At 32.3% G+C, this 60,948-nt stretch overlaps 3 long non-coding RNA genes across 3 annotated transcripts; 1 reads left to right on the top strand and 2 right to left on the bottom strand.

Moving 5' to 3' along the window:
- Positions 1-1,595: 1,595 nt before the first annotated feature.
- Positions 1,596-12,509, bottom strand: LOC145326091 (uncharacterized). The gene is made up of 2 exons (XR_013881743.1): positions 12,379-12,509; positions 1,596-2,277 (listed from the first exon to the last, which is right to left on the bottom strand). It is a non-coding gene; the product is annotated as an uncharacterized LOC145326091 (long non-coding RNA).
- Positions 12,510-22,708: 10,199 nt separating this feature from the next.
- On the top strand, positions 22,709-24,904 carry LOC145325738 (uncharacterized). The gene is made up of 3 exons (XR_013881562.1): positions 22,709-22,785; positions 24,457-24,494; positions 24,838-24,904. It is a non-coding gene; the product is annotated as an uncharacterized LOC145325738 (long non-coding RNA).
- Positions 24,905-59,983: 35,079 nt separating this feature from the next.
- LOC145325425 (uncharacterized) lies at positions 59,984-60,907 on the bottom strand. Its single transcript, XR_013881475.1, has 2 exons — positions 60,781-60,907; positions 59,984-60,341 (listed from the first exon to the last, which is right to left on the bottom strand). It is a non-coding gene; the product is annotated as an uncharacterized LOC145325425 (long non-coding RNA).
- Positions 60,908-60,948: the final 41 nt, after the last annotated feature.

Raw genomic sequence — 60,948 nt, 5'->3', positions numbered from 1 at the left:
GATTTCCTCATTGCTACCATCATTAGCAGAACCACCATCAACACCAGCAGAACCACCATCAACAACAGTAGAATCACCATCAACAGAAGCAGAACCACCATCAACAACAGTAGAATCATTATCAACAGCAGCAGAATCACCCCCAACAGCAGCAGAATCATCATCAACAGTAGTAGGATTATGCTTAGTAACATTAGCAACAGCAGTACTCTCAACTGCACTCTCACTGGCAATAATCATGTCTCCATCATCTGTGAATCCACATAAATCTAACTCCATATCAATAGTAAGATTATCCTCAGCCTTGGCAGCATCAACACTTTGTTTAGAATCATACTCCTTGATTTTCTTCCAGACAAACTTAGTGGCCTGATCAACTGGAATTTCAAACTTCTTGCATACCTTTTTAAGATTAACCAAAGCCTTAGACTTTACAGAGGCACTGACACTATCATTCTTTAACAGCTTCTGATTTTTTATAATGGAGAAAATTCTTACAGATTCTAGATTTTGCTTTTCCCAGGTTGAAACTTGAGATGGTTTATCTCCCTCCAACTTTCTTATGGCATAACAGAAACCACTCCCTCTATAGAAATCAATAGGATCCATGTTCTCACCATAAAAATCCAAAAAATAAGCTGCTAGAGAGATATACCTCCAACAAAGCATTAGATACACATCATTTGGAGAAATTCCCTCAATTAGCTCACATTCATACATGGCTTGTTTCAACTTAGGCATAACATCTTTCAGGATTAGATCATCTTGACCATTCACTCTATGTTTGACAACTTCATCCTCCAGGGCATCTCCATTTGGCAATGTATAGCACATTGGATCAAACTGTATACCTATGTTGTGATAAAAGTCAGGTGAAAGCACTGCAGGTTCATTGAAATTATAACACAAACCTTTACCTATATCTCCAGGATCAGCTATTCTTAAAGACTTATGCAAAGACTTTGATGTCAGCAGTGGTACATTACCAACCATAAACTGTAGGCATTGCCTATCACTCAAGCTTCCACCTCCAGTCAGACTGCGCCATTTAGGTAGTAGTGAAAGCACCTTATCTGAATTCCAGTATTTGTCCTTTGTGTAGCATAGGAGAGTCAGCAACTGTCTGGGACATGTAACATAATCTGCTTTGACAGGTAATTCAGCACAATCCAAAATATCAGTTATAAGCATACTAATCCAAGTCAGAAAACTGTTTGGTGATTTTTTTGTTACAATTATAGCCATCCCAGGGGTAGGAGCAATAAGCATTGTGAACAAAATTTGACAAAGCACAGAAACTTTCCATAACATCATCCCAGAGTGTTGTAAAAACATTGAAAGATTCTCATTATCATCACTAACTCCATGACCATCAACAAACATCTCTGTATTGTATACCCCAAGAAAATGGAATGCTAAAGCATTCAAATTGTAGGGAACATTGGCAACTCCAACCATTGTAAGCAACACTGATAAATCAACTCCCTTGAGAACTATTCCAGAATTCTTGTTGACAAACAAGTAATTTTCAGTCATGAACTCATTGAGGGATTTTAAAATTTTAGAATATTCTAAAGCAATGGCCAAACCTTTAAACTTTGAAAACAACACTTTGTATATGTCAGGTGTACATCCCTTGATGGAAAGAAAAAAACCTTCAGGTGTTGGTATCCAGGGAAATATTATATGAAAGTGTTTGTTGTTGAAAGTAAAGGATATTCTAGCAGGCAAGATAACATCTGAGTATTTGTTGATTTGTATTCCAGCTTTACTATTTTTAGACATACAATCTCTAACAACCCTTGCTTCCTGGGCACCTGATACTTTGATATACTGAACCTTGAGACTATAAAAGGAGGTAGGAACAGATTGGGAAATCTGTGACTCCATGTGTCTGTTGAAGGAATCAATAAAGTCCTTTACTTTATCAGTACTGTCATCATGAAAATTGATAGTAGTAACTTCACAAGCATTGTCAGAACTTTCAAGCTTCTTGATAAAATCTTCCATAAGGGCTTTATATGAACCCCCAGCAACATCTACAGGCTGATAGTTTATTTGTGATATTAAATGCTGAAGGATGCATTTTTCCCCTGGGTTCATTTCAGCTTGAAATAAGTTATTATCACATGGCTCCTTTATAGCATTAGATTGAGGGTAGGGAATAGTGTTCATGGCAGGATTGTCAATTGTATTAAAATTGACTTCATCTTGGTGTACTTCATCATATTTTCTCACATTTAGGTGGAATGAAGTTATTTTCTCGTCCATATTGATCTAAAATAAATATAAATAATATTTGAAACATATGAATCACTTAATTAGAGAGTCATAGTATCAATATAAGCATTTATATGTCTTACACTTTTTACCTTTTTAGGGGAGAATCTTATTACTACCAACAAGAAGAGTAGATTAAGTTAGTAAATAATAGTATAACATACATTAAATTTATGAATAATTCATAGCCTTACATGATTTGAAAGACTAAGAATTAGCCAAACTAATATAGAATATATATATACATGTACAGTATAAGTAATATTGAATATGATTTTGTCTTAAACTCACATAATTTGCAAGTTTAAGATCTAGACAAATTCAAAAAAAAAAATGATCTGATTAGACTACATTTTCAATTAGTCTTTCTTTGTGTTTATCTGAATTGAAATCAAGCTCAGACTCATGAGCAATTCGAACTACTTGTTTTTTATTTCTTTCAATAGTCTTCTTGGCAAATGAATCACCAATTGTATACTCTATAGTAAGTCTAGAACCTGAGATAGCCTTTACAAGCCCATATTTCCATGGTATGGATCTAGCATGAAACACATTTTCAGATGTGTAAAAAAGAACCACATCACCTATCATAACCATGGAGTCTTCAAACCATTTTGGTCTCGGAACAAGAAGATGAAGCTGTTTTGCCAATAAAGAGAAAAAAGTCTCCTGAATTGATGAAATCTTGTCTATGATCGCTGTAGGAGCTGTATCTAAGAACAACGGACCTGCTAATGAACGCTTACTATTGTATCAACACAACAGAAGATTAGGGGTGATTACAGTAAACTCAGGTGAATTAACTGATCTTGCTGAAGATCTACAGATAGGTAAACTGTTTAAATGATTTGAAATCTGAGAAAACAATGTTTCCCAACCTAAAAAACTCATTAGGGAGTTGCCCTTCCCCAGCTTGGCAATCAAATCCTTGACAAGACAAATGCGTCGCTCCACCTTACCTTGGCTAGCGTGGTGTTTGGCTGCTGATACTATAACAGTGCAAGAAACCTTTGAAGATGCAGAGTTAACAAATGAGTTAAGACTAAATGTGACTTCTTTCAATTTTTTGAGTTGAGATCCCTGATCCACAATCAAAATGTTTGGTGTGCCATACCTGTTACTATGTCTTGTAAGAGCCAAGATGACACTTTCTGTTGACCAGCTTTCACACATTAAAACATTTGTGCTGCCTGTGACAACACAACAAATCACTAGAGCTGGACATCTCATGGTGTCTTTACCTCTGCTTTGAAATCTGGTTTTTGTGAGAAAATCCTGTGCCAGATCAACCATAGCTATAAAAAACGCTGGAGCAAATGTTAGCCTAAGCGAACTATGGTTTTTCATAGCTTGATTTAAAGTTCTCTTTCTTATGATTTTGCATTTTATGCAATCTTTGATTATTGCTGCAATAACTTTTCTGCCATTGATAACATGGAATCTTTTTTGGATTTCAAGATATGTAGCTTCTACACCTCCATGAATTGATAAGCTGAAATGAGCATAGATACAATAAGAGTAGAAGATATCAGAGGTAGATAAGACACAAGGAGAATGAAAGCTTAGCTGCTTTGAACCTAACCACTCCATTTCAAGCATATCTAAATCATGCACACTGACAGATTGTTCATTAGATATTCTACCTTTGTAAAACAAAACATTTTTGTTCAACTCATAATGTACAAGTTCTTTGCTGTTTAGAGAATCCAGACATTCTTTAGTTGCAGTTTTATCCCAATAGGCATTGAGAGTACTTTCTGCAACTGCTTCAAGGTTAGCAATGTGTGTGAGTGAATCACTAGAAGTAATAAGTTCAACAGAATCAATTTGTGATTCCACATTCTGTGGAGCATCATTACATGTGACATCTAAAGAAACTTCAGATCCAACTGTTAAACTGTCAGAAAACAAATCTTCTGATGGAGAAAATTTTTCTCTAGAAGAAGGGGTTATGTACGGAGCAATGTCTATTTGATTCATGGCTGAAAATCTGAAAACAGGATCATCCATTTGTCCAACTGTTTCACGATCAAGAATACAGACTGGGCAGCGTAAGCTCATGGCTGATTTTACTGCAACATTCCTGGTGTTAATGTGTGTTTGATGGAATAACTTATGGCAGAACTTGGTGCAGATTTTTAGAATAGAATTTCCTTTCTGCCATCCTTGGTAAACAACATCAACAAGATAAGGCTGTTTTACGTTGTGTTGTGATGCATAGCATTTAACAACAGATGTCTCAAATTGTACTGAAGAGGATGGAGCTATAGCACACATTACTTTAGAATTTGAAAGGGAATGATCATTGTAGATCATATAGTTTGATGTATCATTACCATCATTTCTGATAAAGTCTAGATCAGCAAGAGCAACTTCATCTAAGTAATCAGAAATCTCTGACTTTGATAAGGAAACATCCTCAAACCTAGTCAAGTCCATTTCAGAGATATTCTTAGTCATCCAGTCATAACCAGAATACCATTTGGAATTTACAGATATATCTTTAGGACCAATGTTTCCCTTGGTTAGACAATCTGCAGGATTAAGTGTGCCCTTGCAGTGAGCTACTTGAACTGTAGTCTCTCCACCACACACTTGTCTTATCCAATCAAAAAATCTTCTAATAGTTAACACACTATTAGAGACATAAACCTTGTTTCTAGCGTTTTCATTGGACACCCAGCAAAGGGTAACAAGAGAGTCTGTAATAAACAGTATATCCTGATATTTCTTCTTTTGGAGTGAAACAACAACAGCATAGCACAACTCAGCTGCCAATACTAAGGAATGCAATTCATTCCTTGGAATTGACATTCTCAGTAACTGAGATTTGGCTGTTAACAATCTTACTGACCAATTGCCAGTTATTGTAAGATAACTTTCATAAACTGCAGCTCCACCACATTGATCACTAGCATCAGAACATACAATGAGCCTGGCTTGCAGAGGAACACAAGCATCATCAGGTATTGTTGTTCTGGGATAAGTGATCTTAAGGAACTGTGGCCATAACATGAACTGAGTAGTCCAGAACCTTCGCTCATCGTCAGGAATAGGATCCTTAAAATCAAGATGATTTAATCTGGAAGCAGCACGTTTATAAAATGCCTTGACAGGCTCTGCACAACCAGTACAGTCGTAAAATTCTCCTATCTTAGAGGCAACATGCTTGCGGGTCATGACAGGAAGAGAGTCGCATAAGTCTTTTACTTTCTCATCTGAATCAGCAGGTGTAGCATTGGGGGTTTTCTCCCCACGCTTTTTAACTCCAAAATTTACTTCGGGAAGATTAAGACCTATTCTATCAGCCTTTGGAGACCAGGCCATGCCAAGAACACTCATGGAAATACCATTCTTACTGGCCTCTGGTGGAGGATCCTCTTTGGAAAAAGCAGTATATTTCAGATCCATGCCTATGTTTGTAAGGATTTCCTTTACCTCCTGGACTTGTTGTTTACACAAAGCAATGGAGTCTTGACCAGGATTTAGGTCATCAACAAACAAATCATTGGAGAGAGCCTCAGAACCAAGTGGGTGAGATAGAGCATGATCTTCTCCAGCTCTTCTTAAAGTTTCAGCTGCCTGTGGACCAGTAGAAGATATTCCATACCAACCACGACACATTCGGTATTTGTCAGGTGGTGTATTTTCATCAAGACTTGGGTGGTAGACAAAAAGTGAGTAAGGTGCACAAGAAGGATCCAAATGGAGTTGATTGTAGAGCTTACTCACATCTGATGACCAGACTTCTTTAGAAGAGCGAAATCGAAGTAAAATGGAAAACATTGAGTTTAAGCCTGAATCAGACTTGGCAACCGCAAGATTTAACATAGTAGATGAAGGATCTACTATGAGGCGGACCGGGGTACTTAAAGAGTCTTTAAATACCGGCCGCCAGATATGGAAGTGAGTAACAGGGGCAATGTTAACTTTTTCAATGATTTCAGGATCAGAATCATCAAGTTTTTCAACAAACTTTAGATCAATCAATTGATTCATAGCATTGCGTATTTTTTCCTTCATATCATCACTTTTCCTAGTTTGCTGCTTATAAACAGCCATAGCTTGATCAATGTTTGAAGATTTACCACGAAAGTGTTGAATTAAGAAACGATCAATGTCAACAGTGAATGGAAGACTAATTAGAACCTTTCTTTGAAGATAATCTATGCGAATAGAAGATTTGATTAACTTCATTTCCTGTCTTTCTCTAACAGAAGCGGATTTCAAAGTTGGAGATCCAATGCATTTACGACACGCTTCACACTCTTCACATCTGTATGATACTAATGGCTCTTCATGATCAAGAAGTTGTCTAAGTTTGGCAAGAGGTACCTTGGCTTTAAACTGAGTAACACAAATGTGTTTTGGAGTGTGAGTACACGAAGGTTCAAGAAGAAGAGATGTTTTGCTTTCATTCTTTGGAAGCAATAGAGAGATTTCTTGACCTGACAATGGAGTTGTCTCAAATTTGTGAGACATTGAATGAGACATTTGGACTGTCAATGGTTTTTTAGGTAATGGAAGCTCTGATAATGTCATCCAAGGGGAACCTTGATAAGCATTGACAGTTTGTGTCAAGAGAACTGCCAATTGATTGACAGACACATGGCCATAGGTCTTGTTGATAGCAGAAATAATGTGGTGAGCTCCACCATAAGCCAGAGTTGATCCATGTATGTCTTGAAAGGGACAGCGATAACATCCAATCCCTGATGGGGTTGAGAATTCAAGAATTGGCATTAACTCAGGGGTTTTCAATCCTAAGATCATGTCAACTTCACATCCTCCCACAAAGGGAGGAAGACACTCATTTTCAGAAACTAAGTTGAATTCAACCGCTTCCTTATTAATAGCAGCCCAGGGATATTTAGGGATATTGGATGTGATTTTGTCAATACCTTGGAAGGCAAGTTGCCACCAGTCGCCATTGCGATCTGGGCCTAATTGACAAGAATATATTCCATAATTAGTCCACATACTAACATTTGCAACACCACTAATACGTTGGTTTTCAGGATCAATTGTCTTGAAACCAGCTTTCTCAGCAAATGCTCCCCTAACTAAATTTCCACTTGCGCCTGAGTCATAAAAACATAAACTTTGTTTGTCACCAATCAGCAATGCCTGAAGAATGTAAACACTTTCATTAGAAGATTCATAGCGAGTGGAATCAGGATTTACAGTTTTTCCTGTTGAAGTATCAAATGATGGTACTTCCCTGGAAGCATCAAAGGAAGATTTTGATTTTGGAACTACCCTTGAAGAATCTGTTGAATTAACCTTGTTGAATACAATTGCATTAAATTTCATGGTTAATTTTGACAGAAGTTCTGTGTCAATGATTTTTAAGTAGGATCTTGTAACTCTCTCAATCTCTGCAGGAGAGCATTTCTTATGATCCCAAGTGCAAGTCAACACATTTAAGGGTTTAGCCTTGCCTATTTGGCAATCTGAGCATAAGAATCCTTCTGGGAGTGATGCAAGGGATACACATGATCCTTTGTTGGATTTAAAACAGTCAATTCGAAAACATAACCAACATATTTTGTTTTCAATACAGAGTGAACGCCTCTGTTTGTTTGAGCAAGTCATGAAAACCCTACAATAGCCAAGCTCATGTTTATCTTTATGGAATGGACAGTGAAACACAAGAGACCGACTTGAAGTGTTGACGGCATGAGTTGAAGTTTCAGATGCATCAACAACATTCACAGTTTTGCTCTTAGAGGTACCAGCTCCTTCCCTTAGTGATCTAATGCTGGATTTAGTGGAAAGTTTTTTCCATTTATGGTCTATAATGTCCTTCAGAACAAAGAAATGGAACTCACCCTTGGATTTATCCAAGGCTTTTTCCTTCTCAATTCTTTCACTAAATGTGTCTATGATTGGTTCTGGCATGTGCGAGACTAACTGCTTCACATATGTCGATGTGAATATTACAGTATTAAGATCATTTTTGTTGATCAGATCTGCCTGACAAAGACTTTCCACTTGGAGAAGACATTGATATACCTTTTTATAGTAATCGATTTGTGAATGATCAGAAGAAGAAGGATGTCGGAGTGAAGCTATTGCTTGCAATCTTGACTCAGCAATAGTTCTTAAGTCTCCATAGCGATCAATGAGGTGGTCCTTTATTCTATCTATACTATCTTGAAAGGACTCAACTTCTCTTTTGATGGGATCACTTAAATAAGTAGTGTAAATCAACAGGGCTTGATCAGCTGGGCTACATGCTTTCTCTGCAAATCTAAAGAAGGTTGCCAGGAAGGTATAAACCGTTTGACCATATGGAGAAGCATCAAATTTAGGAAGATTTACAGACTTAAGAAGACTTTTTTCAGAAGACAAGTGAAGATGATTTGCCTTGCGTTGTTGAGTCACAGACAATTCCCACAGTTTAATTTTTTCCTGGGTCTTATCTATCTGCTCAATACATTTCTCGAGCCCTATTTTCTCAGCTCTTATTTCTAGGTCATCCAATTCCTTTTTAAGAGTTCTAAGGGAGACAAGTTCAAAACTTTGTATCTCAATTACTCTTGCACGAGAAGTGGTATTATTTACCTCTTCTTGTACAATTTCATTGATCTGTTGGCAACAAAATTGAATTTTTCTAGATAATCTAGAACGACTTGACATTAGTCTACTAGAACCCTTTGTAGATAATGAAGAACAATGATCAACAGAGTCTATAGAGTGTTGGATTGAAGAAAAATCAAGCTGGATAGGTGGAACTATTGTTTTTGGAACTGTAGGATTTTCTACTCTTGTAGTACCTTTTGCATTCAAATCCTTTGATAAGTCATAATTATCATCAATAAGGTTATCAGATGTAACACCTGAATGCTTTGAACTAGGGCAGGAGTCTTTCATATGAATGAGAAAATCTGATCTTAGTTCCAGCACCTGATTGGAAAGTTGTTCAAGACTGTTCTTGAATATTTTATTATTTTCATGCAGGACTTTAAACTCCTCAACAACAGCTTCCTGAAATCCTAGCAAGCTTTTACGCATCTCATTTTTGGATTTAATGCATTTAACTTGAATCATATTTGATTCATGGCAGACCTTATCCTGGATTGTTTTTTCAAGTTTTGAATCCAAATAATTTGAAAAGTTTGAAAAATCCTTTTTCAAATCAGAACGGAGAGCAGAAATTTTATCCTCACAGTTTTTCTTACATTTAGCAAGCTCATCTACAAGCCATTTTTTATCACCTAAAGAAAGATACTCTTGGCTAGAAGCAGGTTGACAATTTTGTGCATGCAGATCAGAGTTATGCAATTGATGAGGATCATGGGTCTCAAGATTAGAGTTATTGTCTCTGTTCATGGGGACAGTGTTATCAAGAGGTTGTGAAGAAAAACTATGAAAATATTCCTGATCTTGTGGTTTTGGGAGTCCAAAATTAAATCTAACTTCAGAAGATTTATGTGATGAAGATTCATTTGTGTGGATATTTATGAAAAATTCAATCAATTTAGGAATCTTATTTTCCAAATCCTCAACAATTTTTCTGTCCTCAGCATTCATATGGAGTGGCAGCTTTCCTACCCAATCCTGGAGATCACTTAATTGCTCAAGAATTTGAAAAGTACTTATATTAGCAAGAAGTGTTGGATTTTCAATTCCTTCATAGAGCTCATCAATTTTTATTCTGAATGAGACAAGTAGCTCATGTTTGTTAACTTCACCCGAAGAGGAGAAACTTTCATTGAAAACATTATCTTCAATAGCAATATCATTGTTATCCCATTCCAGGGATGGTTGAAACGATTCAGCTGGAGGAAGTCTATTTTTAGCATTTGCTTGAAGAGATATTTGCTGTTCCTGATCATGCTGCACTTGGGGAGAATCTGGAAGATAAGTATTGGCAGTAGTATTGGGAACATAACTACTAGATGAAGCTGTCGGGAACTTATTCCTTTGAAATATGCGGCCTATTACTGAGACTGGTCTTTTCGGAGAAGAACTCGACAATGGAGAAGTTAAAACAACATCCTTACCTCCTGATCTGCTTGAAGAAGCAATGTGATCAACTGAAAACTGCTTAGAGGAGTCCTTAGGTGACTTTCCAGATGAATCAAGAAATTGTGTAGGTAGTGGCGTGGCTACTCTAGGAGATTGTGTTTGTGTTGGGGGGGATTTTTGAAAAGAGTTCAGCATTGTTTCCCCTCCCTTACTTATCAATGAGAAAGCTTTAGAAAGTAGGTTAGTGGGGGGTCTGGTTTGTTCCAGAATCCGGGTAGCCATCCCCCCTTCAACTCTACTTTGAGAATTATTTGCCATGGATGGGTGGGGTAAAGCTTGGGTATGATCACCCTGGTCCTCCCCCACCCTTTCCACAGACTGAATTGTACTTGAACTTCCATCAGAAGGCAAGGATTTGGGTTGGTTACCCATCCCATCCCTTCTTGATTTAGATCTTGTTTCCATAGTACAAATTCAACAAATGAGAATCTATTAAATTATGTTTGTATATCATAAACTATTATTTAATTAATGATTCTTCAATGTAAATGGTGTATTTATGTTCTGTTAATATCAATATGGTGCTTACTTAGCTATTGAATTAACCTACTGTACATAAATACTTAATAGGAGTGAAAAAAAATTTTTTCATGCACAATCCCTTTAAATGCACAATATTATGAAATTTAAAATGAAGCAATTTTTGTTTACACTCCCTTTAAATACATAATATTCAAATTAAAATGTAAGTATTTTGTGCACAATCCCTTTAATATGAAATTTAAATACAAGGATTTTCATACACAATCCCTTTAAACATATATTATTAAATGCAACAATAAAGAGAAATAATGTGCGATCATGCACCCGTGTGTCTTTATGTTATTTCAACACAATAATGCTATATCACTCTCAAAATACCTTGCCTAGCTTTACAGACGACTACAAAACCTGCGTATTTACGCAACAACACATTCAATATATATATATAATTACATAAACAATGATATATTGATACTGCAACTCTTGGGTTTAATTAAAGTCTTGAATTGTAAAAGCCTAGGTCAATTTACGTATGTGGTCGGAGGTTAAGCTTTGTTGAAAATTTGTCGACTAATACGGATAAACTATTCCGGCGATTTTTGCGTAGATATATGCTTAAATATCTATTATTTTAGCTACATAAATTTCACATAAATGCAAGTAATATTGAATACTTAGATTTCTATAGTTTTAGTAATGACTTTGAAGAGAAATCGACGTTTTTTCCATAACCATTGACAAATAAATAGATATAAATAACATTTGAAACATATGAGTCACTTGATTAGAGAAACATAGTATCAATATAAATATTGTATGTCAATAAATGGAGTAATGCAACTGATATGACTTTAAATAGAAATCGACGTTTTTTCCATAACCATTGACAAACAAATAGATATAAATAACATTTGAAACATATGAGTCACTTGATTAGAGAAACATAGTATCAATATAAGTATTTGTATGTCAATAAATGGAGTAATGCAACTGATATGACTTTAAATAGAAATCGACGTTTTTTCCATAACAATTGACAACAAATAGATATAAATAACATTTGAAACATATGAGTCACTTGATTAGAGAAACATAGTTTCAATATAAGTATTTGTATGTCAATAAATGGAGTAATGCAACTGATATGACTTGCGTTTGCAAATATTAAATTTCTTTAGAGAGGTTTAGTGACTTTTTCAGATTGATCTTTCTAAACTCAAATTCAAATAAATATGTGAAATGATTTAGTTATTTTTGGCAGCGATTTAAATTGGTAGATATTCTACACAGATTTCTTGTTAAGAACTACCAGGGAAGCTTTACTATTGTCATAAATAGTTATTCAAATAGCCTTTGGTAGTGCAAATAAATAAATATAAAGGCAAAGACTTGGGTTAATCACCCACCCCTTCCCTTTAATTCAATCAAATTTTGACATTTAAATCAGAATTGTTGGATAAACGGCATTTTATTGCAAAAAAATCAGTATAAGACCGTGACGTATGAACACACTGCCAAAAATAACTAACTCAAATGTCATTTTCACATCTTTATTGATAATAACATTAAAAAAATACATACTTGATCAGCAGAGAATCAACATAGGAAAATGTGACCAACACCTGGCCCTCCCACCTTATCTAGGGATGGTTACCTTTCAAAAGTAGTTAGACACAGATGTGGACATTACACATAACTGGATCATACACGGAAATTCTAAGATATTAATATAAAATTACTACAAAATAAACAAGAGATAATTTGAATAAAAAAGGCCCTATATATTTGAATTACAGAAAAAGTTACTTAATAAGAAAAAGGGAATAAAAACTTAACAAATGAAATAAAATTGATTTAAATGAAAGTACCTGATTTAAGTTTTGCCTAATATCACTAAAATGCACAGATAGTATGTTTAGCTTGACCTTTTATAACCTACTGGCATTAATATGTACAAATAAAACTGGTTTTTCTTAATATTTGCTGTACAAAATAAAATAATTTTAACTTATACTAATTTTTTATATATTTTATCAAGAAACACAAATTTGATTATTTAGACAAAAAATGTACAGTTTTTAATATTTTAAAAGACTTTATATAAATTTAACCCTTTTCAGACGACAAATAGAATTGTAGAAATGAACTCTTTGTATGATAAAAAGTTCATAAAGGCAAAGAGAAAAAAGTAAAAGAGGGGAATCAAGGGAATTTAAGAATGGACAAAATCAGTAGGCCTGGTCATTTTTGCTGTGCTAAACCATATTGTTGTTGCACCTCTTTCCAAACTAAAAGAATTTAAAGAAGATTAATTAACTTTTGTTATAAAATTTTGATATTAAATTGTTAAAAAAATATTTTAAACCTTTTTCTACTAATATCGTGGATTTAAAAGATTTTTATTAGCAAAGTTACTATATAATATGAATTTATGTCTGTCCATCTGAAACATTTAGGGGAAATTTAATATTTGAGAAAGCCATTTTGGTTCAATTGCTTTTAATAGAAAAGGTTCTGATTGATTTGAAAACAATTTATTTTATCTTTTATCTTCATTTTAATTTCAACATTAAATGAAAATATGCTTAAAAATGATATTGGAAACGATGTTGTCTTAACTCTTATTATTTTTCCTCATGACATTATAAGGCTGGACCACCAATGTATTTTTCCCCTCTCTCTTTTACTTTACTTACTGCTTCTCTTTTCCCCCCAATTGTTTATATCTACCCTTTTCAACCGATTCCCCCCAATAAGTGTACCTTAATTTTGTGTTAACACTCACTAGGCCAATCCTCCCCCCACCTCCCCCCCCTTAGTGTTCTTCATTTTGGGTTTAAAAGTTATCATGATTGAGGCTGTACATTTGTATCTTACGTTTTTTTTCCTTTTTCCCATTAATCTTAATCTAGTTTTTGCTACTTTAAAGATAGCATTTTATTTCTTTTCTCCCTTAATCTTGTTTTTAATACTTTAAAGATAACATTTGTTTAGCTGATTTATAAAAACTCTTCCTATCTTTTCTGTAAAAGATAGGATACCCTAAGAATAAATAAGGCTTTCCTTATTTTATTTAAATAATAATGAATGAAATTCTTTCTTAGCTAGACAATTTGATACATTTTTTAACAAAACATATTGTAGATTAAATTTAACTTTACTACAACAGAAAAAAATTAACAATCTATTTGCATGAATTTGTCTATTGGATGTACTCTTTGCATTTTTCCTTTCTTATTAGAGAGTTGCTAAACAAGAATGACAACATCAATAAAAGCGAAGCTCTAAATTTGTAAACAATTATAATGTAAAATTGATTAAATGCAGGATAATGACATACACACATTTTTTAGGAATCATTATTTCAAATATAAGATCAAGATGAATAGGATAACTAAATAATTAAAGTTTTTATAAAAAAAGTTTTAAAAATCAGTATGTTTAAAATTAACATGTGGGCATTTGGATAACGATTATAGAGTTGCTAAATCGTATCTAACTATTACAGGAAACATTATTTGAAATTGATAGGATAATTCTTATATGCCTAAATTAATAATATGAGCTATCAGATACAGATGGACGGACTTACCCTTATTATAGAAAAGCTTCGCTTTTAAAAAGAGAAGTACAAAGTTGCATTCTCTCAATTAAATTTGTTATGTAATTACATTTATGTTCCCAATCTTATTAGTATTGTTATTTTTAAAATTTTAGATTTTAGGAACCTGCCTTAATTGAATAGATATAGGACATTTAGATACACATTTTCTAATGCAGCCAATAGGAAAACAATGTAGCAATAATTCGGCCATATTATTGGTTAAAAATTGTGCAGATTTTTGTACAAAAGTGAGGACGTCAAAATATGTGGGGAAGGGGGGGGGGAGGGATGGTTGTTTATCTTCCTAAAAATGCTTTGAAAAAAATTTTTTTTTATTACCCTCACAATAAAATCTTTACCAACATTTGATGAAGGGGTAAATAATTTTTAGTAGTGAAGCTACTCTTTAGATCCAAATGTTTGTCTATCAGTCAGTTTGTCCTTCAAAGACAAAAATGTAGAGAATATGATTATCTCATCTCCTATTCAAGATATACAGCAGTAACTTTTTGTCAACACTCACATATTAAGAAGTATAATTATCTTTTAACCCTTACAGATCAGGGGGGGGGGTCATATTGACCCCCCCCCCCTCTATTTTTTTCAATGTCATTTTTTTGTAGGTAAGATAGAGAGTTGTGACTTCATGACTTTTTAAGTTTAGTAATTATATGTCGGCAAGAGTTGATCTTATAAGGATATCTAGTTTGTGTCGGTCATGGCGTCCGGTCAAAGTTGGTTAGGTGGCACCAAAAAAGGTGTATTTACTTTTATTTTTATAGCTAGCCAGTGCTTTTAGTAAGTAGTAGATGTAAATTTTTCCACAGAATTCAGATATGCAATCGGTTTTTTTTGTAGACCTCTTATTTTTAAAGTAATGTAAGTTTTTTTTTAAAAAATTAAGTCGATTTTAAGGTACTAAAATGCAACAAAAAAAAGAAAGAAAATGGCCATTATGAACAAAAATGGTAAAATCTTTAATTTGACACCTTACTTTTTATATTCTGTCAGGTAATTATTGAAAAAATCGATTTTTTTAAACCCACAAGAATAAAAACTTTGAACTTAATTTTATCATTACCCAAGCATAAGAAATAGGCGTTATTTATACTGTTAGAATGAGAAAAATATTACAAATCCATTCTAAGCAAAATTGAAATAAAAAGTTTACACTATAGTATATAAACTACAATAAAAGGAATTATATAAAAATATTATGTTATATTATACAGGCAACCATCTTATTTTTTATTTTGAGAATAAAAATGGGAAGGGGGTAAAGAGGGGGTAAAGAGGGGATGAAGAAAGTGTTGCTTGTACAAAATAATATATTAGGCCATTTTTTATTTTTTTACTTTTTTTCAATTTTGCTTATAATGGATTCGTAATATTTTTCTGATTCTAAAGGTATATATGAACCCATATTTTTTATACCTGTGTAATGATAAAATTAAGTTCAAAGTTTTTATTCTCGTGGGTTTAGAAAAATCAATTTTTTCAATAATTACCTGACAAAATTCAAAAAGTAAGGTGTCAAATTAAAGATCTTACTATTTTTGTTCATAATGCCCATTTTCTTCCTTTTATTTGTTGCGTTTTGGTACCTTAAGATCAACTTAATTTTAAAAAAACAAACTTAATTATTTTAAAAATTGCATAACTGAATTCTATGAAAAATTTTACATCTACTACTTAATAAAAGCACTGGCTTATATAAAAATGTATAATTACTAAACTTAAAAAGTCATGATGTAATGAAGGCAAGTGGCATTGAAAAAACTAGAGGGGGGCGGCTAATTTAGCCCCCCCAATCTGTAAGGGTTAATTTCTTATTGCTCTAAGGGAAACATCCATGGTAATTGGAGTGCTTTTTAGCAGGTTTTTGGCTATAGGACTACTTCCTAGAGTATTTAAAGCTAAAGAATCAGGAAAAAATATATCATCTAAAAATTTTGTTGCCCAAATTATTGAATTTAAACAAATACGTCTAAATAATCAAAAGCATTTCAGATATCATCTAAACATTTTGTTGCTGAAATTATCAAAATGAAACTTATACAGTTACAAATAAACAAAAGGGTTTGTCTTACACCTCTATATGTATGACAGAATTTGGTGCCAGATAGACCATCTAGATCTTATATATCTATTCATTGGATGTCAAAGCTCTTCCCACCTCTACCTGCTTTCTTTTGAATTAAGAACCCTTAGGCATCGCTAACTTTAATGTAAGCCTACCTTAAAGTTGTACTAAAAAAGCTTACATAAATTTGAAAGTAACCTTTATCAACCCCCCCCCCCCCCCACCACGCTTCCCTATTAATTTCTACCTGCTTTCTTTGCAAAGAAAGGTTTAGGAATCCCTAACTATTTATGTAAAGGTAGCTTAATCCCCTCCCTATTTTCGATGCCCCTACCTTATATAAATCATCCCTTTTGATCCACTTCTCCATCAAAAATCCTAGGGTATCTTATCAAAAAAAAGGTACCTTAACTAATTTTAAAAATAATAAGAAATAAAATTCTTTCTTAGGATGACAATTTGATGTTTTTTCAACAAAACTTTGTGTGGATTATTTTTCATTTTACTATAATAGAAAAACAAACTATAAGGATAGATCATATAGAACTAAAAGCTACTCTTTGTAATAAACATATAAAATTTGTTAACATGTGGCTCTTTGTAGATTTTAATTTTAACATCTATATAGATGTTCATACATTTTAACAAAAAAGTATCATAGGTTCAACACTTGCCTATTTCTAATATTTGATTATATGTCATGTGTTTTACCTATATTTTACATGGTGCCTTTACCAAGCTAAGAAATCACTCTCTACAAAACGTTTTTTTTAACCTTTCTTTATAAATCTAACAACTTTAAAGCTTAGAGGGGTTGTAGCTATTAAGTATAACACAGACAGGACTTGAATAGAAACTACTTAAAAGCTAATGAAAGCTATATAATTTTTATGATTTTTTAGCTAAAAGAACAGTTAGCTGTTTTAAATGATAACCTTTAAAAAAATATTCTACCAAGAAAGTACAAAAGTATAGTATAATGAACCAATAGATATAGTAGATCTAGATGGTAAATCGGGCCCAATAAGTTGTGAAACTTAATAAGAAATATCCAAAGAGGTAACTTTATCCCAAGAAAGTTAACTATTTAAAGATGACTTCTTATATATGTTATGTCATATATGCTTTAAATCATGCGAGGGAAGAAATTTTTTAACCATATGACCAAAGCAAAGGCTTATCCTATGAAAGACTATTTATAGATGATTCATTTTGCGAATGATATCAAAGGATAATTGCTCTTTCTAACCAAATTTTGTTTACTTTCTAACCAATATATGGTAGATTGATCCTCCCCTGTATTCCTATTGGCTGAATTTGGGAGTATGTATCTAGATTATACCTTTTAATAATTCTTACTTGATAATTTCTTTATTGGTGTTCCTTTATTTCTTCAAATCTTGAATGACAGCTTTAAATGACTTATTTTTGATTACATTTTTTTACGGCAATGCTTCGCCTATCTATTATGAAGTGTTGATTAGGGAAAAGAGAACACTGAAAACATTTTTTACTGTGCTAAGAAAATTGCTAATAAAACATCACATGTTTTATTTTAATAGAGAAAGAGGGGACAATGGGCTATTTATTACCAGCTTATACCAATAACGAAATTAATTTGAAAAAATCACAAACATTAACACTTGTATAGTGTCAGAACTGAATAATCAGAATATAAATGTATACGAGTCGAAGCAAAATTGTAAGTAAATTTGTTGAAAAACTGCTTGATACAGAATAATGTTTATGGACATACTTACATTTTAAGGACTTGATAGAGTTGCTTTGCTTATAATATTGTTCTTTGTTGTCCCAGAAATCAATATACCAAAAAGCAGATCAAAGGGATAATTAGATCACATAAAAAATTGTTGTTAAAAAAGTAGAAAAATCAACATGTTTAAAATGGACGTACGGACATTCTGGTGATGATTATAGAGTTGCTATGCTTTCTAAATCGTACCTAACTACTACAGGAATCATCATGCAAAGTTTGAAATCAATAGGACAATTCTAACATGCCTAAATTAACAAATAAAAGCTATCTATCTTGGACGGACCGACCCTAATTATAGAAAAGCCTCGCTTTTAAAAATCATCCTGTACAAAACATTTTGAAGCAATTCATATAAATCTAATATCTTTAGAGGGGTAGCCTAAAGATATGGTGTATGTCTGTCTGTGTGTGTAGGACTGGACTAAGAACTACGCATGAAAACAGTTTTTAGTATCTTTAAAAGTTTTTTAAAGCAAGAATAAGTTTCCTTTTTTTTAAATATAACTAATGGCATATAAGAAGCTTCCATGAAAAGAAACCTATTCATTCCAGAAGCTAGCAAGATATTTTAAACATCCTTGATTATATCTCTTTTTTATGACCATTGTATTTACCTTCACTTTTACTTTATTTCTAAAATAGCAGCTACGCCCCTAGAGGCCTCTAGTGGCACTTTAGATGTTTTTATTTGTTAAAGTCTCTACTTTACTTCTTTATTTTACGATAATTCTCTTTATGTTACAATGAAGTCTCCCATATATTTTAAATATTTCGATTTTTTGTCATTTCTCTTGGGAGGTTGGTTGTACCCTCTCCCAAAATAGTCATAAACCTTCCCAGAAACCATTAGAATCTACATATTAAGGAGAACCCGATCGGTTCAGCGTTTAGCGAGATCCTTTGGTACAGACACACAGACAAACAAACATCCTGCTACTTTAGTATACGGATTTTAGCGCATCTGAAGGAACACAAATGAATATATCAATCAGTTAAATGTAGATGAAATCAGGGATCTAAAGGGATAAGACAATAGTAGATAAATTGATACCCCGCCCAAATTGAATTTTGGGATGCTTAGGCAAAATTTTTGAATTTTGATCTACCTCCCCCCCATATAAAAAAGGCTTGGATGTCCTTGTACTGTACAATTAGTGGTTGAAACGGCTGGATATTAAGATTAATGAACATACCAATTAAATTTCGAAAAAAAGTCCAAAAAGTTATTAAGCTATTGAATAAGAAAACGTTATAATACAAATTTGGGGACTAATATAATATTTTAGAAAGCCCAATGATCCCTCCCTCCCTGGATTGAATGAGAATTTGTACTTGCTTTCTACCTGACTTAACTAGATAAGATACCTTTTATATGTTAAGTATACCTAAGTAATTTTATGTAACCCTAATTAAATAATTAAAAAATAAAATTAAAAAATATGAAAGATAAGTCTTAATTAGAGTAAAGTTTTTTTCGTCTACATAAATAGAAAAAAAGAAACATTATAAATAACTAAAAGTGTACTCATTGTAATAAAATTTGAATTATAGCTCTTTAAATGTAGAATCAAATAATTACATCTATTTTGTTGTTCATTCATTTTAACGAAAAAAAATAATTTGCAAATGTTTAGCACACCTGCCCATTTCCAATATTTGAATATGATTTGTGTTTTTTATATATATTGGGGAGGTTTATTTACCATATTTTCTACTAAAAAAATCACCCTATAAAAAATATTTTGAAGTAACCATTCTTTATAATTATGAAAATAAAAAAATATCTTTAAAGAGGCCTTAGATGGTCAATTGCTATTATGTATAACACAGATAGGATGTATGTGGCAGAATTTACAAGGAACCGTGCTCAAAAACTTAAAAAAGATAGAAATATTTTTTAAAAATCTTTAGTTAGAAAAACAATTGGCTGTTTTAAGACATAACCAAAAAGGTACTCGTGTATCAAACCTGATTTTTCTTGACCTAACTTAAAGTAACTAAGAACAAAATAGGAACCCCTAGTAAACTTCATAAGGTACCTTAAAGCTTCCCTAAGTCTTACTTAACATTACTACATTTAGGAATACTTAACAATAACTTAGAAACTTCATAGGGATACTTAACTAAAAGCTTACATAAGCCTGACATAAGAAAATACCATTAGGAACACTTATCTTCGTTCGTGATTCTCACTATTAACAACATAAAGAAAAACAATTAATTATAGGTTTCAGGATTTTAGAGTTTCTTGTGAATTACGTCATTGTTTTTTATCCATCTTTGCCCCGGGGAGGAATATAAAATTGCACTAGAAATAAGAAAATTCAGTTAAAAACATATTCTTCAATTCGCCTGCTTAAAAACTTTATGGTCTAATCTAATCTATTATTGTTCTGTAAAAAAAAGTGTACAAACTTTTCCTCCAATAATTAAAATCTTTTCAGAACCTCCTTTCACATCAAAATTTTAATGGTTTTTTCAATATCTAAGGTTCTAAACATTAAAATAAAAATTTTTCATTACTGAAAGTCGACCATTCTGGAATAATTATAACTATTTTTGTTTTTCCTTATTATGTATATTACACAGATATTAGCAATGAGAATCTATGTTGTTATGTAATTTTAGATCAGAACTACGCAGCTGCCGGCAGTTTTGTTAGCGGCTATATGCAACTGCAATTTGCTACAAAAAAAGGGCTGGGTTGTTAAGATATTGGCAGCTAAAATTGTAAATAAAACAGCTGCGGCTTAGATTTTTATAAAATTCATGGAAATTATAAAAACTGCTGAAATTTTTTTACTAAAAAGGCGGATGATTGTAACTGCGGCTGCTGGCCCTGTGTAAAGACCAAGGGATCTAAAGAGATAAAGCAATGGTCAATAAATTGATGTATATCCCAAGTGATGGTACACAAAATTACCCCTTATATAAATTACAATTAGTGGTTGAAGCTTTTGGACACTCAACTAAATGAACCAACCAATAAAAAAAGTCCCCAAAATTGTGAGGCCAACAATTAGAAAAAGTTATTAAAAAATTTTGGGGACCAGTGTAATAAACAGCCCCATGTCCCCTTCCTCCCTGGTAAAGACCACACGGGCAAGTGAATGGATAAAAGAATGAATAGAGAAAGGATAAATAAAATGTTTACCATTCAACCTTTATGGACACTTTTCTTGGAGTATTAACAAGGACAATATTATATCCATAAGTAAGACAGCAACAAATTTTCATATAAAAGAAACCAATAATGTTCTTTAGAGAAAATCTTACGAAAAATTCAATAAATGTAAATATAGTTAATCATACTGGATTTAGGCATTAATTCCATAAGTATATTGTCATTTGGTATGACTTATGTATGGATAACAGACGGACAAACGGACATTACCTAGTGTTCAGTAGCTTCGCTAAAAAAATAACTGAACAGTTTAATACTCAGAGATAAAGATATCAATATTTAAACCTTGACATTTATTTTTAATTCTGCAAGGTTTTAATATATTAATCTTCTATTCAACTAAATCATCTACTGAGCCATCCTTTTTCCAGTATGGCTTCGAAACCGGATAAGAACCGGTTCTCAACCATATTGAATTGGATGTTTAGCATTTTATTACAGACAATTTTCCAAGAATTTTAAAATGAAGATCATAAGATTTATACCACAACTTAACCCAAAAGAAAATAAGAAAAACATATAACAAATATTTCTTTTGTGGTCTAATTGCAATACAAGGAAAACCCCCGATTATTCAAATAACTGCTCTATTTTGCATGATAAAAAAGTACCTTTTTGTAAAATATATGTATATTTTTTCTCTTTATTCAAGTACCATTCAAGTTTTATAGAGGAATGTATATTCATAGAAAAACCTACTTACATATACAATTTCTCTACAATACTTTGGTTGAAAAAGAAATAATCTAAACATCATTGCATCTGCTGCAGGGGGTATTAAGGGATATGACAATGAATGATAAGTAAGTCAACATTTTTCTAAAACAAAAGATATTTTGAGAATAACCTTAAATTTGCGGGATTTTTTGTTTTCGTTTAAAGCTAACATGAATAAAGATGAATAAAACATGGGTAATTTATAAATTAACACGTGGATACGCCCCTAGAAGCCTCTAGAGGCACTGCACTGGTAGGAGTGAAAAAAGTCGACCACGACCTCATACCATTTTAAATTTGAGTTTCAAAGGAGTTTTAAAAATATTTATTTGGGGGAGGGGGATGAGGACACCCTCTTCAAAATTGTTTAAAACCTTCCCAGGACCTATAAAAAGCTTCATTGTAAAGGAAAACAATATCGGTTCAGTGGTTAGCGAGATCCTTTGGGACAGACAAAAAACTTTACTACTTTATATAATAGGATTATAAAAATGTATTTTATCATATTATACGTATTTTTTTTATGATTTTAACCATTTTTTTTACAGATAACAACATGATTTTATTGCTTTTTCGTCTGAAAGATTTTCTGTAGCACAAGAGATTCAGATAATTCTTTTTGAGTAAGTATATCATTACATTGGCACAGCGGAAAGTGTCTTGGGTAACGTCATAAAAATACGTGTAAAAAGGAAGGATAAGAGGAGAAGTGGGAAAGGAAACCCCTAAATAGAGTTGGATAATAGACATATTTTTATGACGTCACACATGACACTTTCCGCCTGCCCTATTATATTCATTTTTAAGGTGTATTCTATAAAGCTTCGGTTTTTCTTCTGTTTAAATTTGAATAATTTTTATCGACTTTTACAATCTTGATTGGTTGGTTCAAACTAGCAGTGTCCAATCAATCTTTACAACAAATATCTTTATTTAGTTTATATTAATTGGGAATCGTCCATTGTCTTATCCCTTTAGATCCCTATTTTATATGCAGTGAATGTGCATCTTCTAGACTAGCTTTACGGTGAAAAAATATCAGGGATCTAAATGGATAAAACAATGGCTGATATATTGATGCACATCCCCAAAGATCATACACAAAATTATCCCTTCTGTACAATTAGGGGTTGAAACGTTTGGACACTCAACTAAATAAACCAACCAATCAAATTTTATAAAAAGTGCCTAAAGTTGTCAGGGCAACGAATAAAAAAAACATTATCATAAAACTTTGTGGACTAGTGTAATAAACAGCCCATTGTCTCCTCCCTCTCTGGAGGAAGCTGCCTTTTTAAAAGCGAAGCTTTTCTATAATTAGGGTCGGTCCGTCCGTACGTCCGTTCGCTCGTAACGGATAGCTTTTTTCGTTAATTTAGGCATGTTAGAATTGTCCTATTGATTTCAAATTTTGCATGGTGATTCCTTTAGTAGTTAGGTACGATTTAGAAAACGTAGCAACTCTTTAATCATTACCAAAATTTCCGTACGTCTATTTTAAACATGTTGATTTTTTTACTTTTTTAACAACAAATTTTTATGTGATCTAATCATCCGATTGATCTGATTTTTGGTATATTGATTCCTGGGACAACAAAGTGTAGTGTTATAAGCGAATCAACTCTATAATCAAGTTTGTCAACAAATTTACATACAATTTTTTTTCGACTCTTATACATTTATATTCTGATTATTCAGTTCTGTTACTATATAAGTGTTCATGTCCGTTTGTCCTACCGTTTCAGTGCTTCGCTTTTATGGATGTTGTCATCCTTGTTAATAATGTAATGTGGGTGCATCTATCATAATCATGTTTACAAAATGTCATCCCATTCTTTACTAATCTGTCATGCACAACAATTCAAGGACACTAAGTGCTTTCCCTCAAAGTGGCTGCCGAGCACTTAAACACCCCCCGCTTTTTTTTCAATTTTTTGTCTATAATACTAGTTTTTGCTTTACCCCTACTATTGGCTCTAACCCTGGGGGCCAAAACTGAGCTGTCCATAACCCTGCAGGGCTAATTAGTATCCAATATAACCTAACCTAAACAAACAAAAAACGATCCCCACTTATTTGGGTCAATAAATATTTTTTACAATCTTTTGAGGAGAATCAAAAGCTTAACCGTTATTTCTTTACCTAACTCTAGTTTTTCTGCCTCTCAAGGAACCCGCAGGGCTAGTAACCCGTAAAAATAGGGCCAAAATTAAAAACAGGGGAGGATGGGTGGAGGGGGGGGGGGGAGGTTAACTCTTACCTATTATTTTTATAGTAATCATTTTTATTTTTAGGTTATGATATGAGTTAAGTGAAATAATCAATGATCTAGGTTCAAAGTTTTTATTATTTATGAATAAAGTTATAATCCTATCATTAATCAAACTAGAAATAGTTTTGATGTGTATTATATATATAGTATACTCAACTCAAAGTAAGTAAGATATCTATAAATCAAATATTAACAAGAAAATGTTGTCCATTAGTACCTGGTTAGCTAGATTTACATGGCTAGCCGTAAAAAATTGATTTACTGCAAATTCAACCAAATTAACCTTTCTGTAGATTTAAATGTATGTAAAAAAGTTTGAACACTGCTAGTTTTTGTACCAACCAATTAATTGAAAACAACAAAATAAAAAGCTTTATTAAAAAAACTTTGTATTATATCTTAGATATGAGAACATTGTAGATTAATTCAATGAAAATTAACGAAGCTTTCAAATCAAACTATGAACAGGAAAATTATTAATTTGTCATTTTTAACTCGTTATCTTTCCATTCCCCATAAGAATTTGTTGTCTTTCAGATCATTACAGATAGACTGACAGATTCTATTCGATCATGCAAAATCTTCACTTACAAAAAAATCAGCTTTCTAAATAGCTTGGACAGACTAAACGTTTAAATAAGTGGCCATAAGATAAAAGTTAGTTACAGAGCAGAAATTGTACCGTTACCAACAGACACATCAGTTGAATACAAGACGGACGGACAGACAAGGTGAATTATAAAATATCATTGCTTTAAGCTAAAATAATTTGACAAATTACTAATAAAATGTTCAGGATCCCTAAGTTAGAAAAGATGAATATTGACAGTGGAATGATAATTGTTGGATTTATTACAATTATGTATATTTTCTTAGGAAAAATACTTTTCAATTCATTTTATAATAGATTTATTACAATTATGTATATTTTCTTAGGAAAAATACTTTTCAATATATTCATAATAGATTTATTACAATTATGTATATTTTCTTAGGAAAAATACTTTTCAATACTTTTCATAATAAATTTATTATAATTATGTATATTTTCTTAGGAAAATACTTTTCATAATAGATTTATTACAATTATGTATATTTTCTTAGGAAAAATACTTTTCAATACTTTTCATAATAAATTTATTATAATTATGTATATTTTCTTAGGAAAATACTTTTCATAATAGATTTATTACAATTATGTATATTTTCTTAGGAAAAATACTTTTCAATACTTTTTATAATAGATTTATTACAATTATGTATATTTTCTTAGGAAAAATACTTTTCAATTCATTTTATAATAGATTTATTACAATTATGTATATTTTCTTAGGAAAAATACTTTTCAATACTTTTCATAATAGATTTATTACAACTATGTATATTTTCTTAGGAAAAATACTTTTCAATACTTTTCATAATAGATTTATTACAATTATGTATATTTTCTTAGGAAAAAAACTTTTCAATACTTTTCATAATAGATTTATTACAATTATGTATATTTTCTTAGGAAAAATACTTTTCAATACTTTTCATAATAGATTTATTATAATTATGTATATTTTCTTAGGAAAAATACTTTTTAATACTTTTCATAATAGATTTATTACAATTATGTATATTTTCTTAGGAAAAATACTTTTCAATACTTTTCATAATAGATTTATTACAATTATGTATATTTTCTTAGAAAAAATACTTTTTAATACTTTTCATAATAGATTTATTACAATTATGTATATTTTCTTAGGAAAAATACTTTTCAATACTTTTTATAATAGATTTATTATAATTATGTATATTTTCTTAGGAAAAATACTTTTTAATACTTTTCATAATAGATTTATTACAATTATGTATATTTTCTTAGGAAAAATACTTTTCAATACTTTTCATAATAGATTTATTACAATTATGTATATTTTCTTAGGAAAAATACTTTTCAATACTTTTTATAATAGATTTATTACAATTATGTATATTTTCTTAGGAAAAATACTTTTCAATACTTTTTATAATAGATTTATTACAATTATGTACATTTTCTTAGGAAAAATACTTTTCAATACTTTTCATAATAGATTTATTACAATTATGTATATTTTCTTAGGAAAAATACTTTTCATAATAGATTTATTACAATTATGTATATTTTCTTAGGAAAAATACTTTTCAATACCTTTCATAATAGATTTATTACAATCATGTATATTTTCTTAGGAAAAATACTTTTATAATAGATTTACTACCCAAGTTATATAATCTGTCCAAATAAAAAGGAATTAAAACGGAGCGGAGAATTTACGGATATTCTGGTAACGATATAAGGTTGCTACGCTTTCTAAATAGTACCTAATGTTATACGAATCACCAAACTAAGTTTGGAATTAATAAATGTTTAGTAAGATTTCATTTACGGTTAGATAGCTGGGTCCACAAATACCGAGACGCTTATCCCTTAAGATCCATGGTTGAAGCTAACAGTTTTTCATAAAATCAAGCCTTAGCAGACTTCAAAATAGAATTAATATAGTTTTAATTCCTTAATCTTTATTTTTCTATTTATAAATATATATTCTTTAAGATATTTCAATCTTGAATATATTTCAAGTTTCATTAAAAAATTATAATAACTTTATAATTGAGTTTATCAAATTACAGAATTGTAATTTTGAATAAGATCTATTTAACTTTGGTGATATTAACTTCATTTACTACAATTTCATTCCTCTTTCATCAAATTAAATTATTTTGATTTAATTTACAAGTTTTAAATAGATCCACATTATATTGTAATTAATAATTATTATTTGAGATTATGCATAATTAAATCATCTATAATACAAAGTAGCTTGATGTCTGTCCGTCTATCTGTCCGTCCGTCCGTCCATCCGTCTGAAGCTTAAGATCTCGATAAGTATTGAACCGATCAGATTTTACTCCTCAGGGAATATACATACTGGTCCTGTGGTGGTTTTAGGCTATTTTCTTGGGAGGTTGGACACCTCCAACCCCCCCAAAACAAAAATCCCTTCCCCATTTTTAATTTTTAATTGTTTTTTGTATGAGATATCTTTGGTTCTTTTTTTTGTAGAAGATTTCACCTTAACTTTTTTTTATCATCTCTTAGGGCAAAACCCCTAGAGGCTAGGGGCGTAGCCCCTAGTACATTATGAAGTAACAGAATGTCTCTGTAAATTATCTCGATAACCATTTGACCATTATGGTTTTTTTTTGCCCTCCTAAGAGAAATACTTCCTCCAAACACATCTACCCAGAAAAAATCTTTTAAAACCAAAAATTGAAAGTTAGGGCTGCCTCCCCCTCCCTCTTTAAATTGCCTGTAGAAACGTATCCGTCAGTCCTATATTATAGTGTATTTATACAGGTCAGGTTTTAGGCTATTTTTTGGTTTTAAGGGTATATCACTGAAGGCTTTTTGTAAAAATTCATAAAACCTAAAAAAGTTACATTTTGTTTGCTACTAACAAAATAGTGGTTTCGCCCTTCGCATCAAGAGGCTCTGCATTCAACGTACTGCTAAAATTTCCTAAATTAACCTTTATTTAGAAGAAAAAGTAGCCTTAAACATCCCAAGATTTTTTAAGCTTTGACGAAGAAGAACTAATAGGTAATTAGCGAGATATCAACGGACAGATAAGATAACCTTATTTTAAACCATTTAACCCGTGACTTTATATACTCAAATAAAATATTTTTCATATTCACAATCAATAGAATTTAATCCCCATTCCTTTTCATGAAATATTAAGAGTTATTGAATGTATGTATGTATAGAAAATTATATTTCTATCACCTTCAAACCAATATGTGCTTAAATAATTTCTATTGCAAATCTCTTCTATAATCATAATATGTTTTTTTCATGAAAGGAAGAAAAAAAAAGTAGTTGGAAGATATGAAAAATTAAAAAGTATAATTTTAAAGTTGTAATAAGGTTTTAAAGTGTTGAGCCTTAATCGTAAGGAATAAGACGTTGGGCGATAAATTGTTGTACACTGTACACCTCCAATCAAAATAGGCACCGGCAAAATTAGTGGCTTCACCCCCTAGAGGCCTCTAGGGACACTAGAAGAGGGGGGAGTTGAATCCCAAAACCCCTTTGTTAAATTTTTGATTTTTTTTTGGGGGGGGGGAATTTTTTTCTAGGGGCGATTTCCCTTGGGAGGGTGTTAATACCCTCCCCCAAAATAGATATAATATATATATATAAACATTCCCGGGACCTATTAGAAGCTACCCTGTTAAGGAGAACCCGATCTGTTTAGTGGTTATCGAGATCTTTCAGTACAAACAAACAAAAAGACAGACACCATACAGATAGACAGACAGATATCGTTCTACTTTGTATTATAGATTGTTGGTGACAAAAATTTTGACAACGCTAGTTTTGCAAAAATTAATGCAAATATCAAAAAAAAATATTTCAAATCCATCCTTTTGGAAGTATGAGTTATGAGTATCTTTGGCCAAAATCGTCCATGTTTTTGAATGAAGCATGAATGAAGGCTTCACAGTTCCATGAAAAATATTTAATTCAAAGTTGGTGAAAGGATTTGGATTAGGAAAATTATGGATTTGAAGTGAATCAAATAATTTCCAAGATAGAAAGTGAGAAATGGATCAGGGAGGGAGGGAAGGGACAATGAATAATTAATAATACTATCCCCCGGTGTTAGTGAATTCTATCTGATATTTGTTAGCTAAAATAATTTGGGAGGTGATATTGAATTTGATTGTGTTGTATAAAGTAACAGTATCAAAACTTTCCACTAAAAATCTATATGAAGGGCAATTTTGTTTATTATAAATTGGGGGTCAATTGTTCCATCCCTTAAGTTCCCTGGAATAAAAATGTATGTAAATATAGCAATCAGGAATAAAGGAATTGTTATAGATACTTTCCACAAAAATAGTTATAATAGGTTCGTAAATCAACTTGAAATACCTAAACATTTTATACATAGAAAAATCAAATTGAAAGAAATGCTTGCCAGTATCGTGGTCCCTTATCCCAAGGGCAATTACATTCTCATTGCAGTTCTATCTACTCTAAATTTTGACTGAATTCGTATTGCTGCGCTGCTTATCAATAATATTGTCCTTGTTTTTTTTGTATAAGATGTCCTATTGAAAAGTTTGTCCATTAAAGTTGCTGGAATCTTTTTCTACGTGAAAAACGAGTGGTGTGATATCCTCTTCAAAAATGCAACAGTAAGTTTTTGTTTGTTTTTGTGTAGCTACTCTACAATTCTTAGTTGGATGGTCTGCAAGGATATAATTTTTTTTTTAATCTTATACCCCGTTAATTTTTTTCCAGAGGGGTTTGGGGTCATGGGTAATATGTCTTTGGGATTTATTTTACTTCAGACGTGAAAATTGGTGTTCTAACTACTTCATCATATTTTGTTTTTTCAAAAATAGATTTTGCCCTATGTCTAACCCCAACTGGTGTCTAAACCCTGCGGGGCTACCCAGTACGCAATATAACAATATATATTATAATAATAATAAGATATTAAACAAACAAAAAACGCCCTTTATGCTAATGGATTAAACTGTCCTTGGTTAATTGAATGATAAATCAATATAGATGTATTTCCTATACAACTATCTGGATCAAGTGTTGGGGACATTTTTCATCTGTTATTTAGTCCTACCTTATACAGTTATTCAGTCCTTCCCCCTCTATTGTTTTATTCAAATAATTGAATGTCAATATTTTAGGAGAACCCAAACTGTCGGAAAGAGACGGGTAGCGGAGCAACCTTTATAAAAGTGGTTCCCCCAGTGCCTGGCACTGTCCCAGAGGCTAGCAGACAACAGGAACGGAAATACCTTACTTGAAATACTATTGTGAATACCCCCATAAAACTCAATATTTAGATTATATGGCGGTTTCATTCAAATTGCCTCGCGAAGACAGAATCCTTTCGCCCCCTTTTTTTTTAAAATAAATTGAAAAAAAGGGGGAGGGATAGTTTTGAGTGATTTACCTCAGGCAAGATAAGATAAGATTATGTCAGGGAGAGAGAAAACATTGGACTGTTAATTATTCTGGTCCCTAAAGTTTTATAACACCTTTACATTTATATCATTGTGAAAGCTTTCAATATTTAAAGTTTTCTACCAATTTTAAGTGACCGAAAGCTTCGGTAATTATGATATTCGTGGGTTTAAGCTCAATCGTACATTTTAATATGAATTGATCAAAGAAAAAAATGATTTATATTTGAAGAAACAAAACAAACAATTAAACTTTTTAAAATGTTTAGTTTTTACAAAAAAAAAGCAATTCAAAAAATTTGATTTATAAAGAAAGAAATCGATTAACAAATCTCATTAAATACTCTGCTAATGTCAAAGTGATTTAAATAATGATTAAAGTTATTGCGAAAAAGACACTTCAAATCAGAATTTAATAAAAGGAACTAGTATAATTTACAGCCTAATGACTCTTCCCTCCCTTAGTTGGGGTAGTTAACAGGGATCTCAAGGGACAATGCTTGATAAATTTTTGTACAATACATTCCCAATGTTGATACACCAACTTAACCCTTCTGTAGATAACAATTAGTGGTTGAAACTTGTAAACACTCAACGTAATGAACCAACAAATCAAATTTTGATAAAAGTCTGCAAAAGTGTTAATCCAACTAATTAGAAATAGTTATTATTAAACTTTTGGGACTAGAGTAATAAACAGCCCCATATCACCTCCCTCCATGGGTAGTAAAAATACGCCTAGGTCCCCACAAAAAAAGGTATTATCCCTGCAGGAACCCTATGCACAAAGCCTAACCCAACAACACTCACAGTACACAGGAAACTTGGTGCTGGCTAAATCATCCCTAGGTGACGACACACACAAAAGAAAACTGCTAGTGAGACATAGGACTAAACTATTAGCATTGCATAATAATAATGTGTGAGATTTTTAATTATAGAGTAGATGCGCTGCTATTATAAACGAGAGACAATGCAATAAGTATAAAGGTGTAGAAAAAGGTAATATTAAATTAATAATATCCCCTTTAATATTGTAGATTTTTAGATATATGAAAATTATTATTTTGTATGAACTTAAAAAGATTCTGAAAAACTTTGACTTGAATAGGACAATTATCAATCTATTTCTTATTTTGAGATAATAAATGTATTCAAAAATGATAAATCGTATCGTATTACAAACAATTTTCTTTGAATAATAGAATAAAAATGATAATAACAATTCCAGTTTTGTTATTCTAACAAAACTGAAATTAATCTACAATTTTTTTTACTATCCGCTAAAAGATACGATACGATAAATGCCTATTCTTGAATCATTACAAAAACCATTAATTGTTATATTCTACTAAAAGTTTTTCATTGTCTTTATTGAAATTGTGGGATGAATGAATATTTTTATATAAATCTGTTAATATTTAACAATTCTAATATTGTTCTTTTTTTTAAAAGTAAAAACATATCTAAAGCATTAGTAGAAAAGTATTTTACTCATTAAATCGTAATAGTTACTTATTGCATCGTATTTTAGACAGTTTTCCGAGGATAGTTAAATTTATAAATTACAAGATTATTTTATAATTTTTAGCCTTGAGAGACAATAAGACAGGGATTAAAATTATTATTTGAAAATACTCTATAATAAGATGCGATAATGTTTTTTTCGGTAGGGCTCAATACTGGTTTTAATCCAGCTAAATTAAATTGGATTCAGAGCCATGCTGGAAAAATTATTAAAATTGTGCTAAATCAATCATAAAATAACGAAGTGTTTTCAGCAATTAGAATTTTCAATTCTTTTTTTCTAATAACTCTCCTTTTAAAACAATTTAAGTTAAAATGTCAAGAAAACAAGGATGACACCATCCACAAAAGCGAAGCTCTAAAATCAGACGGTGAGACAAACGAACATTAGCAAATTGAGAGGTTCTGAACTACGGGATTCTGTTTAAAGACATACTTACATTTCTAGGTTAAAATATAGAGATGCTTCGCTTAAAATATTCTAACTTGTCATAGAAATCAATGTTCGAAAAATCAAATGAATAGGGGAAAATTATAATCTTTAAAAAATTGTTTTTAAAAAACTGTACATTTTTCATCATCCAAAGTAGTTTTAAAAGGGCTTCTTTTTTAAAAATATTTTTTTAACAATTCTCCTTTAAAATCATTTTAAACAACGAAAATGTTTTAAAAATTAAAATTTATGTAATATGTTTTTTGTTTTGTTTTATAATCTATTTAACATCTGCAAAATTATATATATTTATTTTAAATTGAAAGTATACAGCGACACCCATATAATTGAATTAGATATTTGAAATTGAAATGGTATATAAATCCAGATGTATATTTCATGTTACATAAATCTTATTTCGTAAAAGGCAGGGAGGGGATGCTGTGAGTATTGGTGCAAAAAATGGGGACAAATTTCAAATTGTTTTGGCGTGTGACGTCATACTCTCATCTCTTTTCTAGGGGGTTTCTTTCCTCCATCCCTTTTCTTTCCCCTCACTTGTGACGTAAATAATCAGCCCCGTCAAATCAATTTAAAATTTGTCCCCATTTTTTGCACCAATACTCACAGCATCCAGGGAGGGAGGGGACATTGGGCTTTTCATTACTCTAGTCCCCAAAGTCTCATAATAACGTTTTCTTATTCCTTGGCTATTTATTCTTGGGGACTTTCAATGAATATTGATTGTTTGGTTATTTAGGATGAGTGTCCAAACGTTCCAATCACTAATTGCAATCTACAGATGTTATAATTTTGTGTATCATTATTGGGGATCTATATCAATTTAGCGACCATTGTCTTATCCCTTTAGATCCCTGTATGTTACAGTTATAAAATCTTTAGGTAAGATGTAGGGCTCGGCAACTATTTACACAATTTTAAGCAATTAAGGCAACAAATACAAATTGATGAATATGTATGTTTTGTTTTTGTTTTTTCATTCCTTCTTTTGCCTCTAAAAACGTTAATAAATTTTTGAACTTTTCTCAAATTTTATATAACTGTCAAGTAGATAGTCATTTTGCCAAGAACACAAAAGTCAAATTTTCTAAAGTAAAATCACTTAAACTTAGTCGACTTGTTACTACATCTTTTTGTTCAATGGCTTGTTGACCAGCTAATCTATTAAAAATGTAGACAAATATATAAAACATTAAGGCAATAAAAATCTAATTTAGCCAATTAAAAAAAACATTTTGATAAAAGGCATGTTACATAACCAAGCAACGGAAAAAGCGTTAATATGCATAAAAAAATAACTTGAACTATAGAAAAACAAATTATATATATTCGAAAAGACAATTTTAAATTAGTTATTTTTTCAACTCAATATTTTCTATTTTGTTTATATGTTTGTTAGATGATAGCCAGAATTGCAATATAAATGTGTGGCCATTTGTAAATCTATCTAAAACAGAATGGGACTACAAATTACAAATTTATGAACTTGTGGAACACTTTTTAGATATTATGAAAATAATTAATAACATATAATTTTTGGACAAAAATAAATTCACTATTTTATTTCCAATTTTTATTTTTAAAACTTATAAGTTTTCTTTATACCTATTTTGTTATAGTGTTGTGTATTTTTAAGCACCCTCTTTGTGTAAAAAAGGTAAAAAAATGAAGTATTTTCCTTTCTATAAGTATCTATATCTTTTAAGATATATCACCCAACCATTTGGCATTTATCGAAGGCAATAAAACTGCTTCTACTGCATTTCTTTCATAGTATTTTAAAGTAATAAAGAAATTTTTATGCACTCTTATTCACAGAGTGGGAGGGGACAATGGGTCTAAAGTTTTATAATACTGTTTTCTTTTGGCAGGATTACCAACTTTAAGGAATTTTGATTGGTTGGTTCATTAACTTGAGTTTTCAAACGTTTCAACCACTAATTGTATTCTACAGAAGGGTTAATTTTGTCATCATTTGGGATGTACATCCATTTATCGGTCATTGTCTTATCCCTTTAGATTCCTGCTTATTCAGATAAATGTTCTTGACCCTATGCATATGATTATATCTGCCAAGAAAATAAAATTTCTATTCAATTGTTTCCAAAAGTTTCTGTTCAAATTCTGAATTATGTGCAGTGCTCAGAAAATTATATAAATTGTAAGATTTCTTCTGCAGAATATTTATATGTGAAGATTATGAAATATCAATTGTTTACTTTTTCTATGGCTAGCCGCTACTCCCCTAGAGGCCTCTAAAGGCCCTTGAAGGGGGGGGGGATGGGGATCGACCCCTCCTTTCAATTGTAGTTTTAAAAAGAAAAAGTTAAAAACTTTTTAGGGGTCATTTGTTTCTATAAGTTATTTCTTTTGTGGGAGTAGGTACCCTCCCCCAAAATAGTTAAAAACCGTCCTAGGACCTATAAGAAGCTGCCCTATAATTTCTAAGATTAATTTACTTATTCAAACTTAAATTAATTATTAAAACTTAAGCTTACTGCTTGTCATGTGCTTTTTTTTACAAACTAGCTGCTATGCATTCGAATATGGAGGTAGGAGACATAAATTAGGCTAAAACCAACTAAAGAGTAAAATTTCATAATTATAAATTAGTTTACAATAATCACAGAACCTATGTAAAACTTCCCAACTTTCTTCTAAAATCATAGTAAATATTTATCAAATATGCACAAACGTTCAATTGGTAAGTATGTGTGTTATACTTACCATAAACGATTGAAAGTATGATAAAATTCATAATTTATATATTAACATTATGTACTTGAAAATCCTAACTTTAAAAGATGTATTGTCTCACCTGATGTGAAGCATACAGAGAAGGCCTGAGGGCCTATGACAGTCATAACTATTACTTTTTATGATGGTGCAAAATTTTGTAGTGTAAGAGGTTTCTTATTCCAACACTTTATATCATACAGTTCATGCTTTTTATAGTGCCTATAAAAAAGGACGCCTTACTGGCCTACCATTGGTCAATTAAAATGTTTATGAGGTTGCCATTGGTAAATTAAAATGTTTACTGGTCGACCATTGTTCAAATAAAATGTTTACTGGGTTGCCATTGGTCAATTAAAATGTTTACTGGCATGCCATTGGTAATTTAGTCTGTATTGTCCTAACATTGGTTATTTTTATTGTATGACGTTTTATTTTTATATGCAATATATACAGCTTTCATACAGTAACAGTAATATGACAATTTGACAAACATGAAGTAAACACTCGAAAGGAAAATATTTTTCACAAAATAATCGATTTCATTAAATTTTACCGTGAACTGCACAAGAACCATCCTTTCTTTAAAATCTTTTTTTTTTACATGAACTATTAAGACTGAAGAAATGCATGATATCAAACTCATTAAAATTTCCATTGAATCTCTGTTATCGCCAGGAATTTATAGTATAAGCAAATGGACGATGAATTGATATAAATTCCCAATGATGACAAACATAATTACCCCTTCTGTAAATAAATTAATGGTCAAAGTTTTGACACTGTAGATTGAAAAAAACAATGTTAAAACCAATAAATATTTTTAAAGCTAATCAATAAGAATTCCTAGTTTATATTACTTTGGGTATTATCTCGAACACAGTAATAGTGTCTGACTGATTATGACGTAACAAAAAAAAATTAGCCAATGAGAGGCCGTTATTGACCAATGGTAAAATTTATAGTGGCCTCTCATTGGCTAATTTTTTTTGTTACGTCATAATCAGTCAGACACTATTACTGTGTTCTATCATCTCTCTCTCTCTCTCTCTCTCTCTCTCTCTCTCTCTCTCTCTCTCTCTCTCTTTCTCTCTCTTTCTCTCTCTCTCTCTCTCTCTCTCTCTCTCTCTCTCTCTCTCTCTCTCTCTCTCTCTCTCTTTCTCTCTCTCTCTCTATCTATCTATCTATCTATCTCCTTTTTGAAAATAAATGATGCAGAGAGACAGTGTGTAAGAAGAATGTTAAAAAGAAAGAAAATCTTCAGCATAATCTATTTAAAATCTATTTTAAACTTGAACAAGGACCAAGCAAAACCCTCTCTCGGGTTTCTAATGAAACAATTTTATAGAAAATATTCCATAAAGTATGCAAAAGAATTTTAGGATTTTATTAAATAAGGAATTTAATGATGATAAACAAAATCACCCCTTTTGTAGATTAAACTAATTGGTGGGAATGATTTAAAACAGAAGTTTAAGTTAAAAAATCAACATTTAATAAAGGTATCCAACGTTTTTTTAAAGAACCTTTTTAAATAAATTTTATTCTCTTGTAATTTACAACCCAATGTCCCCTTCCTCCCTGATAAAAACTAAGATTTTAATGTTTTCTAAGAAGTCAACATTATCTTTCTGCCAATTTTAGGAAACATAAACTTTAACATTTTTGCAAAGGGTTGTAAAAAAATGTAGGTCCAATTGAACTTGATAGCTATACTACTAAAATCCAAGGAGGGAGGGGACATTGGGCTGTTTATTATATTAGTCCCCAAAGTTTTATGATGAAGTTTTTTTTATTCGTTCGCTTAACAACTTTGGTGATTGTTATTGAATTTTGGTTGGTTTGTTCATTAAGTCGAGTGTCCAAACGTTTCAACCAAAAATTGTAATCTACTGATGGGGTAAAATTATTGGGGATGAACATCAATATATCAGCCATTATATAACCTTTAAATCCCTGACCCAAATCTCTTCTAAATACTTGGATAGAATAGGATTTATGAACAAGGTCGACAATATATGTAGCGAAGCACATATAAAAAATGAATGAATAAACTGACAAAATAAATTATGGAACAGATGATGATTGGTCACAAAAACGTAAGAAAAAATAAGGACTTAAGAATAGAAGATAAGAAGAATGATATGAAATCAAGAGACCTTTCAAAAATATATTGTCTTTTATAGCATGACGGATCGATGGACCAAGTAAATTTTATGCTGTTTGGAAGGGATATATTCATAAAAAAAATAAAAAATCTCGCTTAAATAGCCGACGAGAAAATATATATTCTCCCCCAGCGTTAAGGACTAAAAGACGGGCGGACAGACAGGCAGAGTGAATTAAAGAGAAGCTGTGCTTCTAAAAATGTGCACCATAAGCTCAGGAAAACATTTTGCATTGACTAATCATCTTTTTCTAGAAACTTTGTCAGCAAAATAGTTTTTGTAGTAGATTAAAAGATCATAAGTTGCATGCATAATTCTACAGATTAAACTTAAGTTATCGGATCATTTTATTTTATTTTCTTCGAAACATTTAACCAAAGCATTCAAATAAACATTATAATACAAGAATAAGGTGGAATCATTATATAAACTGTAAGAGGTTTTTTATCGGGTTCATTTCTTCATAGTGGTTTCTAGGATTTAACCTCATGAAATAGCCAAAACTCTGCCATAGACAGTTTTCTTGAAAATTGGGTAACGATCGGTCCAGCCGTTTACAAGATCTTACTTTACGACAAACAAAAGCACAGACACACACGACTTACTAATCCCCAAAGTTTTATAATAACGTTTTCTTATTCGTTGGCTTACAACTTTGGGATTTTGTAAATATTGATAGGATGATTTTTTAGGTTGAGTGTTCAAACATTTTAACCACTAATTTTAGTCTACAGAAGGGGTCATTTTGTGTATCATCATTGGGGATGTACATCAGTTTATAGGCCAATGCCTTATCCCTTTAGATCTCTGCAACATTCTCCTTTATAAAAAAAAAGTATATGCATATTTTTTTCCATGGAAATTGTCTTTTAATTTATATTGGGCCTTCGAAGCTGTGAGTTATAAAACTATTTTACCCGCAGCGCAGTTTTAAAAATTTATGTGTTTCAAAAGATATTACATTACCTAGATGTTTAGCTTTATTGTATGATTTTTCTTTCTTGTCCTTTTGTACTTTAATGTATACATTTTGTAAGCAAAAATTAAATTATTTGTTTTTAAAATTAATTTCAATATTAAAAAAAAACTTTTTACATTTTAAAAAAAATTCTGAGGGGAACATTAGAGTTATTCATTTTATCTATTCTAAAAAGTCTTTTTGTATTTTATGGACAGAGGTCCAATAATTTATTTGCATATTCCAGAACATAAAACAACTCTCTATTATATATTCTCTACTCCATAAAATTGAACAATGCAGTAAGATAGATAGACAGATAGTTTAGAAGATAGAAAGGTGGATAGATAGACAGATAGTTTAGAAGATAGAAAGTTGGATAGATAGACAGATAGTTTAGAAGATAGAAAGTTGGATAGATAGACAGATAGTTTAGAAGATAGATAGAAAGTTGGATAGATTGACAGATAGTTTAAAAGATAGAAAGTTGGATAGACAGACAGATAGTTTAGAAGATAGAAAGTTGGATATATAGACAGATAGTTTAGAAGATAGAAAGTTGGATAGAAAGACAGATAGTTTAGAAGATAGAAAGTTGGAGAGATAGACAGATAGTTTAGAAGATAGAAAGTTGGATAGATAGACAGATAGTTTAGAAGATAGAAAGTTGGATAGATAGACAGATAGTTTAGAAGATAGAAAGTTGGATAGATAGACAGATAGTTTAGAAGATAGATAGAAAGTTGGATAGATTGACAGATAGTTTAAAAGATAGAAAGTTGGATAGACAGACAGATAGTTTAGAAGATAGAAAGTTGGATATATAGACAGATAGTTTAGAAGATAGAAAGTTGGATAGAAAGACAGATAGTTTAGAAGATAGAAAGTTGGAGAGATAGACAGATAGTTTAGAAGATAGAAAGTTGGATAGATAGACAGATAGTTTAGAAGATAGAAAGTTGGATAGATAGACAGATAGTTTAGAAGATAGAAAGTTGGATAGATAGACAGATAGTTTAGAAGATAGATAGAAAGTTGGATAGATTGACAGATAGTTTAAAAGATAGAAAGTTGGATAGACAGACAGATAGTTTAGAAGATAGAAAGTTGGATATATAGACAGATAGTTTAGAAGATAGAAAGTTGGATAGAAAGACAGATAGTTTAGAAGATAGAAAGTTGGAGAGATAGACAGATAGTTTAGAAGATAGAAAGTTGGATAGATAGACAGATAGTTTAGAAGATAGAAAGTTGGATAGATAGACAGATAGTTTAGAAGATAGAAAGTTGGATAGATAGACAGATAGTTTAGAAGATAGATAGAAAGTTGGATAGATTGACAGATAGTTTAAAAGATAGAAAGTTGGATAGACAGACAGATAGTTTAGAAGATAGAAAGTTGGATATATAGACAGATAGTTTAGAAGATAGAAAGTTGGATAGAAAGACAGATAGTTTAGAAGATAGAAAGTTGGAGAGATAGACAGATAGTTTAGAAGATAGAAAGTTGGATAGATAGACAGATAGTTTAGAAGATAGAAAGTTGGATAGATAGACAGATAGTTTAGAAGATAGAAAGTTGGATAGATAGACAGATAGTTTAGAAGATAGATAGAAAGTTGGATAGATTGACAGATAGTTTAAAAGATAGAAAGTTGGATAGACAGACAGATAGTTTAGAAGATAGAAAGTTGGATATATAGACAGATAGTTTAGAAGATAGAAAGTTGGATAGAAAGACAGATAGTTTAGAAGATAGAAAGTTGGAGAGATAGACAGATAGTTTAGAAGATAGAAAGTTGGATAGATAGACAGATAGTTTAGAAGATAGAAAGTTGGATAGATAGACAGATAGTTTAGAAGATAGAAAGTTGGATAGATAGACAGATAGTTTAGAAGATAGATAGAAAGTTGGATAGATTGACAGATAGTTTAAAAGATAGAAAGTTGGATAGACAGACAGATAGTTTAGAAGATAGAAAGTTGGATATATAGACAGATAGTTTAGAAGATAGAAAGTTGGATAGAAAGACAGATAGTTTAGAAGATAGAAAGTTGGAGAGATAGACAGATAGTTTAGAAGATAGAAAGTTGGAGAGATAGACAGATAGTTTAGAAGATAGAAAGTTGGATAGATAGACAGATAGTTTAGAAGATAGATAGAAAGTTGGATAGATTGACAGATAGTTTAAAAGATAGAAAGTTGGATAGACAGACAGATAGTTTAGAAGATAGAAAGTTGGATATATAGACAGATAGTTTAGAAGATAGAAAGTTGGATAGAAAGACAGATAGTTTAGAAGATAGAAAGTTGGAGAGATAGACAGATAGTTTAGAAGATAGAAAGTTGGATAGATAGACAGATAGTTTAGAAGATAGAAAGTTGGATAGATAGACAGATAGTTTAGAAGATAGAAAGTTGGATAGATAGACAGATAGTTTAGAAGATAGAAAGAAAGTTGGATAAAAAGACTTATTATTAACTACCTTCCTTCTTTACTGAACGTATAATACGTCTTCTTGAACAGTAAAACCAAATATCTCCAGTGATTAGCAATATCTTTTGCTTTTAATGAGATAGACTTCTTTCAATACTGGCGGCTACGCCCATATTATTTAGGGGAGGGTAAAGGATGTTAATAAAATAGCATAAAACTACCACAAGATATCTATAAAAATTCACTGAAAAGTTCATCCAATTTGGACCAGTATATTTTGAGATCTTTTGCTTCTGACAAAAAACTTTGCAACTTTATATCATAGGATAATAATAATAGTAGGCTTTCAAACTTCTTTTCATATCCAGTGATTTATTTACAATACCTTCCTAAATCTATGAACGATATTGTCATCCTCAATATTTACCCAATCTTCATTTATTTAAATTGTTGTTTATGTAATTGAAGTATTTTGATTAAAAGTTATTTATCACATATTATTATAGACAGCTTTCTGCGGATATGAAAATGAAAAATTATAAGATTAAAACTAGTTTTGATAGCCCAAAGGCCCTGGATAACAAAGTTAGTATTGATTTTAAGAACTTTATTTTATATTCGTGGAAAATTTCTGTTATACGACGCCATACATGGTTTTTCAGTACGGATGAGAACCGGTTCTAATTCAGCGGATATTAATCGGTTTGGAAGCCATACTGGAAAGTATATTATTGTAATGTTTGTACATGAAAAGTGCATCGAATACTAACTTCACAGGGGTAAAGATATTTTTAAGATTTTTAATAAATCTAAAATTTTAAGCATGGACCTGTGGTTTCAATACATTTGGCACAATAAAGAGATTCTTTTCCTTTTATGAGTCAACTATTTTCATGTCAAATGTTTTGAGCCAACGAATGAAAGATCATGCTCATATAACTTTGGGTACAAGTAAAAAATCAAATGACCACTCACTCCCTGTAAATCTGAAAACATTGTAATTAAATAATATTTTTTGGGGGGCTTAATATCAATAATAGCTAACTTACCTAATATTTAAGCTTACTTCGTGAACGTCAATCATTAAAATCAGAATATGATATTCACCATTATGACTTTACACGTGTTGTGTTAATATGATAACAGCATAAAACTTGATAGAGATTATAATCAGGTTTAGATAGGCAACTCTAGTTTTTACATTAGTTCTTTTTTTCTCCTCCATTTTAGAATGAAATAAATATAATCAACACTTTTGAATCTTATTTCATAGACAAATTGGAAAATTCAAATTGATTAACAGTTATTTCTTTCATCGTATTATAAACGGCTTTCCGCGGATATACAATGTACAATTATAAGATTAAAACCAGTTTTTAGCCCCGAGGTGCCGAAGGCACGGGCTAAAAAAACTAGTTTTAATCTTATGATTGTACATTTCTATATTCGTAGAAAGCTGGATATTATACGATGCTAGACGTAGTTTTTCGTATTGATGAGAACCGGTTCCTATCCACCGGATTCGAATGAATACAAGAAAATGACTTAATTTTTATCCCCCTGTGTCCCTGATGTTGGCTAAATTTGTCTCTTGAGATGTTAACATCCTTTGTTTAGAAATTATTAGCTCCACAAACCAACAGAGCTCCAAGATGGAGGGGATATTTCACTGAAAATTGAATTCATTTCCAACGATTTATGATCACGTTCTTTCTTTCGATGACTTAAATTTTTTCGAATTTTTACTAACAATTCACTACCAATAATTTTCAGGGATAATAATTTTGATCTACAGATGGGGTAATTTTGTCTATTTGAAATTTATTGGCCATTGCCTTATCCCTTAAAATCCTTGGGCAGAAGTGAAAAAAAAGAAAATTAAATTTATGTTTGGATTTTTGTTTACAAAAGGTTTAGATTTTTTAAATTGTGTCTTTTTATTTTACTGCTTATTTTTTTCTAAAATAAAAGAAAACATGTCAATCGCAAGATAATTGTCAATGAATTGGTTTAAGCACCCAATGATGATTAACAAATTCAGTCTGTATGGTATAAACAAGATTTAGTAAAATTACCCATATTTTTTAAGGCTTATATATTAGAGCCTTAAAAATAAAGAATTAGGAACCAGAATGATTAATATTCCAATGTTCTTTCCCTTCATGATGCCACTGAAAAAAAAGTAAAAAGTTATTTCTTAAAATTAAAATTTCACATTCATACTCTAAAATGTTTCTTCTTTACAGTCCTTAATTACTTTGTTACTTATGCTATCATAACAACAATTTTGCTGTTTTCTTGGTCTTTCCATTGTTTAAGTGTTGACATAACTTTGTGTGCAGTTTGCATCATAAGAGAATATATCTTAAATGATAAGACAATGGACGATAAATTGATATAAATCATAAGCGATGATAATCAAAATTACCCCATCTGTGTGTTAAATGATTGGTTGGAAAGTTTTGACAATACTAGTTTGGAAGCAGCCAATGAAAGTACAATTAAAGTAACTAAAGTTTTTAAGCCAACGAATAAGATACCAATTTACTCTCCTTCCCAGACACAATATACATTCATTGATTAAAATTGAATTTTATTTACATACAAATTTGAAGTTCGTAAGTAGTTTTGATTTTTTCCCCACATTTTCGCGTTGATTTATCTAAATTCCAAAAACTAATCATTAATAATATAATAATAATAATTTATTTCGGAAAAGACAGAAGAATACAATGATTACAATGGAAAATAGCCGTGCGGCTATACGGATAGAGTAAAAACACTGTGCGTGTTGTTAGTCCATCCGTTTACAAGAGTACTATTACAATTTACAGTTAAGTTTATAAGTTATATTTAAAGTATAATTGCATCCATATATCATGTATCTACTGGTTACCTATAGGGGATGTCGTGGTTGTGATAATATGTCAATATCACACCAATCACTGCTGTGATTATGGTCCATAGGACCGACATGCCATTTGGTTAGTCCACACACCGTGCTGTCCTTATCCTGAAAAAGGCGACGTGCACCAGATCCAAGCGTCAAAGAACACGGTGTGACCATATGACCGTTGGTTTCCCTTTGGTGGGTTGACGGGGGGGGGGGGGGGGGTTGGAGGCGGGGTTCCTAGTGAAATCGTTGGTTAAGTTTGGCTCGGTCATTGTAGAAGTGACCGAGTCATGACCCACAGTGTCAACTAAAATTAATTTGATTAAAATTGTAAATTGTAAATTGTGTAGCGGTGATTCGATCTCTGAATTCAAGGCATCGTTAAGACATTTTTAAAATTATTAGAATATTGAAGTTTTTTGTGGAGACTAAATCAAAGAATGAGGAAAAAATTGACCTTGGGCTAGATTTTGTAAAACATATTTGAAGAATTGAAAAAATATGTGTAGAAAATTCGTTGAATTTCAATTTAACCTTTCCAGGAATTTAGAATATTTTGGGTAGTATGATGATATTAATATTAGTATTGGGGTAGGGCAGGAAACGTGCAAATTGGGGAGGCTAAGGAGCTATGGGTGGCCAGTGAGGCTATTGTATACGTACAAACACAAAAAACATACACATAAACGAAAACACACGCATTCGTTTTTTATACAACAATGTATTTGACGAGCATACGACCCATATGTTATAGGCATGCGTTGTTGTTGTTGCTAGCTTCCCGGGAAATCCGTCCCTAGCATCCCTTCCCCTTTATCCCTTTGACAACAAGACTTAATATTCACTAGAGGTGTCAGTGAGGTCAAAGAAGCCGAAAGTGTCGTCTTGAAAAATGGTTGACCCGGGTGGTAATATAAAAGGGGGTGGAGAAAAAATACCGACATAGGGGGAGGAAGCTGCCTTTGCGCAATTTGATTTTTGACCCGGCCGGTTTCTGTTTTTGTTTATTATTATTTAATATGAAAAATGGGGGTAAATTAGACCTATTTGTAAAGGCTTGCCGGGACATGTCACGTGACATGATTAATTCTATTTAATTGCGACTTTCTTGTTATCTAATCATTGCTCTTCCGGTGTTCATACGCTTACCATCGAGTTACGCTAATTTTAAATCTGCCGATAAGTTAAATAATAAGTTTTTCCGTTATGGTTGATCATAGCAACCTGCGACTGTTGATTGACGCTGCAGAGGAAGTCTTGGCTCCCTCTCCCGAACCCGATGTTGGCGGCCCCGTTCCATTTGCGGTTCCAGAACATCTGCCAGCTCCGCCGATAGTATACTCAAGTGAAATTGCTGACTGGTATTATTTTGGGAAGGGCCTGCGCACTAGCTTCCGCGATGCATGCAGGTTAGCTTTTCGCGCAGGTCTGCAAGAGATTCCCAACCGCGAGTCGATCAGACTTGTCGACGAGGGCATTCGGCTGCACCGCATGTTAGGCGATGCAATGCCCACTGTCGACCGCTCGCGTGAAGACAACCAGCATGAGTTGTCGGTCCTCGAGGCTCAGTGCAATGATTACAAGGAGGCGGTCTTAATGGCTACCTCTGCGTATGATATTGTGCTGGACCTCGAGTCGACCATTGAGATCAGTGACAGCGAGCCCGGCCTAGATGGCCAGTATGATGACTGGTCCATGGATTCAGAGTCAGAGGCTGGGTCCGCCGGAGCAAGGTCCGACGTTGGCGAAGCTGGAGACGATGCCGCTGGAGACGACGCCGACTCCCGTGCTGAATCCGAGAATTCCGACGGCCCCACCTTCGAGGAGGATTCCGAGTCAGAACACGAGGAGCGCCGCGAGCCAAGTGTCGAGATTCTGGATTAGTTTATTTAACATATTAAAGCAAATAAATATATATATTCACCATCCTATTATGTATCAGAATGATTAAACTAATTTGAATACTCCTATATAAATAATAATAAAACAAACAATGATATTAATAAAGATTCATTCGGCTAAAAACTAGTCATCCAAAATATTTGTCTTTTTTTGGTTAGATAGATCCAAAGCTATTCTATAATTATACTTAGTCCACTGTTATTAAGTGTTTTAGCACCATGAGAAATTCGATTTACTAATTATTAAATTATGGATTTTTACGTCTGCGACTAGATGAAATTGTTGAACTTAACTTGTTGGATAGATAGATCCAAAGCTGCTCTATAATTATACTAATTCGTTTGCTATTATTAAGTATTTAAATCGGCTGAGTGAGCTTTGACTTTGCTTAATCTGTTTGACAAAAATATAAAGTGTTTGCATAAAGAGAAAAAAAACTTTTAATTGGTAAAAGTGTCGCTGCCGTTAGCAATTTATGAACTGCGGCCTAAGAGTTTAAATAAACTTAACTTGTTAGATAGATATATCCAAAGCTGCTCTATAGTTAATTAATCTTATTCGTTTGAAAAAGAAGAGAAAAAAATTTTTTGTTTGCTGTTAATAAGTATTTAATTCGGCTGAGTAAACTTTGGCGTTGCTTAATCTATTCGACAAAATATAAGGTGTTTGCATAAACAACTTTAAGTTTAATTATATAAAAGTGTCGCTGCCGCTAGTAATTTATGAACTGAAGTCTAAGTGTTTAACTAAACTGTGTAATATATGATGTAATTACGATTGCGTCAATTACCACTGTGTAAATTTGATTTAAATTAAGGAAAAAGTACACACATATCTATATGATGTCAGTTAATTTCCCATAACAATGTAATTATACTTTACAATTTACAACTAAAAATTAAAATGAAGAATTACATATGATAAAGTTGCGTTGCCATTTTCCTATCTTAATAGTAAATGCAAGAACACTTTCCTATTAAATTCGTTCTTGTTCTCTACGGATTTGATTTCAGCTGGTAAATTGTTCCAGATTACTGGAAATCGGTAGAGCGGTAATGCTTTTAAATAAGAACGGTTTGTAAATTGAACATGATAATCGTTATCGTTCCTCAACTCTCTATTTCTGATTTCTCTATTTAGTTTCCAGGTATTGTCAAAAGTTGCTGGTACCTTTTTGTTTTTATAAAGGTACATGAATCTGGCAGTATTATATAGTATTAATTTCCTGAAAGGGAGTATTTGCAAGTCAATAAATAGATCCTTAGTATGAGCCCTATTATCTTTTCTGCATATTATTCTTACTGCCTTTTTTTGTAGATTCATAATAGGTTTAATATAACTTTCTGGAATTCCTACAAATAATGGGGAACAATAGTCTAATAAAGATTTCAAGTATGCGTTATATATTAAAATTAAATGGCGTTTGTGTAATAAGTTTTTCATCATTTTCATTGAGAATATAATTTTACTTATCCTAATCCTTAAGTTGTCGAGGTGATATTTATAAGTCAGCTTATTATCAATTAAAATTCCAAGGTGTCTACAAAATTTTTCATTTTCATTCGGGGTTAATGTTAATTTGGTAATTTTTTCAGGGGAATTTTGCCCTTCATCATTCATATCAAAATAAACCGGGAATTCATTCAAAAGACCTAGGTCTATATTAGTTAAAAAACGATCATTTCTGGGAAGTCCAAAGATTAATATTTTAGTTTTTTTCGGGTGGAGGAGGAGTTTATTCTTACTGTACCAAGCTAATAATTTAGGTAATTCTGTGTTCGCTAAATTAATAAGATTCGTTAAGTTATCGCTTTCTAAAAATGCACAGTTATCATCTGCAAATAAATAGCTTAATAGTATTTCCGAGCATGCATTAATATCGTTTATATAAATTAAGAAGAGCAAAACGCCCAATATTGACCCCTGTAAAACTCCCCAATCAATCGTTACCGTATTATTTGAATTTATTCCTTTGTAAAAAACTTTTTGGCGTCTGTCCTTAAAGTAGCTCTCGAACCATTTTAGTGCATGTCCTCTAACCCCCAGATTTTCCAGTTTTTTTAAAAGAATACTACGATCTAACATATCAAAACATTTTCTTACATCTAGAAGAACCACCATGGCGATTCTCCCAGATGCAAGACACGTTGTGATTTTATTGACTAGATGTAAAATGGCATGATAAGTTGACCTGCCTGGTCGGAATCCATACTGTAATCTATTAAAGAATCTTTGTTGTTGTAAAAAGTCCATTAATTGTATGTATACACATTTTTCTTGAATTTTTGAAAAACTATTTATTAATGAGACACCTCGATAGTTATCGAGTAAGAAAAATGGTCCGCTCTTATGGATTAATATAGTCCTTGTGACCTTTTGCTTATCAGGCATCTTGCCTGTTTCAAAGCTAAGGTTTATTATATGCAAAAGTGGTCTAATTATAGTTATTCTTACAAAGTTGACTAGATATATACTGACATCGTTGTCATCAGAGCTTTTTTTATGCTTCATGTTTCCTATTAGTTCTAATAAAAACCTTTCGGTTATTGGTCTTATAAAAAAACTATTTTCCGACGGGGGAGGTAGGTAATTATGGAAAGTGCTGCTATTAATTTTGGGTAGCAGTGGAGTGAGATTACGACCAATATTCGCTAGGTATTCATTAAACTTGTTTGCTATTTCAATGTCCTTATAAATTTTAGTGCCCTCAGTTTCAATGTATTCTATCCGTGTATCCTTCTTACTGGTCCCCATTGTATCCTTTAATACGTCCCAAAGTTTTTTAGAATTTCCACCCGCATCGAGTATTCTTTCTCTATAGTGTAACTTTTTTGCCTTCCTATTAGCCCTGTTGAAATTGTTCCTATAACTTCTATATCTTTCTGCGTCTTCTAGTGAATTTTTACTTGCCAAAAATAGTTGTCTTTTTTTCAGTCTACACTTTCTTAACTCTTTGTCCATATGTTGGTTTATCGGTGTGTTGCGCTCTCTATTGTTAACTGTTTTTAAAGGAATGTTCTTATTCATAATACTCAAAAATTTTTCAATAAATATTGTGTATGCTCTGTCTACGTCTGTCTTTTCATTCATCACTTCTCTCCAGTCCGTAATCGCTAGCTCTGTCCTAAATTTTTCTAGATTTTCGATATTGAAGGTTCTTTTTGAGTGAGAAGAAGATTTATGCGAACTCTTTGGAGGATTTTTTAGTTGAATTAAGTTTACTAACATATAGTGATCTGAAATATTGGTTGGTATGATTCCGCATAAATCTACTTTTCCTATGATGTCTTTGCAGGCTATATTATCAATTAATGAAAAGGTATTATTTGTTACCCTAGTGGCCTTACTTATTGTTGGGATAAATGCATTTGATATTAAGCTATTAAATAATGAACTGGCTTCGGAATTAGGTTGGTTTAATTTAAAAAGGTTTACATTAAAATCCGAAAATATAATTATTGGTATATTATTATTACTCAAAAAGTCTAAATGTGCTTCGAGTATTTCCAGAAAATCGTTAATGGCTGCATTCCTAGTTATGCCTGGTGTATTTGGGGGACGGTAAATATTGAGTAATATAAATTTCTGATTACTTATAGTGATGTTTAATGTTATGCATTCATATATTCTGTCTCTAAAAAATTCATCATCGTTCATTACTGTAACAGCTATGCCCTTACTTATTAAGAATCCTACTCCTCCTCCACTTCCTAATGTCCTATTTTTCTTAAAATATTGGTATCCGTTAAATGTTAGGTCTACCGAGTGCCATATTTCTTGCATTGCTAAAATATTTACTTTAGACTTCCCTGAGTTTAAGTTATCTATAAATAATGAAATGTCGTTATACTTGCTCAAGATGGACTGAATATTAATAGAAAAAGTAGACAAATATTTTGTGTTTGTGGAATTTATAAAGTCTTTAATAGATTCTTCGCTATAATAATCGCATGAAGGTAAATTAAAATCCTCGACAAATTCTAGGTAATTGTTGCCGTAAAGAACTTGACATTTCAAATCTAATCTTAAGTCTTCATTAAGTTCAAGAATGCTCCTATCAATTAATTGATGTATGTTTGCTACGTCATTATCGTCGACATTAATGGCCCTAACCTCGGCACGAACCGTTTCTCTCAATACATTAATATCATCATCATTATTGTTATTATTATCTACTATTTCATCCTCCATCAAGTTGTAATATCTTAAATCTTATTTCGATATCGAATTTGCTACACACCTTAATATTATTGACACCGTGGCCGACCCAACGTGTTTCACAGTTTGTCCGCCCCCTCCCCCTCCCATCCGCCCCCGGTCCCCCCCCCAAGGGAACCAATCTGGGTCTGGTAAAATGGTCAAATTGCATCTCAGTCTCCTCGGACTCTACCCTCCCCCCCCCCCCGAGCTGAGTGTGTTCCCCTCTTTCAATCAAATATTTTTAAAGTTTTAAATTATCCGCTTAGGTACCTAATATATTGGATACAGTCATAGTTGATATTATCATATGTAAAAGAGAAATAAACATAGACAATTTAAATCATATCAAATAGAGGTATTGCAAAAAGGAGTATATCAGTTTTGATTATAAAGATTTAGATTATTGCTGGATCTCAAGAACTACGTAATTAAGCAAAAAAGAAAAAGAAAAATATGTTCGAGTAAATATTTTTATGACAATTAAAACTTAGACATTATACGATTTAGCAAGATAACAAAATGCAAATCAATACAATAATTAATTATGTCGGCCAGAATTATTCGATTATATAAAGATAAGTAATCACTATGTGATTTAGTAAAATACTATCAAATAAATTGATTATGCCGGACAAAAGTAGTACGATTTTTAAAAAGAAAAGAAAAGAAAAGCGTGAAAAAATATTACTTATTTGCTGGGGTGTATGTAAACAGTGTAAATAATTAGCTCTTAATTCGCTAGAGGCAAAAGAAGTGCCAGTGCAACTAGATATTATAGACGTAGATATTAACACCCTTAATGTAAATTAAAATCTCATTTTTGTTAGCTAGACTTTTGCAAAGTATGCGATATATATTAATATTCATTATGCCGACCGTTCATAATAAAAAGATGGAACAAATATTACTGAGTTACATTTAATTGATATACATTATTGAATACTATAGTTACTAAAGAAACTATGTTATATTTAAGTAAAAAACTTGCCGATTGGACCTGCTTGATTGTATGGGCCGCAGGTGGACCTAACTCGCCGCAGGTGGCCTAGTGTTCATATGACATGATGCTGTCATGATCAAAACTTGCCGCGGGTGGCCTGGTGTCCATAGTTTATGATTTATAATTTGTAATACCCGCATTACTAATCCGCGGGTGGATATGACTTGCCGCGGGTGGCCTAATGTTATAAAAATTTACCCGCATTTATTTTAACTTAACTTAGCACTAAATGCATGATAATAAAATAGCCGGGTGCTGTTATTTTTAACCGCGGGTGGTTTAATGAGTAGTAACCTGTTAATAAACCGCGGGTGGTTAGTCAGGTATGTATGTGACCTGTTAATAAACCGCGGGTGGTTAGTCAGGTGTATAAGTGACCTGTTAGTAAAACCGCGGGTGGTTAATCAGGTAATGCATCGCAGTTCCAACTGTTAGTGAACCGCGAGTGGTTAATCAGTTACCGGTGGTCTGCTGTGAGCTGCGGCATGTTCGCGGCTTCCGCTGCTTCTTCGGTTCCTCGTCTTCGATGGCCTCTGTCGAGGTGTCATTGATCGCTGTATCGTTGGACGGGGATACATTCCTGGAGGTGCTTCTAGTATTCTCTGCAGAGGAAGCTCTCGAATCCTTTTTCTTCTTCAGGTCGGACATTTCACTCTCGATGAGGGTGAGAGCTATCTCACTCACCATAGCATTGTCTACCATCTTGTCCGATAAGCTAGCCGTGTCCGCATTTATCTTCTCCTTCGTCTCGTTGATTCTTTGCTTCAATGGCCCACCCTGTGGTAGCTGACGTATGATTGAGTCCTCTGCATCCAGCGTAATTTCTGGGGGTAATATTCCAAATCTGTTCTGAAGGGGAGTGTTGAATTTCAGCTGTTTCACGGCTGGGCTTCTGTTGTTTTCATCGAACAGTTTGAGCGGTGTGAACGCATGCTTCCTCTTCTTATTAGCCGCCGTTGCTTTCTTGCTGTTGTCTGTATCCTCGATATTTGTCACTCCATCTATGATGACTTCTTCAGTTAGGTCGTCTTCCTCATCCATTAGCAGGGGGTTCTGTTTCGTTGGGTTCAGCATGTCAAGCAGGTGCCTTTCGTTAGAACGACCGTTAATGTAGGCTGGCTGTGCAAAAGGGCTCTGTTTGTTCTTGGATCTTATCCACTTCTTCTCATCGATCACCGGGGAGATAAGCTCCTTAAGTGTGCGACCGTATGGGTTCTGAACGGTGAAAAATTGTTGTTGTTTGTTTCTGAGGCTGAATACGATGCGTTGGCCTCTCAGGTATGCTCGGTGTACCTCATTGTGGCGGCAGAGCCAGGACAGTACATCTCTGTCAAGGGCAGTGGTATCTATACCTATCCTGCATGGATAGAGCTTCCCAGACTTGACTGACTCTGCATATGATTTGCTGGTGGAGAGGTTCTGCTTGTTAAGACCGTCCACATGAGCTCTCTTGTGCTTCAGTATCGCGTCCAGGTAGTATCTTGAGCGTAGTCGGATTATGAAATTGCGTGGAGCTGTTGTGTCCCTGTTATTGCCTAATGGGTGGCCGTATTCTATGCATTGCATCCAGGAATCAGGGACTTCATCTAGTTCTCCGTGCTTGTTAGCATCAATAAGGCAAGGTTTCAGCAGTTTATCAAAAATATGTTGAACTAGCGGCTGGCCAGAAGTTGAATAGTCTGCGTAGTTGTGTACCTTGATCGAGAAAGATCGGTCCCTCCGTTCGCGTTCATTGATCTGGAGAATCTGTAGGGTGGAGAGTTGCTCTAATTTCTCCACTCTATTGTCGTAGTGGATAATCATTTCATCTACCTTGGACTTCAGTGCTAAATCGGACTTTTGGATTGAGCTCTTCAGGCTGTCGATGCTGTCCTGGATTGCTTGAATCTTCTCCTGATTGTCTCCGCCTCCTTGCTTGAACAATTCCAGGTCATCTTCAATCTTCTTGATTCTATCGAGCTGGTCTGAGGTGTTAAAGTTGTTTTCACCTTTCATAATCTTCGATAAGATGTTGACGAGCACTGTGGCTCCAATATTGCCATTGGAGCGGTTGGCATATTGGAAAACTATGTCCTTAATTTTGTCACTTGACTCCGATTCCGCCATTTCGGTGATTGGTTCTGAAAGATAATTGAGATTATGTAAAAAAAAATGGTCAATTTAATTTATTTTCACTTTAATTATAAAATAGAATATACAAAAATTGGCCTGTAGCTTGTAAGATTCACTTGTGTGTTTATCGGTAGTATTTAAACTAATGCACTTTATCTTAGTGCACGTGTTCACTTGGTGCACGTGTTCACAATTTTTCGATCTTATTGTTTAATTGACCAATCACCAGGCTGGAGTTGTCACGTGATTTATTGTTCACTATGGTTGGCTGGACCTATAGCCAATAGTTATCCAGCTCTATGTATCACGTGGCTGTATCTGTTATCCTATTGGCCTGCGATGTATGGTGCTGGCAGGCAAGCTAGGTAAATGTACGGTGAGTACAATTAGGTGCGGTTTGCGGTAAGTTAAGAAAGGGGGTGATTCACGTTCAGCTATATTGGGGGGGTGATGGGGAAGAAAGTAGATTTACGTGGACACTAAAATATGTGTGACCATCACCGATGGAATGCTGAACTGAACTTTATTAGGGAGAGAAGGGACATTGGGATTTATACCTGCTCCCAAAGTTTTTCTATAAACTATCTCTTATATCTTGGTCTTTAAACTTTGGGGACTTTCATTTTTTGATTAAGTTATACAAGCCTCCAATGTTCTATTTTTCCCACCAATTATTAAAATCTACAGTTTGGGTAATTTTGTTTATAATAATTTGAATTGTATATGAATTAATTCCCAATTGTCTTATTTCTAAATATCCCTGTAGACAATTTGCTTGTTTCATGCCATGACATGTCCCTATCTTTGGAATCTTCTAACTTGTAACAGAGAGTTAACATTCAAATCAACATTACAAACTTTTTTTTTGAATCTTATCCTTATACTGAAGTAACAGGATGTCTGTGTGTTTGTTTGTACCGAAGGATCTCGCTAACAGGGTAGCTTCTCATAGGTCCCGGGAAGGTTTATAAGTATTTTCTTGGGAAGTGGGACACCCCTAACCCCCCAAAAAATGAAAAATTCCTCCTCCCCCAATTTTTTTTCTTTTTAACTAAAATTAAAAATTAGGGGGGGGGAAATTAATGTATATAGTAGGAAACAAAAATAGCCTAAAACCATAACCAGACTTATTTTTATAAATAAAATAATCGAAAACCATATCAGTTCCTATAAGAAGCTTCACTTTAAACGAGAATCAAATCGGTTCGGCGAGATCCTTCGTTACAGACAAAAAAAAATACTTCTTTATATAGAAGGATATCTTTCAATTTTATTGTCATGATTCTTATCTTTAGATTTCAAAAAGGGGATATTAAGGCTTCTTTTTAAACGAAACTATTTTAAGATGCTTTTTTCTGTGGTTTTGAATGGTCTTAGATCCTTTGTTCTGATGTGCACTGATTATACATAATACTTGTTGGACACTCCATACAACATGTTATGTAGTAAGAGATGCTTCGCCCCTTCAATAAGTTATAAAAAGAGATGCAAAAATTAGGGTTGGGCTGGATATCTGGCTAACGCCGGATACCCGGCAAATTACCGGATATCTGGCCAGATAACCGGATAGTTTCAATATCCTATATCCGGACCCAACCCTAGCAGAAATAGAAACATACATCCCAATCATTAGCAGGTAAAACTACCCCTTCTTTTGATTAGAAATAAAGTTTAGAAGACAACGAATGATTAGTTGAATGACTCTTCCTCCCTGATAGACCTATCTTTAGAAAAAAACTATTCAGTTATAAATCTTTCTTAACTTAATTTAAAAGGAAAAAAGTCTACTTTATCATTCCGAAATATATTTCAAGTAAAAAATACTCATTATCAATCGCATCTGGAAAAAAACAACAAAATAAGTATATGATAAAACATTCTTTAACGGTAAAACATTTAAACCTTTAGAAACTGGTGGCATAACTTTTTTCTCTAGAAGTTTGACCGAACTTTATTAAACCCTTAATCTTTATTTTAGTAAAAACATAACAAACATTATTGCCCTATATACTTACATGGCAAACTAATTAAGCCCACACAACGGATTTACTTTAGCCCCGCCGGTTAGGAGCCTCTACTGTTTGGGTTTCAAAAAAGAAAGCCCCGCTGAGTAAGGTTGCAGCTGCCAATCCTTACAGGAAAATATATATCTTCTACTAAAACTTTAAATGTAAATTAATGAAAGTAAACTTTTTACTTCAGACTTAAATGAGAAATATATGGGTCACTGAAAGTATAATGTTATTCCCCCTCAAATGCCTATTCGAACACAGAATCACCCCTCCCCATTGCATGAATTGAAATAAATGGGCGGGTTAGTTTTCCTTTTTTGTTTGTTTATTACTTTAAGTCACGAAAGGTTAGGTAATATTAGGTACTGGGCAGCCCCACATCCTGCAATCCCCTTATTTGGAATTTATTTAAAAATAAAGGGGTGGGGAGTGGGTTTCCAGTGCTCGATAGGCACTATGACGGAAAGTGCCATGTTTATTTTATACGTAAAAATAACATTCTTTTGAATAATACCTAAAACTAAATCTTATTTGTAACTTGGTTTATAATAATTATTTCTATTCTTAGATATTATATGTATGTTAAATATGAATTCATAACTTTAAAAATGTAGATTTTTGCTAATTTTTTTATGTCAACTGTTAAGTTAGTCAAAGAAGATTGTATTTTTGTTCTAATTATATTTAATAATAAAAAAATACGCTCTTTTTAGTAAAAAAGAAGCATCTTTATTTACCGGGATAATTGATTTACAATTACTTGGATATTGCACCAGATTTTAGCCTACTATATTAAAATGGTATTTCCAGCTAATATAAAGATACCCCGAATTCACCCCTCATCCAATGAATTACAACATCTCCTCACCTCCAACTGGAGGCACGAAATGGCCAATAAATGAGTTCTTTTGTGTTGACAAAACTTACTCTGTCATAATATCCCGGCATATTATATCCATTACTGGATAGTTTTTGTATTAAGTAAAGATTAGGATCTACTGCAGTTCACGGTAAAATATTGCTGGTAACGAATATTGCCAAAAATCTATGATTTTTAAAGGCTGCTAGCTGCCAAACGGCTGAATGTACAGATCATACCCGCACACCATTTTAAGCGGCATAAGAAGGCCTACAAATAATCTGGAATAGCCAAGATCCAATGATGCACAGGGAAAGCTTCACTGAAGAAAAAACGCGTAAAATAGGTCTTTTTCGCGCATTTCTCTGCACTGCGAGATAATTATGCATTATTGATTTATGGCTATTCCAGATTATTTGTAGGCCTTCTTATGCCGCTTATAACAGTGTGCGGTAATGATCTGTACGTTCAGCCATTTGGCAGTTAGCAGCCTTTAAAATTCATAGATTTTTGAAAATATTCGTTACAAGCAATATTTTACCGTGAACTGCAGTAGATCCAAAGATTATTTAGATACAGTTTGACTTTAGCAAAGTAGTTGATGTCAGCAATACTAAATTTATTTTTGTAAATATTTATAAATATGCAGGGACATAAAGAGATAAGACAATGGCTGAAATCTTAAGGCAAACCCTCTATAAACGTGTTCTTTTTGTTAATTAAAATTATTGGTCATAAAGTTTGGGCACTTTTAGGAACACAGTAATAGTGTCTGACTGATTATGACGTAACAAAAAAAATTAGCCAATGAGAGGCCACTATAAATTTTACCATTGGTCAATAACGGCCTCTCATTGGCTAATTTTTTTTTTGTTACGTCATAATCAGTCAGACACTATTACTGTGTTCCACTTTTAGTTTGAACCAACCAATTAAGATCAATAAAGGTACCCAAAGTTTTTTAGTCAGCCAAAGAGGGGCCTGCTTATAAAACTTTGGGAACAGTCCAATGTCCCCTCCCTTCCTCTCGGTGTGTATATTAAATATTTCATTATTGGATAAACTAATATAAATTTTTGGAGTGTCCGAACATTGCTATTGCGAATAACAAAGCTTTGCTTCTTCTGGATATCATCATTCTTGTATCATTTTGTTTTAAATAGTGTATATTAAGTTTTAGATGAATGTTTATATTGGTGCTATGTAGATGAAAAAAAAGAAGATTTTATTATATTATAAATTGTAATCAAGATACTTGTAAATAAATCATAAAATTAAATTATATTGTTCATTTGGAGCAAAGCTACTCTATGATCTGTCCGTCATTCAGTCCGTAACACCATGGGTAAAATATGATTTTCTAGGCTGTCATTGAAGATAATTTTCAGTGATGAAATATGCGCATATAGTCTATATACATTATTTTGGCAGTTTAAATAGTCAAAACAGAGTATAACATCTTAATTCATTAAATTGGTTTAATAGGGGTAGTAAGAAAGTGTTATGAGATTTAGGAATAATCCATAAATGAGGCATACGCCAGGGAGGATTGGACTGGAGATATTAGACTGTAAATTAAACAGGTACTCAAACTTTTATAAACACGTTCTCGCATTTGTTGGTCCAAGAGGGGTATTTCTTTGCTATTATTTGAGGATAAATAATTATTATTATCTCCGTTGTCTTATCCATGAAGTTCCCTGGTTAAGTAAAGAAAAAGAATGGAAAAGAAGGGGAAAAAACTAACATGAATAGCGCAGCAACAACAAGGAAAACCCTTTTTTTTATCAAAAAGGAACAGTAAACTGCAGCACAGAAAAACATTGCTAGGAAATTTATTTGGGTCAATTAAAGTTCATATTTATCTTTTTTATGAATTTTTTTCTCTTTTCTTTAATATAAACTAGCGGCTTCGCCCCTAGCCTCTAGAGGCTTTGCCCCAAGAGGTATAATTACATCTTTTGTAACAAAAGTTTTGTTACCTGGAGACAGACGGACAGACAGACGGACGGACAGACATCATTCTACTTTGTATTATGATTCTACAGTATTTTTAGTTTTTAAAATAAAAACTGTCCCTAGTTCTGCTTTAACTATTAAATTGGTGAACTCCTTGTTAACTTGGATAGGTAAATAGGAAAAAGGTTCCTGAATGGCTTGGCTTCGAAACCAATTAATATGGATTAGAAATGATTTACAGCCATACTAAAAAATAATGTATAGCTTCGTATTACAGAAAACTTGCCACGAATATTGATAATAACAATTTCTAATATTAGTACCAGTTTTGTTAGTCCGTGCCTTCGGCCCCTCAGGGATAAGAAAACTGGTTTTAATATTCTAATCTTTTATTTCAATATCCGCAGAAAGCTGTCTATTTAGCTTGCTCATATGGACCTCATTTATTGGTCAGTTTGTTCATCCAGTGTAATGGGAGGGGATGGGGTAGAATAAGTATTAATGATATAAGTGCTTTGAATGAGGGAAAAAAACATCGGTTTAATTTCCATTATCCTCTCCCTGTATCCCTGAGTGAAATCCTTTAATGTAAGTAGTTAGTTGTAGCACTAGAATAGAATTAAATGTTCATTGGAAACAGCGGGAAAAAGAGTTAACTTTTTTTCTAATGGCTAATTAACTACAGACAATGTCTAGAATGGTAGAATTGTTGAATGAAGTTTAAATATATAAATAGAAAATAAACTATCAATATTGTACATCTTATTTTAGTTTAGTAAAAACTTTTTAATTACTAATAATTTGTATTTTCTGTATAAGTCTTAAAATAAAAGTCTGTAATAATTATTGTTGAATATTGAATGCGTTGTTACTTTACATTTGTCAATAACCATTTGTCTGTCTGGTTTGTTAAGCTTCGCTTTTATGGGTGTTGTCATCCTTGTTTAAAAACAAATGCGTTATTGCAAGTTTTCTTATTTGCAATTTTGTACGGAAGCGAATCTGTGCAAATCTAATGCATCTTATTCTCTTCACATAGATTACCAGGGTGCCCACGGGCAGAAACATATTTTCTTAATTATCTTTTAGTGACAGACTTTGGACTAACGGACGGACATACTCTAATTGTAGAGTAGGAGCATAGATTAGCATCAACCCCAGGGTGCCTACGTGCAGATACATATTTTCTTAATTATATTTTAGTGACAGACTTTGGACTAACGGACGGACACACTCTGATTGTAGAGTAGGAGCATAGATTACAGTCAAAACCAGGGGTCTTGTAAATCTTTTATTGAGGGACTATTGGACGGTCTGGCTGATTAAAGTTGTAGTCTGTCTGTTTGTCAGTAATGCTAGACTGGCTTGATTTTAATTAGGAGGGCAGATTTTTAACCTTCCTTAACTTCCACTAGCCTTCCCCTCCACCTCTATTATTACCCTACCTAATCCCTCCCCCTTTACATGTTCCTTATTATAAACAGTTGTCAAGAAAAAAAAAACAGTCAGACATAAAGACAGACATACCTGATGAAGTAGCATTAACGCATTAATACTTGATTCTATAAGTATTCTTTTTATAATGGACCATCAAACAATTGGAATATTAGGCGAATATAAAGACTTTCCTATTGATACTTTAATTATATTTTTCAGGTTTCTTTTATGATATTTAATCCCTCCAATGATATTAATGATTTTACCTATTGATGGCTATACACAAGTGTCTCGGCCTTCTCCGTAACTACTTAGGTCGTATCACTGTGAGCGGAGAAAGACGCTCAAAAAAATTCTGACGTCATAAAAATGAGGGATAAGGAGAGGAGGATTGGGAAAGAAAACCCCAAAAAAAGAGATGGATAATCCTTCATTTTTATGACGTCACATGCTGATTCTTGAGCGACTTTCTCTCCTCGCCCAATTACAAATAAAACACACATGATTTTACTAAAATAATGTAAATTATGAGACAATCAGACAAACTAACATTCTCAAATTGAAAGTATATAATGACTTATTTATTTAATTTACATTCAACAGTATTTGTATAGGCTAATTAATAAAATAGAATAGAAAATCACGAAACCTAAAAAATATATGTATATCTGGCTGTACCGACAGACAAACGAACAAAATTTATTTGAAGCTCTTTGGAAGTGAGAATTTTTAAAATGCTAACTAGCTAATATGCTAATAGCGGCCGAGAAATCACATTTCCCACATATCGTTACAGACTGACGGACGGACAGAAAAGGTAAATTATATAGTGGCTGCGCTACAAATAAAATACTAAACACAGCCTTTTCTTTTACAAGGTTTATTAATAAAATAAACATAGAATAATAAACAAAATTATTTAGATATCTATAATATGTATTTAGCCTTTTCTTTTAGACTTATTATTTCCCCTTCTTTTAGACTTATTATTTCCCCTTCTGACTTTAAACCTGCCAGCGGTTCTAGCATCTGTGTCTCGTAACACTCTCAAATTCTTCGTTTTCTTATAACTCTTTCTTCCTTTTTTCAGGGGAGCATTTTTATCTTCAGAAATTCCATATTTTTCGGCATAATGTTTGTCTAATTTATGTGAAAGTCCACGATAGAGTTTGAGTTCAAATGGGGATGCTTTGTATAGGTCTAATTTGTCTTCTCGTAATACCTAAATTAAAATCATAATTATTATTTAATAACCAAAATTTTTAATTATTACATGAAAGATATTCTGTAGTTTTGTTGGACAATAAACTAGATTTGATATAATAGGCTTTTAAAATATTAAAAAAGGAAATTCACGTAAAGCATCGCATTACAGACAATTTTCTACAAATATCAAAATAATAATTAATAAAAATAATGCCAGTTTTGCCAGCTCAGGTCTTCGGCCTCCTCAGGAATAACAAAACTGGTTTTAGATTTGATAAATGACTATTACGGATATATCAAAGTGAAAAAAGCCCAATTAAACAAAAAGTCTTTGAACGATAGACCAGATTTGAATTATGATATTTAAATGCTAATAATATTACAATTATTATATCTTGACTATAATTGAAAAAAAAGGTGTTGTATCCAGACTTATATTTTTCTTAAAATTTTACCTGTTTTGATGGTTTTGAAATCACTGCTCCAAGAAAAGCAAGCCCAACCAAAACTCTTAAAACCAAACGAATCAAACCCATTTTGATTCAGCTATTAATATATGTTTTCAATGAAACAAACTTGAAATGACTGAAAAAGTTTATAATGTCAACGCCACATTTATACTG

This window comes from Acartia tonsa, chromosome 8, assembly GCF_053477335.1.
Source record: "Acartia tonsa isolate MP-2025a chromosome 8, ASM5347733v1, whole genome shotgun sequence".
Taxonomy (NCBI): Eukaryota; Metazoa; Arthropoda; class Copepoda; order Calanoida; family Acartiidae; genus Acartia; species Acartia tonsa.
The sequence above is the reverse complement of the archived record's forward strand: the minus strand, read 5'-3'. Positions and strand labels throughout refer to the sequence as shown.